Raw genomic sequence first — 62,220 nt, forward strand, 5'->3', positions numbered from 1 at the left:
CATCCTGCATAGCTCCTCCATCACTTCTACCCTTACAACTCACCCACCACCACCCCATGGTTAGGCTGACAGTGACTCAGTGAAGTTTACCAAATGAAAATCATTGCATTGCAAGGAGCTGTTTAGGAAAGCCCAATCCAGCCTGGAAATTGGGATCTAGAGCCTCCCCAACAAGGAAATGATCTGGAGTTTGTGCCAGCAACCTGTTAACTCTTCTGGAAGCGCTCCAGCATGGAGAGACCCTGCACCACCCAGGGGTGTCATCTATGAACCAGAGCCAAGTGGAAAAGACATAGACTGGAATCCTATTGGTGACATACACGCATGTAACTGTGGATGTTTGTTTGTTTGGATAGGGCAGAAGGAACTGTTCACTAGTCCTTTGCAGACCTTGCCAAAGCCTCTGTCCCAGGCCTTGAAGGGGGGGGGGGGTACCCATATGACCATTTATTGGCTGTGCAAGCAACTCGAATGATGAAGCGGCACTGTCTCAGCTGCTAGTAGAAGGAAAATGAGGCCATCTTCCAGATGGAGAATAGCTTGGGGTCCATACAGACAGGCCAAAATAAAGCTGCTTCGGATCACTTTTGTTTAAATGACGCATGTGTCCTAAAAGTCCAGAAGCTGTGCCAAAGCCACGCTCTGGTCCTTAGGACTGGAGCGTGGCTTTGGCGTGGCTTCCGGACTCTTAGGACACATGCATCATTTAAGCAGCATACCTCCAAACTGACCTGAAGCAGCTTTATTTTGACCTATCTGTATGGGGCCTTCATTTCCTTTTACAGCTGCTTTTGGTCCCAATTTAGTTCTCGCTTTTCCTTCCCTGTCTGGACAGTAAGTGGACATAGCAGCAGCCTCCAGGGCTTGACCCCTGATAAGAATTTGATTTTGAGTGCTAAAACTGAATAGATCTCTTAGCCGTTTCACGCAATAACCCACTCCTATTTACTCCAGGTTTTCTTCCTTGTAGCTGTACACGTTGCATCTCCCTTATCCGGAATTTCAAAATATCCCCAAAGCCAAACTTTTGCCATGGGTCACTGAGACAGTGACACCTTTGCTTTCTGACTGTTCTGTGTACACCAACTTCATTTCATGCACAAAATTATTTTCAATATTGTATAAAATTACTTTCTGGTTACACGTTGTTGTTGCACTTCCAACTCACAGCGACCAGAAGGCAAGCCTATCATGGGGTTTTCTGGGCAAGTTTCTTCAGAGGGAGTTTGTCATTGCCAACCTCTGCGGCCAAGAAAGTGTATCTTGCCTAAGGTTACCTAGTGGGTTTTTCCAGGCCAATTGAGGACTCAAACCCTGCTCTCCAAAGTAATAGTCCAATGCATCGGCACTAAACAGTGCATGTGAGTGCATTTCATACCCTGGAAATATTGTTTGAATCAGCCTCTTCTCTCAAAAGTTTTATTAAAATCTGTCTTTTCTCTCTCTCAACATAACCATTTAAGTATGCCTTTTGATACGTCCCAACTGCTGGGAACTGTAGTTCAATGTCTAGAGAGCTATGATGCCTGTTGGATAGTCAAGTCCTGATCCAAGAGATGCATATAGAAATTAATTTGTAAAAATCACATTTTGGACAGAATCCTGTTGGTCTCTTACACACAAATACACAAGTTCCCCTGAAGAAGTGGCTGGACATTTTTGTGGAACAGCTGCATTCAATACAAAGTTGTGGAAGCAGAGTTGTGGTGCCATTAGGCATGGAGTTATATTGTGCATGTGTACTCACTGTACACAGATGCACATCATGGATGGGTGGGCATGTACATTTGGTGGTGCATTCAGCTGCACATTTCATATTATGGTTCAGTTGTACTGTGTTCTCATTCACTATAAGAGTTGTGTAGCACCATTAATGCGTAACCACACATGTGGAGATTGCTGCTACACAACTCTGAAGTAGGATCTCAGCCTATATATAGTGACAGGTTGAATCTCCTTTAGCTAAAATGTTTAGGACCAGAAGTGTTTGGGATTTCTGAATCTGGGGGATTTTGATATATTTCCATATATATAATGAGATACCTTGCAGATGAGACCCAACTCTAAACACAAAATTTCTTTGGCTCCATGATTTTGTTTTCCTGGAATATGTGTAATACATGCACACAGCGCTTGAAGCTAATCTAATATAATATTTTTAATATTTTTGTGCATAGGCAAAAATTGCATACAACAAACCATCAGGTGTCACTATCTCAGCAACCTATGAAAAACGTTTTAATTTTTGAAATATTTCCACTTTTGGAATTCTGGATAAGGGAGAATCAATCTATATGTGTTTGTGTGTAGATAGGTATGTATGTTGTAGTTATTAATTCAACAGGGCAATCAAAAACAAGGATACACGGGTTCATTTTTTGCTTTTAGTTTACTTCATTGATCAGTTCAGATAGTAAACATTATATTAATAATTACAATAATTTTAATAAAATGGAGCTATTTTAAAAGGTTCGGTTCTCTTGGATCACAATGACAAAATGTTCCAAAATTTACAAAACAAAACAAAACAAAACCAGAAAGAAGTACAGAACAGAGCAAGGCAAGCTCGGGTGTCACAGAAGCGGTAGCGACAAGCCACAGTTTACAACATGGCTGCAACAAGTGTGGTGGGGAGGCCTGAGAAAAGGCAAGAAACCAGCGCATCATGGCATGGGGAGAAAACTTTCCCCTTCCCCTTTCCAGGTTAAAAATTAAAATTAAAAAAAAAACACATTAAAAGGCATGCGGAGCAACCTGTGAGAACAAGCACAAAGCTAGTACCGTCAAGTGGCCAACTGCCGACCCCGGGTGCAAGTCGGCCCATTGGCACAAAAAACAAATAATAGGCTCACTGTCACTGCCTCTCCGAGGGAGGCACACAAGGCCTTGCCCCACTCCCACCAACCCCCACATATCACTTATGGAAGCGCAGGGCTTGCTCCCCGACACACACACATACACACGCACACACAACCACCACCAGAGAGATTTCCAAACACAACACGACACAAGTAAGAGCACACCTGGAGTGCATCTGGAAGGAAGTGTGCAGGCCTAACCTGTTGGGAGAAAGCAAGAAATGCACCGGTAGCTTTCGTTCGATTCTCGTCGCATTTATGGCAGTGCTCAAATTATGGGGAGAGAGGGTCCGTATGGGGGAAAGGGGGGTCTTAATGAAATCCCCAAGCCCCACTGTTTTGTTCCCTTCATTTCCGCCATTTTATGTCCTACAAAAGCCTGCCATGAGATGCAAAACACTGGAGGTGAGCGAGCCCAAAACCAACAATAATGGGACCACCACCACCACCCTCTGCAACTTATCACTGATCTTATAGCTCGACACCAAAACAGTGTCTTAAGCCCTTCAAGGTGTAGAGAACAACAGATAGTTGCCACATGAAGTGATAGGATGCCAATGTCAACTAACCTACTGTGATTTCATTTCATCCACGGTGTCTTCCTCGGCCTGATAGTGTCAGCTAGGGCTCCTATGGCTATTTCTGGTCCAATTCAGTGGAATGAGCTGGAGGACACTTTCCCTTAAGGATTTCTTGAACACTTTTTAAAGACCTCAGATATTGCCCACCCACCTTTCTGGGTTCCAGTCATGGTATGCAAAGTCAACAGGGAATGTGCCTCCATTTTTGAACCACCAACTTATTTTGATCCAAATTTCTTTGAGGTTTCTAGCTGGCTTTTGAGACGCAATGCAATCCAAGGGCAAAGGATTAAATGGGTGCCTCAAAAAGCCTTCCCCCTCAGCAGAAAGGATCCTGATCCTTCTTTGAGAGTCTGTTTCCAGGATTGGTCTAGACATTTCCATACCCTTACCACGTTTTACAACTCAGCCAAGCCCAATCCAATGCCTGTTAGGTGTGTTGGACTGCAGGACGCAGCATCCCAATCGCTCTCAGTCATTATTATGCCTCTGTGCTGGGGTCAGAGACAGCATCCCTTGGAGGATGCTGGTATGTCAGACCGCAGCACTCAGTATCCCCAATGGCTCTCAAACATGATGGGTCTGTGCTGGGGTCAGGGATAGCAATCTCTTGGAGGAACATGAGTGGAAAGGCTACAGTCCTGTTCCTGTGCCTCTCTGGGGCATCCCATAGACACCTGCTTGGTGTCTATGAAAAAAGGATGCTGAACTAGATTTGCAACTATTTGTGTGCTCTTTATACCAATTATGGTTGGGGTGGGGGAAGCCTCAAGATCTTCTGCTTTCTTGGAAGCCCCTTTCCTGTCACATAATGTAGAAACATAGGACCCTGTAACTGTCTGGTCAACTCTTATCCTCTCTCATCACTGGTTGCACTGGTTAGATCACCTTGACGTTGCAGGCTGACAAGATCTGTGAGTGCTACGAGGTACCCACCACTGCAACCCCCCAGAGATGGCCTTTCACCAATGACAGACCCCTGCAGCTACCAACCTAAATCCAATTGTTTGTCCCAAGTAGAGCAGTCCCAACCATCGAGTGCAAGGAACATGTGTAATGTTGACTTACCCAATGATGATCGAGTCAGTGGGTCTACTCAAGTTGAGACGAATAATTGGAGCTAGGCCATCTCCCCCAAAACGTGAATCATTGCTGGTAAAGAACAGCCAGATCATGCAAAGCTGTTCTCATCTGCTCTCTGCTTTGAAAGGCAGCTGCCCAGATGAGCAGCCCTTTAGACCAGGGATGGCCATTTATGACTTTCTGGACGTTGCTGGTCAGACATTCCCAGCACTACTGTGCTGGCTAGGGCTGATGGGTGTTTCACCTGGAGGGCCATATATGCCATCTCCTTGCTCCAGACTGAGCCAGGCAGAAGATATTAGTGCCTTGGTTTTCTAAGCAATCAAAGGATACCTATCTGATCAGAAATGGCCCATTCCAATACAAGATCACCCAGTGCTAAGGACTGGGAACTAATACAATGGGATACAGCTTTAACTGAATTCTTTTTTAATTTAAGAAGAGATGCTTTAGCAAATTGTGCAGAAGACTTTCACAAGGAATTAATTAAACTGAAGACAGATGCTTAATGCATTGATCTTACATTGGTAGGTAGTTACTGTTATGAACACCGATTGCAAGGTCTTGTAAATGGAAATAAAGCTACTGTTTACTGGTGAATATAGTTTGCATGGAAGGGCTGTTTTACTGCCACTTCATTTTAAAAAGCATCTTCTCAGTGAAGAGCTCAACCAACCAGTGATCACATAGCTACTGTGATGGAGTTACATAGCTATCAGATACAGCTTATGACAAACTGGCTATAAAGCCCACTCTGAACAGACAAAGACCTCCATGTTTGCTTTTGTTACATAAGTGCATGCTTTTTTTCCCTTTTTTTTTTTTTTTTTTTTTTGCAAGAAGCAAAAGTGCCCGCTAAGCATCTCTTCTTTCTAATCATTCACATTTTTAACAAGGCAAAGAGCTTTTTGTATAAAGCATGATACCCAGTACAGGCAGTTTTAACAATGCAAGCAAAACTGCCCAAAAAGGAAAGGAGGTGATGTGTTCAAAACTGGCCAAACCATACGTGGAGCCAACTTCACCCAAATAGCTTCTTCTTTCATGTTCTGTCTTCTTCAGCTATCTTATACAAGGTCAGATCATTCGTCCATCTCCTCTAGTATTGTCTGTCCCAACCAAGGTTTCAGGCTAGTCCTATTCATCTCATTCTACCTGATTCCTTTTAACTGGAGATGCTGGGGATTAAATCTGGGACTTGTCCTGTGATAGCTGTTCCTGCTGGAAAACATACTACCATTATAAAAATAAGAACTAGGCCTTAGATTGGCCTCACATCATCTTGTTTCCTCACACCACACATTTAACACTATTTGGAAACATTTGTTTTTTGGACTAAGACTCCTAGAAATCCTGAACCATATGACTACATGGTGCAAAAAAAAATAGGCTTTCCAAGCTCCACTCTGCACTGGTCAAACATTAAGAAGTATCTACAGTTGCATGCAAATTGTTATGTACTGGAGGAGAGGCATGTTAAATGCACAGCAATATCCACCTCGCTGCATGGACAGGGAACAACTGATTCTCATGTGGGTTTTGTGCAGCACCCTGAAAGCCAGAGACAAAAAAAGCAACCATATGGACACTGTAGCATGGTCACATTGGTTGCCCTGGTCTCCTTTGGAGCATCGCCTTATCAGAGGAGACCATACTAGGAGCAACGCTACTCCCAGGATGTGAGATTAGCATGAAAGAAGCACAAAAGTGGAATGTAGGCATGGTTGCATAAAAAGAGCATGCTTATCTCTCTTCAGCAGTTCCATCTGCCTTCCCGCAAGTGGTCCCCTTGTACCCCATGGTCACAAAGAGAAAGAAAACAGCTCTAGGAACTGCAGAGAAGAGGCCTTTCTCATCAGTGAGGCAGAAACAGAGATAGACATATCCAAGGCCATAGGTGCATTCCCACTATGATTTAAAGCAAATCTCCGATCAGGTTATATGATCGTCATTCCCAGTTGAAACCAGTTCCAGTCCTATTTGATCGATTTCTGTCGTGATAAAGCGAGGCAAACACAAAAACCCCGTTTTTTCCAGACACTAGTTTCCTAGCGGTTCTTTTGAAAAGAATCAATTCTGAAGCGTGTTCAACAAGTGGGAATGACAGATCTGAATCGCATCATTCTGGAGGGGAGAGGCTAATGGCAGAAGGGTTTTACCATCCCTCCTCAGTTTTTGATAGATCCACCATTTCCCCCCCATGAATCGAATCTTCTATCAATATATATAATATACATATATATATATATAGTTCCCAAGCTGGGCTGCTTGGGTTGCCGCTACGTCACCGATGATGCACGGATGATTGACATGCATTTTGAAGTGGCGCAGACTAGTGGGGATGACAATCGTGCCCCCAAAAAATCAATTACAAGGGGATAATGAAAAGATCGGCTTTCATAGTGGGAACGACAGACTTTTTAGAATCGATTTACCAACACGGAGCAAAGGCAAATCCCAAACTGGTTTAAACGTAAGTGGGAATGAGGCCAATGTGTCCTGTCCCACAGAGGACAGTCCTCCCACTTAGTCTGGCCAACTCTGGCCATTCAGCATAGGCTGTGTAGAAAATTATGGGAGCTGCAGTCCAAACGTGCTTGGAAGTCCACAGCTGCTCACCTCAGTCTATCTGAACAGAAGTACTCAGTGTGACAGCATCCTCTGTTTGAGGGGTTGTTGTTTAAAGAAAAAGAACCATCAGAAGCAGCAAGACCTTGAAATTGATCATCCACAGAAGGTACCTGGTCAGAAGATGGAGGGTGTATCTACACTGCACCATTATAACAGCCATGCATCTATCCTAAAGAATCCTGGAATTTAAAACTAGTCAGGGAGTTAGCATTCTCTAGTGCACTCCCTTGAACAACAGCATTAGAGCACTCTGATAGATAATCAGCAAAACTACAAATCTCAGAATTCCATAGGCTGGAAGCAGAACAACTAAGGTGGCATGAAACTGGCATAAATGTGTAGTGTGGATACAACCCATCCATCTCGCCACCATGTACTGTCTTGTTTTAATTTTCTTTTTAAAAGAGATCAAAAAAAGAACCAAATGAGAGGGAACGGTGATGAATACTGAAGAGGATAACGTTTCTCTTTAGTAGAAACAGAGAAGATTTTGGAGCAGGTTTAGATTTTTTGGTTACACCTGCACAGGTTGCTCTCTTCCAAACCCCTGGTTCTGCACAACTGTTAGAAATATCAGAGTCCTGCGTCTCTTCTGATTGCCTTAAAGCAAGAAGGGAGGAAAAAATGAACATAACAGGTAGATCCACTGCAGTCTGGAAATTAAAAGTGGAGAGAAAAAGTGGATGGATGCTCTCATAAAATGCTCTTTCCTCCCTGGAGGCCCCTCCAGTCACTTTCCAATGCTGCATCTAGAATTTGAACTCTCTGGGTATAGAAATGTGGACTTTGGAACGCAAGTTATTAAAAATCCCCAAGCATAGGAGAAGGAGGATACGCCCAGCCAGGGTGCCACCTTGCAAAACATTTTCATCGGCCACAGCAGAAAAACCAGCCGGCTCCATACACTTTCAGTTGATTCCACCTATGTGCCATACTGCCGATTTTGACACTTTCCAACTTCCGCCACACAATTTCCTGGATGTGCATTTTGCTCTCAGCACCCCTGCACTGTGGACTTAAGTCACTGTAACACTGCCAGCTTCATCCACTAGCCTTAAGACCCCAGAACCCACGGTGTGGCATGACTGAGCAACACAAGTTAAGAAGCACACTGAAGCTTTACATGCCAAACATTCACGCAGCAGAGCCGACTGAAGCAACGTTGAGGTCAGCACCACACGTCCAACTCAAACGACACAATTTGAGCCAAATGGACACACAAACTTCACTCCAGCTCCCGTGTTTAGGTAGAATTCAGTAGAACTCTAAAGACACTATCTGTAAAGGGATTCCCCTGAGCTCCTTATGAATCAATCCAATTCATACCTTTCTCTCCGAATCCAATTTTGATCTTCGTTTAGCAAGAGTGGAAAGGATGGGCCAGTGCAAGAAGATGATACTAAATCTCAAAGGAACCCCTTTTTCTATGCATTTTGTCAGGAGAGTATGGCATCCACACATTCATTCGGTAGTAGCATATCTCCATCAAACAAGGGCAGTGGATGCTGTTTTTGTTCAAAAAAAAAAAAAAAGGCCTCCTGGAGCGCTTTCATCCACTAATGCAAAAGTGCCTTCGGGTTTTTTAGCAGGGTAGGGGGATTCATATGCCAGGAATGTTTTGAGAAAAAACAGTGAAGATGACCTGCCTGCCTCCAAACCCTACAAAATGCCAACCAGCGTTCTGCTTGTTCTCTCAAAGTGGCTGGGGAAAAAACACACACACACAGGGAATGCCCCAGGCACGAGGTTTAAGTGGTCAGGTCTCTTCACCCATTCCTCCATCTCAGAAACAGGTTTTTGCCCCAGAGGTAATGTCAGCCTTGCAGGAATATTTGCCACGACCTCAGAGAAGTTGGAGGATTATTATTATTTTTTTTACAAAAGAGGGTATTACGGAGGGGCTGGAGGAGGATCACAGCACCTTGGTTAAGAGTAAACATTTACGTGCATTTTCACAGAGTCCTCAAAATTTCATATGCCATAGAAACAGTGATATTTGTCTTTTAAATACCAGAATGCTCCCTAACAAGAGTTTAGTACATCTAGGAAAAAACCGGGGAAACGGTTGGGCTATTCGGAGGATGGGAGGGGCTTTTCAGTAGGTAAAATGGTAGGTAAACCCTTTCCCCTCCTGTCTCTTCGTCATCCTGCTAACAAAAATAAAATAAAATAAAATGGCTACCATTGAATTAGAGAGAGGGAGTAGGTTTCACCCTTGCTCACAAGTCTTTTTTTTTTTCCTGCAATGAGAAAGTCCTTCCTGAAGAGTCCACAATTCCGGCTGAACCGCAGACCGTGACAAGGACGAACTCCTGGGCCCTTCCATCCTGGTCTCCCCCGTCACTGGTCTTGCATCTGCTGCTGCATTTTCTGCAGCATTTCTTGCATTCTCCGCAACTGGAACAAGGTCAAACATAAAGAGTGAGGGGTCACAAAATCACAAGACTTGGAAGGGGCTGCAAGGGCCATCTAGTTCACCCCGCTGTCTTGAAGGAGCCTCCTGCTAAAACCTTCCTGACCGAAGCCCATCCAACCTCTGCTTATACAGGCATCCCTCCATGTCTGCGGCTTTGATATTTGCGGATATGATTATTCACGGATTTGATTAATATGTTCTCTCTAGGAATATCTAGGTCCCCCAGTGAAACTCTATGGTCAGCTTTAACTAAAAGTTGCACTGAAAGACCTAGAGATTCCTAGAGAGAACACTCTACTAGGCTTTTGTAGCTCCTCCGGCACAATTCTGTGGTCAATGTCTGTCAAATGTTGACCCCAGAGTTGCACTGGAGGACCTAGAGATTCCTAGAGAGGTGTCCTCGCAGGTAAAAACATGGTGTTTTTGTTATTTGCGGTCTTTCCATATTCACAGGGGTCTTGTGCCCCTAACCCTAGCAAATATGGAAGGACAAGTGTAGTCTTTTAAAGAAGCCGAGTCCATCACCCTCTGAGGCAATCTATTCCACTATCAAACAGCTCTTACAGTCAAGAAGTTCTTCCAAACATTTAGGTGGAATCCCTTTTTCTAGTAGTTTAAATCCATCAGTTCATGTTCTAGTCTCTGGAGCAGCAAAAAACAAGTTTGCTCCATCCCTTTCCAGATATTTAAACACGACTATCATACACTCAATCTGTATCTGTTATGTCAAGGGGTCTTATACAATGATTGCCACAGTCCTTTGCCATTTCTTTGCCTGAAGTGTCCTTGCAGCCAAAGTAAGGGTTTTGATACATTGGAAAGGAGTGGAACTCCTTCAGGGTTAAAAGCCAGGTTTTTCTGTTAGATGGATCTTCACAGGATCCAGCTAGTTTCCTTACTCTGATATCTCACAATTTTCTCCACTCAGGTCTCCTCACCTTTCTATCCTTGCAATAACCATGTGAAGTAGGTCAGGCTGAGACACAGTGATGTTGCTCAAAGTCACACAGTGAGTTCCCACAGCTCTGTGGGGACTTGAATCTGGATCTCCCGAATCCCGGTCCAACATCTAAACCCCTGCACCACACTGGCTCTCTAATGGCTTACATGCATTCCATCTTTATCCCCATCTTTGGTGGGAGTGACACCAAACTCTTTCTTCCCTAAAGCGATCCATAAAACAATGGCAATCCCTTGCGCAGCCAAAGGCCAAACCCGAGCCTTACCTCTTCGTCCTTCATCTTGATCAGCTTCTCTGTTTCAGCATCTGGGGTTGGAAGGGGCAGGATTGGAATTGGGCTTTCTATCCTGTTGTCCTGAGTCAGCTTGCTGAAGGGTAGAAGAAAAAGAAAGGTGTTTTGGTTTTGCTTTTTAAATCCAACTGGATTTCATCTCCTCTCCAATCCAGAAAGTTGTTCCATTCAATGTTGGTCCATGATATCCTACATAACCTCCCACTCTTGGGGCCATCAGTTTAAAAGACTCACTCCACCACTCAGATATTAACTCCTGCCTTCATAAATCCCTCAAAATGAGAGATTGGGATTATACAGCCCCAAGACCTTTTCCTTTTCAGACCATATTCCTTTAAAGATAAATGTGCTGGAGGCAACATGATATCAGTAGGAACCAAGCTTTCCAAAACAGCAGTGTTGTCTGATGGTGAGGGGCACCCATGGGCAATAGCCCCATTAATTCCACCATGGGGCAGAGGTCGAGGTCCCTGCATCTCAGAGAGTGCCTGAGCAAAGCTAGGGAGACCAGATGCAAAGCAAAAGACCACAGTGGCCAAGCAAAGAATCCGTTACATTTGCTGCAAAGGGACAAGGAGAATAACCCCCTTCGAAGTACTCCTTAGCCATTCAGAAAGATGGCTAGGAAGATATATCAGCCAGAACCCCCTAGCAAAAGAAAGGTACTTGACAACTCTCCTCAGATTATTACAGCACACCCCCCCCCCCAAGATCCATTAATCCCTTCCTTTCATCCTCTCCCCACTTGCAGAACAATTATTATGTAATTCAGGAAAGAGACAGCATCATGTTAACAATAGCACCATCTCACCGCTAGATGTCCCTAGAAAATGCTACATATATGTGTGTGTTAGGGTTGCCAGGAGAAATAAGGGACAGGTCTTCTGTTCTTGTATTTTGTTGGTGTTGTTGTGTGCCTTCAAGCCATCTCCAATGTATGGCAACCCTAAGGCCCTATCATAGGGTTTTCTTGGCAAGTTTTGTCAGAGGAGGCTTGCCATTGTCATTCTCTGAGGCTGAGAGAGTGGGACATGTCCAAGATCACCCAGTGGGTTTCCATGGCCATTGTATAGAAGTGGGCATTTCATATACCACATTACACATTACACATTGCACATTACCTATACACACAACTCTAACTTCCACAGTGTCCCTAACTAAATGTTATACTTTGTCATTTTGTCTTTTATATTTTACAAGATTCCTTCAACTCTAATACCATTATAAACCTTAAACCGTAATACTTGCTTGCTATTGCCATCTCTTTTTGCAAAAAAAGGGGGGCATTTCATCAGTTGCTGCTCCTCATGCAACCATTAAAGGTGCAGGGGCCCCATCTCTGATTTCACTTGGCAACTTGTGTGTGTGTTTGTTGCATGTTGTTGTCATGTGCCTTCAAGTCATTTCTGACTTAAGGCAACCCTACGGCAAACCTATTACTGGGCTTTCTGGGGCTGAGAGCGTGTCACTTGCTCCAGGTCATTTCCATGGCTGAATTATTCTTATTAAATATGACTTCTTTTTTGGGGTATAGAAATAGAGGAAAAAATAAAATATTGGAGAATGGTTTTATATTTAGAAACTGCTGCCAGATTATTACTGACAAAAAAAATTGGAAATTAGAGAATATACCTTTATATATGACTATAGATGAATGGTTACAAAAAGTTATGGAACTAAAAGAGATGGATAAATTAACAGTTTGGATAATAAAAAATCAGTAAAAAAGGAAATGGAACCCCATGGTAAAATATTTGAATAGGGTTTGGGACATAAAAGAAAGGCTGATATAGACTATTGTAAAATGAATGAAATATGAGATAGTTGGGTCAAGGTGGAATAACTACAAGCAAAGGGTAAAAGGAAAAAGATAATGAAAGATGATACGGGTATTTAAGGATTAAGAAAAATCCATTCTTATACTTCGGTTGGAAATTTGATTTATTTGATGTAAACAAGGAATATTATGAAGCAAACAGATTATGAATGGGTTCTCTTTGCTTTTTGTAAATTAATAAAGTGTGTGTGTGTGTGTGTGTGTGTGTGTGAAAAGAAACAAGGGACTCTTTGAGACACACAATACTTTCCTTAGTATATGATACTAAGCTTCCACATTAACTGCCATGACTGCATCCTGTGAATTTGCAGTTTAGGAAGCAATATTTAGAGTTCTCTGCCAGAGAGCTCTAGTGCCTCACCAAACTACAAACCCCAGGATTCCGTAGAATGGAGCCATAGCAGTTACAGTGGAATCGCAGTGCTATAATAACACAATGCAGTTGGACTCTAAGACATGCATCAGTACTGCGTTACACAGTACATAGCCAGGCTATCCAGACTTGGCCTATGGACAGTGGCAGTGTGTGCCATTGCATTGATGGTATTTGATTTTGGAACAAATAAAAACAAAATCAACACATTGGAAGCCATGCTGTGAAAGACCAATGCTGGAAAAGAATTGTTACCCATCTGTTATTCATACAGAGCTCATGTGGACTGAGCAATTTCAATACGCTGCACTGTCAGGACCTTAAGCCTGGTTGAACCTCAGTTGCAGAATTCACTCTGCAGCCGATCTTGCTCCACTGACTCTTTGCTCATTCTCCTTTTAAAGTCCAAATCAAAATACTGTATTGTTTTTTGTGGGGTTTTTGGGCTATGTGGCCATGTTCTAGAAGAGTTTATTCCTGATCTTTCACCAGCATCTGTGGCTGGCATCTCCAGAGAATGCATTCTCTGAAGATGCCAGGAACAGATGCTGGCGAAATGTCAGGAAGACACTCTTCTAGAACATGGCCACATAGCCCAAAAAAACCCACAAAAAACTATGGATGCTGGCCATGAAAGCCTTCGACTTCACAAAATACTGTATATTTAGAAGAGGAATCATAACACTTCCAGAACTGATCCTCCACAAGTTTTGGACAACAACATCCACAGTCCCTTGCAACAGGCCATGCTGACTGGATCTGATAGGACCTGAATTCTAAAATATTTGGAGAGCCAAAGTTTGCCTATCCACAGACTAAGAACTGATTCATATAGTCCTGTCGAATACTTAATAGACCAGGGCAAGCATAGGCAACCTGGCGCCTTCTAGATTTTTTGAAATGGAGCTCAGTTCCTATCATCCCCAGAGAGTATGGTCAGTGGGCAAAGACTCTGCAGACGTTTGTCCAAGATCTCTGGAAAGGTCAGGGCATCTGGATTAGGGCTTCAGGAGAACCCACCTGGTCATCTGCTGAATGCACTGTGCTCTGTAGTTCTCATAGTGAACATCACAAGTGACATCCTTCAGGTCATGCATGTGCGTCCGGATCAGCATGTTCCGCAGTTTCACAAAGTCGCAGTGTGCCTGGTTTTCCACTTGGAGAACAGCAAGAAACAGACAACGCATGGGTTAGGTATCCAGAAACAGCATCAAGAAAGAGTGAGCCAGCTTCAGCAATTCTTAGAGTAATGTTAGTGCCTCAAGCGAAGTGACGGCCCTCTATCTAATGGAGTCGAGGCAGAGATGTGAAGGTTCCCATAAAATCCGGGAAAAAAATCAGGGAGGAAAAATCAGTTTTTCCCATTTCCCTCTCTCAAAGCCCTTTTTTACCCTGGAAAAAATGGCTTGCAAAGTGACTTTCAGTCTGTAAAAGGTGCTTACGTTCCTTTGCCCCCTATTTTTCTAAAGGTTTCTCCGTGGGTGTTATTTTTTCCCCTGAAGAAAGCTGGAAAGAAACCTCTTTTGCAACCCTCCCACAATTATTATTGTTGTTGTTGTTGTTGTTGTTGTTGTGCTTTATTATACACAAGCCTCCATGGGTTGTACTTCCAGTTTTTGATGAAATTCCAGAGGTGCAATTCTCCATTTTAATTTTTAAAAGCGATGGGGATACCTAGGGGCCATGTAACATGGACGCACCATTCCCATTCTTCTTTCATGCGCTAAACTTTCATACATAATGATTCCCAAACTTTAGTCCTCCAGGTGTTTTGGATTTCAACTCTCAGACACCCCAGCCAGCTTGACCAACAGTTAGGAATTATTACTACTATTATTATTATTATTATTATTATTATTATTATTATTATTATTATGTTTATTTATATCCCACCTTCTTCCCAGTACAGGGACTCAAGGCAGCTTACAAATCTAAAACAGTCCAAATTAAAACACTATAAAATTCTGGGAGCTGAAGTCCTAAACATCTGGAGGACTAGAGTTTGGAACCACTGTGATTTCATGTGTAAAACTTTCTAGATTAATGATGGATTTGCTGTATTCAGTCCACAGGCTACTTGCCAAGGGAAAAGAAGCTATACAAAGACATCTAATACAGTGGGCCTTTGGGATCCACAGGGGTTTAGTTCCAGGATCCTGCATGAATACTAAAAAATGTGGATGATCACGCTCCATGTTATTAAATGGTGGCCACATGAACACACACACTTCAGCGTGTCTATGTTCACGCAGCCACCATTTAATACTATTTAATAATATATGTAATATTATAATAATAATATGACGATCTGTGGTTGGTTGAATTCATGGATCTGGAGCCCATGGATTGGGGCCCCCCATTGCCACAGAAAGGATTAAACCATATAAAATATCAACTTATAATGATAGTAAAAGTCACATGTACACAGCTGGCAATTTTCTAACATCCTTGTTCTAATTTCCAAAATCACATTTAAGAACATTACAATCTCAAACCCCTCAAGTTCTCAGCTTCTTGATAAATGTCCCCTTGCCTCTGTCCTTCCCCCAGTTTCCTCCCCAGCTTAATTCAGTTGCTGCAAACTGAGTTCAAGATGCAAAAGTACAGTAGTTTGCACTTAGGTAGCAGCAGGGAGAGGAGAGGAAGGGGTGGGCTCTTGTCCTTCTCTGTATGCTCAGGCAAAAGGAAACTGCTGCAGCCTCTCCTACCTTGAGTGCTCTTCCTCATTAATAACTTTTTCTACCTTGACTACAGTCTAATGTTGCTTGGTGACATACACCCCATCTATGAAATCTTGGAAGATATACCAAGACCACAGAGACAGAGCGTAGAGCAAGGAAAATTTCTTTCATACTTTGAGATGGTTAGGTTCTGTAAATAGGAAGCACTGTGCACAGATGTAATGATCAGAGCTTACCTTCTACGATGCCCCAGGGGTAGAGGCGCCCTCGTACCCTCTGGCCTTTGGCTTCCACCACTGTGTTACTGCCAATGACGGCAAAAGGAGCGCTCTCCTGGAACAAGAGGAGAAGAGGAATGCATCACTTGTGTTTTCATTTGGGTTATGATTCATTTTGTTCAGTTCTGGGTTGATTTCACCCTCTTTTCAAATAAATTAAACATCTAGGTACTCTCCTGCACACATGCTAGGGCATGGGTAGGCAATGTATGGCCCTCTATATGTTGTGGAATCGGAACTCATATCAGCCCTAACCAGCATTGCCAGCAATGAGGGTTGGTGAAAGTTGCAGTCCGGTAACCCTGGATGGTCAGTATAGTTGGTTGTGGCACGACAGCGTTCTGACAAAGAAGGGTATGCCTAACCAAACTACAAATCCCAGAACTCCACAGCATGGAGCCATGGTAGTTAAAGCGGTGTCAAACTGCATTAATTCTGCAGTGCAGATACAGCCTGAGACTGCCTTCTAAATTTTTACCTTCTAAGTAAGGTTCTGGTTTTTGGCTGTTTGACAGCAACTTCTCCAAATTCTATTTGAGACTTACCCTTCTCCTTCCAGGTATAAACAATATCATCCCAGTCTTATGGTATGTATGTATGTATGTATGTATGTATGTATGTATGTATTCTCCTTGCGCACCTTCAGCTCTCTGTCTTGTTGCTTGAAGTCCTCATCTTCATCAGAATCACACTCTGGAAACTGATAAACTTTAATTCCGAATTTGTCAATCTCCTCCCGAATCTGAGCCAAGTTGGGGGCAAGAAGAGAGAAATGGCATTAGACCTTCATCTCTGCTCAGTAAAGCAAAGGAACACTTTCAGAATTTCATTTGGACCCTCTAAAATGCTTTCATTTTAAATACATTTAATAAATTTTTAATACATGTGTATACTTTGGTATCTGTTGGGGTTTGATTCCAGGACCCCCATGGATACCAAAACTCATGGATGCTCAGGTCCCATTACAATGATGTGATAAAATGGTGACCCTTATATGAACTGGTGAAATCAAGGTTGGCTTTTCAAGCCATGGATGGTTGAATCCATGGATATGGAGGGATGACTGTATGGTCACCCCTCCGTTTTTACAGGGAATCCGTTCCGGGATCCCCCCTCAAAAAAAACGGAAATCAGCCAATATTCAAGCCCCATTGGCTTGAATGGCAGTGCACTGCCTTCGGCACCCGCCATGGCTGCACACCCCATTTTATGTCCCTTCATTTGCCCCTTGCATGTAATTGAGGGATGCAGATTCAGTCCGCACAAATGGAGGGATGACTGTATTTCTACAGTGTAGATGCACCCTTATGATGCTATTTTAACTGCTGTAGCTGCATCGTTTGGAATCCTGGGATTTGCTATTGAGGGAGAGGCACTAGAGCTCTCTAGCAGACAATTCTAAATACTCCACGCTAGTCTCCAAATCCCAGGATTCCACAGGATGAAGCCATGACAGTTACAATAGGATCAAAGTGTGGAAACTATGTAGGGGGCAAAAGACTCGAGTCAGTCCCCTGTCCTATGCACCAATGCTCCACACCATCACTCCACAGGCCTCTCAACAGGGGAAAAGCCCCATGCCAACTCACCCTCTCTTTTAGCTTCTTGATCTCTGAGGGCACGAGGCAATCGGCTTTGGCAATGAGGGGCACAATGTTCACTTTTTCATGTAGCGCCTTCATAAACTCTACATCAACCGGCCGCAACCTACAGCAAAGAGAGGCAGTGGTAGGAAGGAGAGCGAAAGACCAAAAGAATGAGGCGACTGTCATTTTCTTCCATTTTTGATTTGAAGAGAGTAAGAGTCTCGGGGCATATAACCAGAGAATAGGAGCAATGACCATGCAAGTTAGGTTCCCAAAACAAACTTAGGGCCTGAACAGACAAGCCAAAATATAGCTGCTTCGGGTCACTTTGGAGGTATGCTATTTAAATGATGCATGCGTCCTAAGAGGCCAGAAGCCATGCCAAAGCCACGCTCCAGTCCTGAGGACTGGAGTGCAGCTTTGGCACAGCTTCTGACCTCTTAAGATGTATGTGTCATTTAAACAGCATACCTCCAAAGTGACCCGAAGCAGCTTTATTTTGGCCTGTCTGTTCGGGCTCTTAGGGAAGCAACACATTTGCTCACCCTCCCTATATCTATCCTGGTCCGTGGCATCACTGGCAGAGTGCGAGGGGTGCGGCCCGCATTAGGTGGTACCCCAAAGGAACGGTGACACCCAGTTGGGCTCCCCTCCAATGCAAGAGGGGTGAACGCACACCCTTACTGGGTGACACCTTAGCTAGTGACACCACTGATTCTGGTTATGTGTTCGACTGCTCAAGCCAGAAGGGGAAACTACCTGGAAATGCCCCAAAGAAGCCATGCCTGAGTTGTGGGACTCCGCTGATATCCCCGCACCCACGATGCACCTTTAAGCACCTATAAAAACTCATCCCCATCTTACCCATGGCCGAAGGGTGAGATAAAATACAGGCAACAGTGCACTCGGTTGTCCTGAATATTCTTCCGATTGAGACCACTCTCATCTCTGAAGTACTGCTCAAACTGCTGGTCAATGTAATCCGTGATAGGCTTCCAGCTAGAGCAAAAGAGAAGGAGAAGATGGTGTAGCCGCTTGCTCAGATGGCTGTAAAAATATTCCTGCTGCTGCTGCGATTACATTTCTTCAATGCCTTTGTTTAACACAGACTCAAGGCATCTTAATATATAATAAAATGTATTTATATTCCACCCAAAGGAATCAAGGCAGATTACAGCACAAAGCGACAATAAAATACAATATAAAATAAGATTCACAATTTTAAATAATCCCATACCCCAACCCTCCTCCCAATCTTCCAATTGAAATACACCAAAATAAAACGCAAAAACAATAGACAAAACCTATAAAATATACACCAAAATCTCCCCACAATATCAACAGATTACAGGGATAGTCAATGGGCATAAGGACAATTGCCAAAGGTAGGTCAAGCGCATTCCATTCAATGTTTGGGACTGGAGAGATGTCTTAAGCTGGTGCTGGTAATGTTGGGGCTGGGCAGACCTTGCAAGGGAGAGCATCCCAGTCCCACATATTAATACAGAAGGAGAAGCCCATCATCCACAGTTTTGCTGAACTAGGCAGGCATAATGTTACATAATGTACACCCGCATCTGCAATGCACCTGAAAGTCATCTCCCCGTGCAAACCTTCCCAAATCTTAGCAATCATTGGGAGAGGACCTTCTTGGTGGCTGCTCCCAGGCTATGGAACTCCTTCCCAAGGGAGGTTCGACTGGCCCCCTCTCTGCTCTATTTACACCAACAGAGGCTTTCCAAAGACCTTCCTATCTAGATCAGTCTTCATCGTTTAACTTGTTGGGATAGAAAGATGTGCAATAGAAGGATCATTTAATTGGGAGAGAAGTATGTTTTATACACGCAATATCTATCGAATGTGTTGTCATTATTTTTAGATGGTTCAAATTGGATTGATTGTTGAATGCTTTCCCAACTTTTGTACCACATACAGTTTTTACTATTTTGCTTTAACTGACATTGGAAGTTGCTTTGGGTCCCATGGTGGGGGGAAAGTGGGATACAAGTCACATAAATAATAACTGCAATTCCCATCAGCTTTAGCCAGCATAGTCAATAGCAGGGAAGGACAAGAGGCTGCAGCCCAATAACATCTGGAAGACCACATGATTCTGACCCTTGATCTAGCCCAGCGTTTCCCAAGCTTTGGTCTTCCAGATGTTTTGGGCTTCAGCTCCCAGAATTCCTGACTGTTGGTCAAGCCAGCTAGGGTTTATAGAAGGTGAATTCCAAAAAACTTGGAGGACCAAAGTTTGGGAATTGGTGATCTGGCCTTTCATCGTCTGCTCTAACATCAGTTCTCATTTGGCAAAGTTATCTAGCCCACCCATTGCCTTTCTATGAAACGCTGGAGAGACCACATCCTTGCATCTTGTCTACACCAACTAGTAAAAGGTAAAAAGGTGGTCTTTGACCATAAAGGAGGGGGAGGGTGTCAAAATCCTTATCTTCAGAGAGGTGTTTTTTTCCGGCCAGCCAAAGGGGCACAAAAATACAGCCAATGTCTTGGTTCAGCCCTTCTCTACGCCCAAAACCTTAAAAGCAGTTTAACTGGTTAACTGTCAGGACCAGGCATCTCTGATCAGGCTCTGAAAACTACAAGACACAGAGAGTTTGTGGGGGAATCAGTTATTCCAGAGGGCAAAGGAGTCAGATAAAGGATTGGCTAAATAGAAGGAACCATGACCAGGCCCCATCATTTTTCTTTATTGCAGAATTGACCAATGTAGGAGGGGAGCTTACCACTCTGTGTTGTTAACAGCATCTCCAAAACCAGGGGTGTCGACTATGGTTAGCTTTAGCTTCACCCCCTTCTCCTCAATGTCCACGGTGTGTTTCACAATCTCGACTGTCTGACTGATTCTTTCTTAATATACAAAGATAAAAGAAGAAAAAAGAATGGAGGTTAGCCTCTACAAAGACCTTCCCCTTCTCCCATCCACAAACTCCCTAGGGGACCTTAGAAGCAAATCACTCAGCTTCATTATTCCTCTGGCCAAATCTGTAACATGGGGCTAGAATGATGGCTCTGTGTTATTTCTGTCAAATGTCAAATGGGTCATTTAAAATGTATTTAATTCCAATGCTCAAACCACTACACCATGCAGGCCCTCTAAATAGTTACAGTGGATCCTTGTTATCCCCTGGGGTTTGGTTCCAGGATATTCCATGGATAACAAAATCCATGGATGCTCAAGTTCCATTAGCTATTATATTGGCATACAGTGGATCCTTGTTATACGCTGGGGTTTGGTTCCAAGATCCCCCGTGTATAACAAAATCCGTGTATGCTCAAGTCCCATTAAGTATAATGACATAGCAAAATGGTGTCCCTAATAAAAAATGGAACATCAAGGTAAATTTATACTCTTTTGGAACATTTTCAAACCGTGTATGCTTAAATCCGTGTATAAAAAATCCGTGTATAAGAAGGGCCGACTGTATATAGTTGTGGTGCCATTAAATATAAAGGCATAGCAATTAAATAATAATAATAATAATAATAATAATAATAATAATAAATATATTATTATTATCATTATTATATAGTTGTGGTGCCATTAAATATAATGGCATATATAGTGGTGGTGGTGGTGCTTTGGATTATATTTATTTTCCCTTTTTCTTCTCTTTTTCCCCTCTCTTTTTTTTATTTTAATATGTGGATGTAATTTCACTAATGTTATTATCATTAGTTAATAGTGCATTTATTCCTCAATAAAAACATATTTAAAAATAAATAAATAAATATAATAGCAAAATTTTGTCCCTTATACAAAATGAAAAATCAAGTTTTTTTGTTTGGAATTTATACTTCTTTTTTTAAATATTTTCAAGCCGTGGATGCTTGAACCCATGGATAAAAAATCCGTGGATAAGGAGGTCCGACGGTATATCCAACCCTGGATCTACAGAGAGAGCCAGTGTGGCATAGTGGTTTGAGTGTTGGACTCGGACTCTGGCGACCAGGATTTGAATCCCTGCTCGGCCATGCCATTAGGCAAGTCACACTCTCTCAGCCTCAGGAGAAGCAATGGCAAACCTCCTCTGAACAAATCATGGCCAGAAAACCCCATGATAGGGTTGCCTTAGGGTCGCCATGAGTCGGAAATGACTTGAACGCACGCAACAACAACAACAACAATGCAGCCATGAACAGTTTCCCTTTGTCTTAAAGAAACATCGAAAACATAGATGATTATCACACTATCAGTTATAGTACAAACCAATTGGCATAGTTTTGATTTGGCAACAGTCTTGACCACATGACGTAGTGCGCAAACCACTGTTATGTTGCGTTAAAACGATGAATGACTGCCATTTTGTAATAATAATCACATCCAGAAACCAATGTGATCACTAGACGTGCCATCATTGTGCAATCTCGCAAGCTTGTCGGTGCAAGACTTCTAGTGATGTCGACGTCGCACAATTACGTAGGCACGGCTTCTTTTTTTTAAAGTCGCAATCTCAAAAATGCGGTCAGTTTCTGCCGCTATTATCACAAATGCATCCCGGTTTTCAGAGAAAAGTGCCATCTAATGCACAACTGTAGCGCTAAGGTAGCACTTTCATTTATTTTGGGTTGCCAACGGGTAAGTGCCATTGTGTGATAATCTCCATAGAATAGTGCCACCCTAAAGTGTTTCTTTTATCGTCGTGACAGTACCTTCAGCATTGAGAAGCTTCCGGTCTTTGTAGAGGTCTGTCAAGAACAGGCTGTTGACCAAAGTAGATTTACCCAGGCCAGACTCTCCTAAAAGACAAAACATAAGCATGGGATGAAAAGACCATCTTGGACAACATCTTCACAGTTGAATTGTAAGACAGTACATTTTGCTGCCCTTCAGAAATGGCATGCAAGAGTAACATTCTCTTCCTAAAGTAGGCGACGTCCTCCTTTAGAACGCCTCATCCTCAGATAAGAGTCAACATCTGAGCAGTTTCAGTCTCATTTTTATCTCGATCCTCATTCCCCCAGAAAACAGTTTCAGTTTGGCAAAGGAAAATTCCAATAAAGTGAATCCCTGGGAAGAAATACGTTTGAATACGGAAAAAATGAAGCTGACCCCACCTTCTCCCAAACCAAAAGTGGGCAGACACTCACCAAAAACATATCCCCAAAGCCAGAAACATGTATAGAGCAACCATATTATTATTATTATTATTATTATTATTATTATTATTATTATTATTATGCTTTATTTATATAGCACTAGATTTACACATATTTATATAGATTTAAACATATTAAACTGTCACATTCCTTCCCGGCTCAGAGCCTGGAAGTAATTAGTTGCAAATAATGAGTTACTGGTATTTTGTCCCTTTCCCTGATACCCAAGGTATCATTATACCTTTGTAAGTCAGGTGTTGCCTTAGAACCTGGGTTCTAAGGCTGCAGTCCACACTCCAGAAATAATCCAGTCTGACACCACCTTAACTGCCATGGCTCAATGCTATGGATTTTGGGAACGGTAGTTTGTTGTGGCACTAGAGCTCTCTGAATGTCTCGTAAAACTACAGTTGCCAGAATTCCATAGCACTGAGTCATGGCAGTTAAAATGGTGTCAAACTGGATTATTTCTCCAGTACGGATGCAGCCTAAGATGTTTAGAGGAGGCCCTTCTCTCATTTTGTGTCCGCACTAACGGGAAAACCCAGTTTATTTTTAGGGCTTCCAGATCTGCAAAGAGGATGAGCCGTCTGCACAACTGGCTCCGACAACGTGCCAATACAGGCAGTGTTGTCTGCACCCTCCACCTTTCTATCCTGGCCCCAGTTCCATTAAAACCCAGTATGCACAAAACAATTTAAGCTTGATACTTTAATGCACAGAGGAACCGGAAAAACATAGTATTTGTACTGAAGACAGTAAGATTTACAGTAAGTGATAAAAGTTTACATAAACTGGATGAACAGCGGAAGTCAAATTGTAAATATGCATATTTGAAAATGATGTTTTATGACTATTTTGAAATGATTTTGAAATGATATTATTTTGTGCATGATAAAAATAAATGTAAAAAATAAAAATAAAACCCAGTATGCGCCAGCGCCTGCCCACTGATGTTCTTCCCTCTACATACCCTGGGCATTCGCTGGAGTTTCCAGCCTAATTCGGAGCAAACGGGGGACTCTTTTTACTCCAGAGAATCCAGCTGGAGCACAGATTGGACCCTTCTTTGGCCCTGTGTATCATCTAAACAAGTCGTTGCAGGAAGAGGACAGGAACTTTCTTTTCCTCCATGCAGGCATGGCCTCAGCCCCACCATATTCCCAGGTACATTTGGTGGGAACACAGGAGAGGGATACTGTATATACTCATGTATAAGTCTAGACATTTGACTCCAAAAACCTAGATCGACCTATCCATGGGCCAATGTAAATAGTATACTTTAACGCTTATTAAAAACGGAACCAACCCCTGGTGAAAGGCAAGGGTGCAATCTGTCCTGAAAGTACTGACCTCGCTCTACTCTCTTTTCCATCCAGCCTTTAGTGTGACCCAAAACAGTAATGCCTCCCATAGTGTTTTAGGTTCTTTGGCATTCTATTCCTTTGCATCATCATTTAGATCCTTTGTGGCATGCCCCTAAGTTTACCCTCGATTTATCCAAGGGTCATATCAAAATCCATCATTTTGCCTCCAAAACTTGCCCTCGGCTTATACATGAGGTCAACTTATAGTTGAGTATATACGGTAATTAATTAATTCATTAATGGATATTCTCCAAAAAGTACACAAGAGGAGGCCTCGATGAAGCCTCCAAGAGGAACCCTCACCTGCCACCATGAGGGTGAAATCGAAACCCTTCTTCACAGATTTCCGGTGCACTTGGTTGGGTAGAGTGGCAAACCCCACATACTGCTTCTCGTGGTCCTGCAAAATGAAGACATGCGGCAATTGGTCACAAGGGTTCAAAGTGTTATGAACTCTCGGGAGCAAGCCCAAGCAACCAAGAAAGAAAGGCCAGCATTGCTTCAAACCATACCCCACTGCATTCCGGGACACGAGACCACCTCCCAAAACAACACTGAGATCAGGGACAGAGCTTGGAACCATTCGTTTTGGACTTTGTTGCTTGGTTGCTGTGTGCCTTCAAGTCATTTCTGACTTATGGTGACCCTACCCTGGGGTTTTCTTGGCAGGTTTCTTCAGAGAGGGTTTGCCATTGCCATCCTCTGAGGCTGAGGTGTGACTTGCACAAGGTCACCCAGTGGGTTTCCACGGCCGAGCCAGGATTCAGAGCTCAAACCACTATGCCACACTGGATCTACGTTCATTCTGGACTACTGTTCATTTTGGACTACTGCACTTGGATTCCCTCAAACTACCATGGCCAAGAGCTGGGGGATTCTGGGAACTGTAGTCCATTTCCAAGGTAAGATTAGAAGTAGAGTGGGGAATTTACAGTGGCTAAATCACTTGTGCTTGAAAACCACAAAGATCAAATTTAAGGAGAGCCTAAGATAGGCAACTGCAATGGATCCTGCCTGGGTTTAGGGACCCTGGCAGCTGCCAAGGCTGCCAGGTGCTAGTGCCAGCCCCGCCATGTGCCTTCTTACTGTGACATGGAACCTGCCAGGACATGGTTTTTAGCAAATATTTTAAAAGTCACTTGATCAAAATATACTACCCATCGTGGCCCTATGGGATTAAATTTTAAGCAGCAATTTAGAATGTGCAGGGGAAGATCACTGGGCTAATAATTTCTTGGTGTCTCCAAATGAAGAACATGTTGTGATTCTGAGGGATTCATGAGCAAGCCAAAGTGTGCTTTTGCAATAAAACCTCCACTGAAAAGTAGATTTATGAGCCCCACTTCTTGCCTTCTGTATCACTGCAAAGGCTCCTTGTGGCCAATCAGTGAGAAGTCAAAAGTGTTTCTCTAAATCAGAGATTTCAAGAGAGTCTCAAACAGAGAGATGTCTAAAGGCGAAACTGTGGCGTCAGAATAGCTCATATACGTGTCTCCTTTCCCACCTCTCTGGAAAAGGGTCTGATGTTTGCATCTCCATTCTCCTGACCTGAAAGACTAGAGACATAGTCAAGGCTTGTAGAGCAAATATTCCACGGTCCTTAAAGGTTAAGTCCCTGCTTCCACACACATTGTGGTGGATGCTTGCACTGTGAAGCTGTTAGTTAAAGGGTGCATCTGCACTGTAGAAATAATGCAGTTTGACACGACTTTAAGTGCTGGAGTGCCATCTTATGGGATCCTGGAATTTATAGTTTTATCAGGTCTTCAGCCTTTCTCCATCAAAGAGTGTTGCTGCCTCACAAAACCTACAAATGCCAGGATTCTGTAGTGGTGCCACATTGCATTATTTCCTACAGTGTAGATGCCCCTATGTCAACCCTCTGTGGCCAATGAACAGGGTCATTTCTCACTTGCCTATTTGGCACAGCATCCTCCCCAGGAGGATTTTTTTCATTCCTCAAGATTTATTTTTACACTTTATCACAGCCAAAAAGCCAAGAAGCCTGTTGATAAATATTGCAAAATCAGGAAAGTGTCTCCTAGCTTCCTGATCTCTTCCTCCTGTACCAGACGTTACCACTTCAAGACCAGCACTTGATCAGGGATATGAAAGACACTCAACCTTCTTTGCAAGTACTCCGAATTATTCTGACAATGCATGCCCACAACTACAGAGAAGGGAAATGAAGTACCATGAGCCCTTGGTATCCGCTGGGGTTTGGTCCCAGGACCTCTCAGGGATCCCAAAATCCATGGATGCTCAAGTCCCATTCAGTAAAGTGGCAGAGTAAAATGGCACCCCGTATATCAAATGGCAAAATCAACGTTTGCTTTTGGAAATTGAGATATTTTTTTAAATATTTTCAATCCGTGGATGGTTCAACCCGTGGATAAAGAATCCGTGGGCATGGAGGGCTAACTGTACAATGTCCAGTTCTTGGTTTTGACTGAAGAAAGCTCACAGCTCAACACTACCAGAGATTGTTTTCTTGAAGTCCCACAATCCTGACAGGCTGAGATGGGCTAAAATGTGAGCCTCAACGTCACCATTCCTATAATGTTTACCTTGGTTTTCGTATAGGCAGCCGGCTTCCTGTTGGCCTCCTCTAGGGACAGAAAGTCACAGTCCTGCTTATTCCAAAGGAATTCCAACTCTACTCAGTGGACAGCTTCTGAATACTCTATTCATAACTTGCGATAACTACGGAGGTCTCCTTGGCTGCTCTTGCTACACAGAGGCCTCTTTCTCCCACCTCTTTGAGGACCGTTATTCCAGTATCTTCTCAGCTTGCCTCCACTCAGTTATCTCCATCCACCATTTCAACCCTCCAAGGGCCTTGGCCAAGAGACAGGGCTGGTCCTCAGACGTGGTGAATTTGGCACCAAATGATCATCCTAAAAGAGCAACTCTGTTTCCCATTATGCCCAGAATATCCTCAGACTCCAGGTACAGCCTAATGAGAATTTTCAATATAGTATATATTTTTGACACTTTCAAATATCCACATCCACTAAGGATGTCCTGCCCCAGGGCCATCAAAGACCTGGGCCCAGCGTTGCAAGCAGACTCTTGAGAATGAAGCTATCTTCACTCTCTAAAACTCTGAACTGAGAAGAAGTGAGCGTTCATCAAACTCTGGGACTTGGATCAGTCCTTAGTATGACATAGGACTCTGCCTTATGCAGAGTCAGGGACCTTTCACTTTAGACCAGTGGTTCCCAAATTTTGGTTGGCCAGATGTTGTGGACTTCAGTTTTCAGAACTCTTGACAGTTGGCCAAGCCAAATAATAACAATAATAATAATAATAAAATGTATTTGTATCCCGCCCCTCTGAGAACAATCGGGGCGGCTAACAAGTTAAAAATACAAAACATATCAAATCCCTAGTACCCTCCCCCCCTTAAAAAGGTATTAAATCTAATAGAGAATTAAAACCATACAAGTTAAAACTGACCTAAAGGTCAAACAACATAACAATAATCAATATAACAATAATCAATGGGAGCGGCGGTATCTATTTATTCATAGGAGTTTCCTGAGGCCGGGTTCTCTATTCTGGAAAGGCCTGCTGGAAGAGATCCGTCTTAACAGCCTTTTTAAAGCTGTCTTAAGGATGTAAGCAGACGGATCTCATCCGGCAGGCCGTTTCACAGTCTGGGGGCGACGATGGAAAATGCCTTCTGGGAGGTAGCCAAAAGCCTAGATGTTTGTGGCTGAAGTAGGCCTCTCCCAGAGGACCGGAGTGCGTGGAGAGGATTATAGGGGAGAAGGCGGTCCCAAAGATAGTTTGGACCCAAGCCCTTTAGGGCTTTAAAGGTAATAACCAACACCTTGTACTGGGCCCGGAAATTAATAGGCAGCCAGTGGAGGGACTTTAGAACCAGTCCGGAGTAATATGGTCTCTCCTAGATGAAAGGGGGACATGAAAGGGGGCTGAAGTTTGGATGCCCAAAGTTTGGAAACCACTGCACTAGACAATTATAGTACTATATCCCACTTGAACTGCCATGGCAACATCCTAGGAAATCCAGTGTTTTTTTTTTAGTTTCAGGAGCTCTCTGGTACAGAATCTTAAAGCAAAGCTCTGGTGCCACAACCAACTCCTTCCTCAGCCAGGAGAAGAGATTCCACCTAAACCATAGGAAGAACTTCCTGATGGTAAGAGCTGTTTGATGGTAGAAGACACTGCCTTGGAGGGTGGTGGACTCACCTTCTTTGGAGGTTTTTAAACAGAGGCTGGATGGCCATCTGCTAGGAGTGCTTTTTCCACCCAAGCTCTCTATCTTCCCTATTTTCATCAAAATGCCTTTTTGTGGTTTGAAATTGGTCCTGGCCCTGCCTTCCAGAATGTGAGCTGGGGAACATGTGATCTCTCAGATGTAGTTGGACTGCCAACTCCTACCAGATCTAGCCATAGTGGCCAATAGTCACGGATGATGGTAGCTGTGGTCCAGCAGCATCTGAAGGACCACCAGCTTCCCTAAAGCAACAGAGATTAGATTTGCATCAACATCTGGAATCTATCAATTCACCGGAGTCACATTAACATAAATTAGTTTTGTTTTTTTAAAAACTTAAGAACGTTTCACAGATGCTTTTGAATGCTTGCTCAGAAAGATGTATGGGTTGCACAGCAGCCCCTGATGTCATCTCAACTCTCTTTTCAAAATAAATAAGCAAAGACTACCATCTTCTGCATTCTTACTCTGGAGTAAGTCACTCTGAACTCTGAATTTCCAAAAAGCAAGAGCCTGGGAAACGTTACTATCTGAATTATAACTCCTAGTGTTGCCTGTGAGAATGCTGGTGAAGAATTCTGGACGTTGTCGTCCAAAAATATAAATTTTCCAAGCTCTTCCAAACAGGCAGAAAAGAGGAACAGGAGGGATGTGAGGCTTTTTAAAACCAGAAACAGATACCACAAAATAGATATTGTCCCTGCTCGACAGACATATAATGCTCCGTTTGAAAATATTATCAGTCAACCTTCCTCCTTGATACATTTTGTCTTCTCGTGCCAAGGCTGGTACAGCCAGTAGCATTCAAGGGCAACGCTGTCGGTGCTTTTTTTTTTTGAGATTAGAAATGATGGAGATGCACTTAGAAAAGGCTCGCAATGATTCTTGGTTTTAAAAAGAGTCCTACCATTCAGCAGAGGGAGGAAATCAGGTCAGGTTGGAGATGCTGGAGGGCAGCCTCAACAGTCGGCCCCTGTGCCATCCTCTCTGCCCACTGTTGAGAGAGCCGCGCATTCTGGATGGCCTGTCCTGACCCCTGAAATTGCCCTCAGGTGTAGCGGAGAACGGTGTTCCCACTGTCAATACTGAAGTAAAATTCAACTGGCAGTTCTGTCAGCTTCTGTGTATGCCAGCTGTGCCGCAGGCATCAAAGTATCTTGGGCCAACCTTCAAGGCTTTCCTCCTTCATCCTGAACACCAGGGATTTAATTGCATTGGGTGCATCTGCACTGCAAAAATAATGCCGTTTGACACTGCTTTAACTGCCAAGGCTCCATGCTATGGAATTCTGGGAATTATAGTTTGGTAAGATATTTCCCCTTCTCTGTCAGAGAGCTCTGTGCCACAGCAAATGACAAATCCCAACATTCCATTGCATCGAGCCCTGGCAGTTAAAGCCATGTCAAACTGCTTTATTCCTGCAGTACAGATGCAGCCCTAGTTGTTGTTGTTGTGTGCCTTCAAGTCGTTTCCGACTTATGGCAACCCTAAGGCTATCATGGGGTTTTCTTGGCCAGAGTTGTTCAGAGGAGGTTTGCCATGGCCTTCCCCTGAGGCTAAGAGCGTGTGACTTACCCAAAGTTGCCCAGTGGGTTTTAAGGCCGAGCTAGGAATCAAACCCGTATCTCCAGAGTCATAGTCCAACACTCAAACCACTTTCATTTTATTTTTATTTATTTTTTATTTTATTTTCACCCTGCTGGCTATCAGCCCTAGAGAGCTGGAAAGAGGTGAGCGGATGTTTTGGAGCAAAAGTTGGAATGCCATCCCTTTGAGGATGCTCTGGCGCTAAATTTCCTGCAGCAAGTAGGCAACTGGCCTACAAGGCTTTGTCCAGTTCTGTGAGTACCCATTGTACACTACTGCTCAACCTTCGCCATCCTCAGTTCCCTTGAAATCTCTACCCATTCATTTTTCAGGGCTCAGTCGTATCCTAAGAGAGAGAAGCAATGGAGTCTGGAGTCAACACCAAAGGATGACTTCATGTACAGAATTATTCTCTGGTCTGCAGACTTGGAAGCTGTTTGTATGTAGTTTACACCTGAGTAGGCAAGCATGGTGTAATGGTTTGAGCATTGGACTATGACTTGGCCATGGAAACATACTGAGTGATCTTGGGCAAGCCACTCTCTCTCAGCCTCATAGGAAGGCAATAGCAAAAACCCCTCTGAACAAATCTTGCCAAGAAAATCCTGTGGTTTTTAGGACCGCTGTAAACTGGAAATGACTTGAATGCACACCTCAACAACAAGGCATATACAGAAGTTAGTTCTGTTCTCTGCCTGAAAGCTAGTGGCTAGGACCTTTCTCCTGAATAAATATGCATAATATTGAGCTCTGTCTACCAAGATCCTTCCCCCACTCTACTGGAAATGAGCTTCACAATATTCCTGCAGAGCTATTTGCAAAAACATTTTTCCCCCCGAACGTTTGAGATGACTCATCTGATGACCATCAGAAATGCAATCCCACGAATTTCAGTTCTTGCTGAGCCACAAATGTGGATACGTTCCCAGACTGTGAATCCAGGATTGTGACTGAGCAAAAGTGGAACCATAGGCAGGAGCTGTCATCTCATTGATCTCTATACCTATTTGTGAACCTCCTCTGTTTTCACAAACAGTTCTGGAAGAAGAGCACACACTTTATATTCTGATTGGGTATTTCTCCCTCCCCACCTGCATCTCAGTCCTCCCAACAAGCAGCTCCAGGCCTCAAAATGCACCCAGGGGCATCCTTCCCACATGGAATCCTACATCATGCTTTGCTTCTGCCATCTTCCCTCTTTTTCATTCAGGTCAGTTGCTGCGTTCTCCTCCACACATGCGCAGCATGCCCAAATTCATGCTCACATCACATACACAAACAGAGAGAAAGCTTGAGCGAGAAAAGAGAAAGGGAGAGTGCAGGTGATGGTACTTTGTGAGGAAAGAAGCATATTTTAGGGAGGGGAGAAGCAGCTGAAAAGCACACCACAACCAAAGCAAAACACAATATATATGTGTGTGTGTATATACATATATGTGTACACACACACAGATATGTGCTTAATATGCATTAAGTATGGTGCTCATGCAGGATAGAGCTTATTTTCAATTCAGCATTTGAGTCATGCTCACTTATAGCTATTTCTTTCAATTTGCTGGGGATTCTGGTCCAACAACATCTAGGGATCCACAGCTGGGAACACCTAGCTTACAATGATAGCCACCAAGACAAATGGCTTTAAAAGAGGATTAGGCAGATTCATGTGGAATCCTTGGACCCAAGCCATGCTGATGGGGCTGACTGGCGTTGCAGTCTGAAGCAACTAAAGACACCAGGCTGCTCTACCATTGATGTATGAAAGCTAAAAGGGAGGTAGGAAGCCCTGGGTTCAAATGTCACCACAGCCGCCTGAATTCAGATAGTGCTCTTAGGAAATCTTTTGGTTTGACTCTCAGATGATCTGCAATTTATTCAACAATATTGGCCTACTAAGCAAGGTTGTTGTCATCCAGCACTAGACAACCTGTCTCCCTCCAGATGTGTTGGACTGCAGCTTCCATCAGCCGTAACCAATGATAACATGAAAGATGACGCCCAACAATATCTGGAGGTCCACAAGATACCTAACCCTGTAATATACATTGCCAAGATCATCCATGCACCAAGGTACTTTGGCCACCTGATACTAGCTGTAAGCACACTCTGGAACCCTGACAGCTACGTTGCCCTGGCTCCTCTGAAGTTCTGGAGAGCCACAGCATGTCAGTGTGGCTGCCATTTGGGGCAATTGGAAGTGACAATATGTTCCATTTAGGATGGAGGACTTTCTTCAACTGAAAAAATGGGGGGACTGTTGATACCTAAATAAAATCAGTGCGCATCTCAGCAAAGGGACACCCCTAACCCAAGCTGCTGATCATGGCAACCGGAGGATTGCATGGATAGGCACTCTCTAGACATCCATACTGAATATGTGGACACCAGGGGACTGGGGACCTGTCCCTGCATTCCCTTTCTACTGTAGACATATGAAAGTACTGCCTTCATTTTCTGCACCCCAGCACCCTCCAGATGGGTTAGAGCTGGCTGTGGATGATGGGGATTGTAGCCCAGCCCATTTGTTAGGGAAAGTAGTGTGGAAGGCTAGCTTGCACATCTATAATGGGCAAAAAAGAGTGTCATTATGATTCAAAAATCCTCCCCCTTTGCATTCATTTGCACACCCTCAGAGTGTGGTGGAGTCTCCTTCTAAACAGAGGCCAGGTGGCCATCTGGCGTGTGTGCGTGCGTGTGTGTGTGTGTGTGTGTGTGTGTGTATTTTGATTGTGCCTTCCTGCATGGCACAAGGGATTGCCCTTGGAGTCTCTTCCAACACTATGATCCTGTGATTTTATGATTCTTCCCCACCATAAAATTTGCTTGGGGAAACCAAGGCACCACTCATCTTTCATACTATGTCGCTGTTTCCTGCTCCACCACTGTAGCATGGAAATAAGGATGCCTCTTTATACAGCAATCTAGACATTCAAGAGCTCTGTTGGATCTGACCCAAGGCCTAGCCAGTCCAACTTGCCATTCACAGCAACCAACAAGATGCCTACAGGAAGCTTGCCAGTGGCCTACCAGATGCCCATGTGAAACGGCACTCTTGTCTTCCCATCCCCAGCAATGGATACATAGATACATACTACCTCTGATGTGAAGCAGGCATCCTGATAAGCAGCCACGGATGGCTCCCACCTCTATGAATTTATCCAGTCCTTGTTGAAAGCCCTTCAGGTTGGCAGCCATCACTATGTTAGCCATATGGCATTGGACAGCAAACAACAGGGAAGGGTTGGGCTTTCATTGGGATGCTACCAATCTGTGCTTGAATTCAGCAGGGTTTGATGGCCCTTTATTGCCTTTGTCGTGCTTCCCCCTTCTCTTTTCTACAAAAGCTTTATGCTCCAGGTAATGCACAAGACAAGAAGCCTTCTCGAGACACATAATACAAATCCTAGGCACTTTTTGCTTTCTCTTCTTTTTTTGACAGGGGATTTGTCATCGCCAGTCCTGAATCATGCCTCGCCTCCATTTTTCACATGCAAAAGAAAAGCCAGACTACAACAAAATACAGTCCATGACAGGTAGACCCTCTTTTGTCCAATTCCCCATTGCAAAGCAAGCAGAACAAAAGATGTGAATCTCCCATCCTGGTGTCAGCCTGTCAAGGAACACAAAACAGCCTGGATTTCCCACCGGGAACAACACAAACAGAGATCTGTACAGAGACACAGATCTCTGAGTGCGAAAGCCACAATCACAACCCCAGCTCCCTATGCATGCATATCGGCACAAAAAACACACTTACCATTCTCACACCTGTGCCAATGATCCAAAACAGGCCACCAGGGAGGCTCAGATACCCCACGGTGGCAGGAGACAACCTGAGGCAAGCCAGGAACACCCCACACACCCCCAGACACTCAATGGCCAGGGAAGGGGTATGTTTCCAAACATGGAACCTCAAAAGCAAGCCGGGCTCTCCATCCTAGCACATGGCTCTCCATCCTGGGTGCCCAGGCTCTGATGTGACTTCTTCCACCTTAGCCCACTCTGAGCATGCAAGGGAAAGCATTGGTTGGCGGGAGGACGCAGAAATAGGCTGGCATTTCATGGCTTGCCTTTTATAACCCATCACCATCTCATTGGTGCCTGGGCTACGGCTGCTGCTGCTGCTGCACAGACGCACATATATGCACACACACCCAGCCCATTCCTTCCACAAATCCCCGGCCCTCAGCTCTTTTTGTTTTTGGTCCCTCCTTACCGGCTTGGTCCTGCCGTCTTGCCCTTTGAGAGCCTCTTCTTGGGCTAAATGCTTCTCCTCGGGCACCATTCTGGATTTTTCCTCCCCCCTGCCCAGCCTCCTGCTCTCTGGCTCAGCTAGGACTATAAATATACCCTTGTACCTTCAGCTTGGCTGAATGACTTCGCTGGTTCTGAGTCCTTGGCGAAAGCAGCCTCTCTACTAATCGCTCCTGAATAATGATTGAATCCATAATAACCAACGGCAGGCAAGACCGGGTGTCACCATGGGCCAAAATAAAGAGAAAGCCCAACCCATGCGGTCCCTCCCAGCTTTGACTAAATCCATAAGGCAGCTACTCCCGCCCACACATGCACACACTGCACACAGAGAGAGAGAGAGAGCCTGGGCCTTTTCTGCAAGGCAAAGCACTCCGACAACAGCCAGCTGGCTAGAATTTCCTGTCCTCCTCTTGCACACCAGGCGGGTGGAGCAGGAAAAAACACAGACAAGCAAGACAACTGCAGGAGAGTGACCCTTGGAGGGTGGCACGCTTTCCCCCCGCCCAGCTCACAATGGCAGCACAATACTAGACTGAGTCTCTGGGATGTACCCGCAAGAGAGTGTGAGAGGCCTGGGGTACCAACACTGGCACCAGGATTGCAGAGGGCCATTCAGCACCATGAGCAGAGGCGGCTACAATGAGACCATTTTGACTTGCAAAATGTGAAGTGAAGCAACACCCATGGTGACACAGGCGGTTTCCTGGAAGGCCGTGAAATCCAGGGTCTAAAATTACCCAACCACTGGGTTCAAGTCTCTGTCCAAACTTTCTGTTCCCCTCCCTCCTCAGCCCTTTCTTACAACATCTTTTTAGATCAGGGTAGAGAAAGTGTGGCCAATGGACCAGGTGCCAGCCTGTTTTGCTGATCCCAAAGCCCCCCCCCCCCAGTTTTATGTTTTCAGCTGAAAAAAATGGTCCGAAGCTACAAAAGTCTACCCAATGCACCCAGCACAACAATGGCAGTTGGGATCCCTTTGTCTCCTCACTCCGGCCAAACCCTTCCTAAAATGAATAAATGCGCCCACAAAACTTAGCCAAGTGACTTACAGTTATCCCAAGCTAAACTGCCTGATAGAATTGTCACGAAGAGTGCCTTGCAAGATGCACACACAGAGAGACGCATGCAAACTGTCACGGAAGCATATAGCATTGGAAGAGACCACCAAGGGCCTTGCAGTCCAACCCCCTGCCATGCAGGAACACACAATCCTGTGTGTTGTGCGTATTTCTATTTACAAAAAAGGAGATACATTAGACCTAACGCTGCCCAGCGCAAGAATCACATTAGGTTATAAACCTACAAGGCTCTGGTCCAAAACACACTGCAGAAATCATCCAATTTGAGACCGTTTTAACGGCCCTGGCTCAATGCTAGGGGATTCTGGGAGCTGTGGTATTGTGCGACATTGAACCTTCTCTGTCAGAGAGATCTGGTGCCACAATAAACTACAATTCCCAGGATTCCCTAGCAATGAACCAGGGCAGTGAAAGTGGATTCTTTCTGCAGTGTGGACTGGATCCCAGACAGTTTTTAAAATACATTTGCACTGTATTTTCAATAACCAAGTCAAGTCCTGTTTAGACTAGGGTCCCATCCCCAAGATATCTCATTATGTATACACAAACATTCCCAAATCTGGACAAATCCAAAATCCAAAACAGCTCTGGTGTTGTAGAAGTGTATTATATTAGGTAAAGAATACAGTTAATGTTCCTCAAGCACCAAAGAGTTTTGCAACGTGTAAAAAATGTTAACATCTTTCCCATGGCTTTAAACACCCTCTTCTCCCATGGCTTCAACGTTTCTGGGAATTCTACATCTGTAGTTAGAAGTGGGATGCAAGCCCACCGAATCAAGTCTCAAATACTGAGTAAATCCTACGAATTCAATGGATCTACTCTAGTCAGGCCCAAATAGGATTTAGGCGATTGCTTGATAAGCATCTGTCATTGGAGACAAACATCTGCTCAGCCAGCCCTTTATCCCTCTGATTTATCTTCAGAGTTGTAAAGCCATTAGCCCTGTTTCCAAGTGTCTGCCTACGTTGTTCTGTTGTGCTGAAACTACAAAGAGGGCTGTTGCACCTTGAAGAATTATTAACAGAGAACAAGATCCTCTTTTTTTTTTTAACTTGGTGGAGCATAAAATTCTACCAGCATCTCTCTGCTTTGGATTCTGTAGGTCAATGGTGAAGGGAGGCCGGAAAAGGTTTCCTGTCCCAGGAAGTTGGTGTTCATAAAATCCTAGAGTTGGAAGAGACCCTAAAGGTCATCCAATCCAACCTCATTCTGCCACGAAGGAAAACACAATCAAAGCCCTCCGACAGATGGCCATCCGGCCTCTGTTTAAAAACCTCCAAAGAAGGAGACTCCACCACTCTCCAAGACTGCATCTTCCATTGTTGAACAGCTCTTACCCGTGAGAATTTCTTTCTAATGTTTAGGTGGAATCACTTTTCCTGTAACTCGAATCCATTGTTCCATGTCCTGGTCTCTGGAGCAGCAGAAAACAAGCTTGCTCCCTCTTCCATATTTTCAGATATTTAAAGCATAATGACTGAGTCGGTTCTATTTGCCTTGGGCTTTGATCGGGTCAGGCTTTTGCTTTTTGTACTTCTGCAAACGTAGGGCCTGAACAGACAGGCCAAAATAAAGCTGCTTTGGGTCACTTTGGAGATATGCTATTTAAATGATTCATGTGTCCAAAGAGGCCCGAAGCAGCACCAAAGCCACACTCCAGTCCTAAGGACTGGAGCACAGCTTTGGTGAAGTTTCTGGTGTCTTAAGATGCATGTGTCATTTAAACAGCATCCCTCCAAAGTGACTCAAAGCAATTTTATTTTGGCTTGTCTGTTTGAGCCCTTTGACATTTCTCTAAGCATGCCACTACCTACTTCTCTCTCACACACACACACACACACATATACACACATATATAATATTCTTTGCCTTTCATCATTCCACGTCCCATCAGCTTATACCACCTGGGTTTGCGATTAGAAGGATTATTCCCAGCATATGGGAAAACACAGCCTGCAAACCGGATTTCATAAGACCCGCGTGAAAAAAGTGTTGATGGGATCGGAAAGAACAGAAAGCCCCAACGCCAGCAAAACTGTCTTTCCTGACAACACATCATCAGAACAGTTAAAAATAGACCTTTTTTATAGAACTCAAGCTGCTGTTTAGGAGTAGGAAGGAGTGGGGAGCTGGGAAATGCTCCAAGCGCCAGAAATTTCCTTTTCCATGACAGCTGTTGCATCACATAATTACCCTCGCCTGATTCACACTACACCAGTTTGCTTGGAGTACAACCATTTTCGTTTCTGCTCCCTATGCGCGTCTGAAAAACTAAAAAGCTGGATTTGGCTGCACTGTACCATGAAGGAGTCTGCCTTTATGGATGCTCTAAGCCAGTGGTTCTCAGCCTTTGCTTCACCAGGAGTTTTCATAGAATCATAGAGTTGGAAGAGACCCCAAGGGCCATCCAGTCCAACCCGCTGCCAAGCAGGAACTCTCAATCAAAGCATCCCCGACAGATGGTCATCCAGCCTCTGCTTAAAGTTTTGGCCTTCAGTGCTTCGAAACTTCACACAGCATGCCCAATTGGCAGCTTTAAAATCCAAAACATCTGGTGGGCCAAAGACTGGGAATCGCTGCTCGAACTTCAGCATCTTTAGTGTCAGCTCACCTCTGAACAAAGCCAGCGTTTTCCAGCCTTCAGCCTCCCAAATATTTGGAACCAACTCCCCAAAATATCAGAGAGAATAACCAGCAGTCAGACATTCTGGGATTTGAAGTTCAAAGCATCTGGAGGACCAAACGTTGAGAACCACTGAACTAGGTTATACAGTGGGCCTTCCCCTTACGCGGAGGATCCATTTCAGATCCCCCTGCACAAGGAAAAATCTGCCTATGCTTGAACCCCATAGGAAATAATGGGGCGCGTACATGTGGCGGCGTGGCTCGCCATGGGTGCGCACACCATTGTTTTTCTCCCGTGCGGCTTACGCATAAGCTGGAAGCCACATAAAATGTGCCTGCGCCATATATCTATGCAGACAGATGTGGGATGCGGAAGATCAGAAGGTTGGCAGCTGGAGGCCCAGTGCTGCACAATGGGGTGAGCTCCTGTCACTAGTCCCAGCTTCTGCCAACCTAGGAGTTCGAAAGATGCAAATGCAAGTAGATAGATAGGTACAACTTAAATGGGAAGGTAACAGCGTTCAGTACAGTCATGCTGGCCACATGACCACCAGAGGAGTCCTTGGACAACACTGGCTTTTCAGCTTAGAAATGGAGGTCAGCACCACTCCCTACAGTCGGTTACAGCTAGACATTCATGGCAAGGGACTACCTTAACCTTTACCTTTATGCAGACAGACAGACAGACACAGTGCATCTGCTGCTGCAACTTCAGAGATTGCAGGGAGTTCCTGATTTCAACCTCCATTTGGCAAGCTTCCCCTCTTACACACTGGGACTTTTCCATGAGCAGGAACCATCACCTCACTTGCTGTTGCCACGCCACTCACCCACCTGCATCCCAAGCTAGCATCTTCCCTTTGAGTTTAGCTGCAGTCCTCACAGGAGCTGGGAGAAAGCATTTCCCCAACAATATTGTTGTGAGCTGTCTTGTAATGCTGGATTCACACAACCAGTTTGTTTGAAGTACAGCAAATTTCATTTTTGCTCCCTGAGTAGCTAGGTTATAATAGCAATAGAAATAGCAAGTACATTTCTATACCACTTATCAGTGAACTCAGCATTCTCTAACTGGTTTACAATCTGTATGCCAATTGCCCCCAACAAGCTGGGTATGCATTTTACTGACCTACGAAAGGAAAGCTGAGTGGACCTTGGAGACCTGCCTGGGATCGAACTCACAACCTTGTGGCTACCCTACTGGCATTTAACCACTGCACCTGCAGTATATGTATACTGCACATATAAGACATACATATACAGTTGTGGAAGTGGCATAGAATGCAACAGGATCCGAAAAATGCAATTTGCAATCCTTACCTAGAAGGCTATGGGAGGTGATATAGATCTTTCAAATCTTTGAAGCGGTCAGTTAATATTGATGGGTAAAATCAATAAGCCTACCTACCAAAACAAAAATCAGTCAAACTCTTTGAGACGATTCCTTGTGTTGTATGTGCAGTTGCGGGGTTGTTGTGTGCCTTCAAGTCATTTCCAACTTATGGTGACCCTAAGGGGTTTTTCTTGGCAAGTTTCCTCAGAAGGGGGTTGCCCTTGCCATTCTCTAAGGCTGAGAGAGTGGGATTTGCCTAAGGTCACCCAGTGTGTGTCATGGCTGAGTTGGGACATAGTATTAATATATGTAGGTACTGCTTGTCAAACAACCAGGTACCAGGCAACATCTGCTGACATTCCTTCTCCTACACAACCATTAAAGGGACAGGAGTCATCTCCAGTTCTCACTCAAGACAAGCCTTATTTATCATTCTTCATATTATACTGTATTACCCATGTGTGCTATATTGCAACATTATCTCTTGAGAAGGAAATTGAGGACGACAGAGGAAATGAGACAACAACAACCGCGGTACACCTCGACTGCCAGTGACCAACTTGGCCAAATGTTCAGCTTTTCAAATTTCCAAAATGCAGTTGCTGGGCGCTTCGAGGGCTTCACATCCCAGGACATGACAAGAAGAAAGGAACAACCAGGCCCCAACCAAAAGGCAAAAGGGATTTTTAAAAAACGGCCCATTATTTTTGCACAATTCTGTCACTCCACTAGAGGGATGCCCTAGACTGCGAGAGAGATTGCATCCTTCTCCCTTCGGTTGCCTATGATGCTGGCAGCCTTAGCTAGGCCAGCATTTCCCTTCTTGCACATCCTCTGCAACCTTCTGTAATTCTTAAATAAATAACTATTCCTCGTTTCCTTTTCTGCTTCAGTGTGCACCACCAAGAAGCGGTCTGAGTTTTATGCTATGCAATACAGAAAGGGGAAGGAGGGTTGAAAATCACAGGGCTCAACAATTATTTTTTTGCCGCTTGCTTCCAATTAAATCAACTTCTCGGTAGAGCAGGATGAATGAGACCAGATTGCATTGCCTGTTTCTCTGGCTACAGCTGCAATCTCGCAGGGCTAGCTCTACCATCAGATAAAATACAGAAACAGCCATTCCTCATGATTTCTCCAGTCTCATCCCTCTGCCGAAGGCCAGAGGATGCTAAGGAGTGGCTCTCAGCCTTTGGCTCGCCACATGTTTTGGACTTTGAGTCCCCAGAATCCTTGACCATTAGCCATACTGGCTGGGGATTCTGGGCGCTGAAGTCCAAGTGGTCTGAAAGACCAAAGGTTGACAATCACTGTCCCAGGATTCAAGGATTCAGGAATAATGTGTCCAGTTCTGAGCACCACAATTCAAAAAGGATGTTGACCAGCTGGAGCGTGTCCAAAGAGTTTCTTCTTTGGAAGTCTTTAAGCAGAGGCTACATGGCCATCTGTCAGGGATGCTTTGATTGTGAGTTCCTGCATGGCAGAATGGGGTTGGACTGGATGGCCCTTGGCATCTCTTCCACCTCTATGATTCTATGATTCTAAGTGCCAATCCAGCCAGCTCTGAAGCAACATGTTCAAATGACTCTTGGAGGATCCGGTTTCTCATCCTCCCAAGCCATGAAGCTCACTGTGCAACTGTGAATCTTGCAAAGACAAAATGGAGAAGGGACATACATACACCCTCTTGAGCCAAAGTGAGGTATAAATGCAAACAATAAATCAGAATCAACATCCCTTTCGTTTTTTTACTTGAGTGCCAAGCTCAGCAGCCATCTTCCCAAAGACACAGCGGGTGCCCTATGGCAAGCCCTCCATCCTGGTTTCCCTCTGGAGATGCAGAACGAGGCTGCTTTTCTTCATTCAGCATTTGTCAAGGACACCACAAGGCTTGGCCTCCAGTCAACCGAGGCTGTCCTTAACCTCTACAGGAACAAATTTCGGCTTGAAGCGACAAACATTATGTTCGGGGCCAGCAATATCAAAGTAGGCCAGTGAGACAAAGGACACAAACCCCAGGAACCGGGCCCATCTCAAAAATGAGGATCCTCCTTTCATGCCCACGGTGGCACCAGAACAAAAACGCTGTCCTTTGGTCTCCAATCCTTGACGGAGTGAAATCAAAGGCGCCTGGAGGTGCTTTGTCTCCAGTTTGACAAGTTGGAGTGCAGACCCATTGAGGGAGTTTTCTGTTTTATGAATGGGTAAATTATGGGACCCAAACAAGCAGCCAGCCATCTGAACTATTCACGTGAGGTCCTCCACACTGAAGGAAGTCAGTTGTATTTGAAGTTCTTTAAGGCCTCAGTGTACAGAGAATAATAAGAATTATTATTACTATTATTATTATTATTATTATTATTCAGTGGCAAATCATATGCTTGGCACTCAAAGGGTTGTTGTTGCTGCTGTTGTGCTCCTTCACGTCATTTCCGACTTATGCATCCCTAAGGTCCATTTATCATGGAGTCTTCTGAGGCTGAGAGTGTGTGACTCACTAAAGGTCACCCAATGGGTTTTCTCAGCCAAGCAGGGAATCAAATCCGGGTCTCCAGAGTCATAGTCCAACATTCAAACCCCTACACCACACTGGCTCTCTCCCACAAAGGTTTCTAGGTTCGATCCCTGCTGTGGTTTCGCCACCCTGGAGCCCTCCAGATGTTTTCAACTATAATTAGCATCAGCCCCAGTCAGCATGAAAAAATGTGTCAGTCTTTCTTGAGATCCCACTTTGTCCTCAAGAGAGAGACTCAAGGTGACTTACAGAACAAAAACACAGTAAAACCATTGCCGAGCTGGGATTCGAACCTTGGTCTCCAGAGTCTTGGTTCCACGCTCAGACCTCTACACCACGCTGGCTCTCCAATGCACTGTACTGATGGTATAACTGTGCCAATGTGGGCTTGTGCACCCAATTTGCACAGCTGCCAAAGGAATGGCACCGGAAGAGCTGCAAAAACTTGCAAGCGAAAATGCTATGGCAGAAATTCTGGATGGGAAATGCTCAAAAGCTTACCCACATGCTGACACTCCTCCTCTCATCCCTAGTGCAGTCCACACACCCAGGGTTTCGTTGGAGTTTCTGGCCCATTTCAGAGCAAAAGGAGACTCTTTTTACTCCAGTGAATTGCCCTGGAGCATGGAATGGGCCCATGTGCCACCCGTTTGGGCCCCGTGCATTGCCTACACAGGTAATGTGGAAACAGGGCAGGAACATTTCTTCCCTTGCATGTGAACACGGTCAAAAATGATGTTTTGGCTGCTGGGGGTTACAGCCACACAGTATCTCTTCCTCACTCTTTCCACCAGTGACCCCAGAAGCCCTACAGGGAGCCAGACTGAAAGGGTCCTTTGAAGGCTTATGGGAGGAGGGTGCCAGCCACCTTTGTAGCATTGCCTCCATGCCAACCTAGTACTGCCTGTTTCCGTGGGGGCGGCGTGAGCTTGGCAGCCACACCAGTTCTGCTTGATTGCTAGCATTGACCAGACCGAAGACACTACAAGGACCAAAACAGACAAGACGTAGAAGAGTCACAAGATCAGAGATCCTCACAGGTGGATGATGATGATGATGATGATGATGATGATGATGATGATCATCATCATCATCATCATCATCATCATTTTGAAGCTGTGGCGAGCTCCAAATGTCATCAAAGAGTCATCATGGAGAGAAAGAGACAGGGATAAAGTTTACCAAGCTTGGAAAAGTTATTTTTGGATTACAACTCCCAGCACCCCCCAGCCAGGATTCTGGGAGTTGTAATCCAAAATCCACTTTTTCCAAGCCCTGACCTTTTTCTTTTAAACCAGACCAAGTTTCTCCCTCTATCAGCTCCAGTAAGGTAGAGTCAGGTCATGCTATTCTTTCTTTCTTTCTTTCTTGGCTTTCACAATCCTGCTAAGACGTCTCTTCCTCAAGTCAGTTTGGTTCACTCTTGTGCAAGTTCTCTCCTCTCAAGAATTGGTTCCTCTTCCAGCGAAGCAGCATCTAGATTTCAAATTTTCAATTACAAAATGACCCACGTGCTTAGAATCGCTGGCCTGAACAAGGATATAAGGATACCATCCTGTTTAGTTCCAGGTATCAAAAAAGTAAGCAGCTGCTACGATCACAAAAATAGTTTAACATAACGCTTTCCTGTCATGTTGCTCAAAACGTAACTAAAATAAGTTACTTTTAAAAAAATACCTGCATGTTTCAAACCACTGGTACAAAATATGAGGCACAGTACAAACCAGAACTTCAACGGAGGGATATTCCTCCTCGATCACTTAACCCAGCCACACCGCCGTAACTATGCAAGTAACTAAAAAGTAACTACATCATTGTAATATACCTTTACTATGGCAAAAGGGAATTGAGGATGATCTCACCATAGCCTCATTTGCCTTTGAGTCACCAAGTGAATCACTGACTTCTCAAGGTTGCATACACCTCCCTTGGGCATAAAAATTACTCGCTTGCAAGTGCAAAACAATAAATAAATCTGCCAGTCCAGCCAGTTCTCTGTTCAGGTTTCGAACCAGCCATGCCCTTTTCCAGGACACTCCATTCCATTCACTTTGTTTTTTCTGCCTCACCCCTACAAACAGTCAGTGAGGAAAACAGATCCCACAAGGCTGCTATTGTGGTTTCTCCAAGCACCAATACCCCTCATCTTTCTATATCACAATCTACATTGTAGAACATTATGCATACAGGTTGAGTCTCCCTTATCCGGAATTCCGAAATATTCCATAAGCCAGAATTATCCATGTGGATGGCCGAGATAGTGACACCTCTGATCGTTCAATGTACACAAACTTTGTTTCACGTATAGCATTATTACAGATATTGTGTATAAAATTACCTTCCAAGATATCTCATTATGTACAGCGGGGCCCTTGGGTTTGGTTCCAGGATTTCCTGTAGATATCCAAATCCGCAGATGGTCAAGTCCCATTATATACAATGGGGTAGTAAAATAGTGTCCTTTATATACATGGAAAAAAATCAAGGGTTGCTTTTTGGAATTTATATATTTTTGGATATTTTCAAGGCGTAGATGATGGAATCCATAGACACCTGGATCAAGAATTATGGGAATTGTAATCTAAACCTCTGTAAGGCAGCAGATGGGGGAAAGTTGGTATATAGGTCTTTCCATCTTTGTGTGATACGTACAGAATGCTCGCGCCTCGGCTTCATGCGGCATTTTATAAACTAAGAGCATGATCCTTCTCCTCCTCCTACGACATGTCATTTTCTCTAAGTTCTGATTCTGCCGCTTCAACCCATATCTTCTTCCATTTCTCCTACATGCCCGTGCACATCTTCCAATTCCACCACCCCAAAAAATAAAATATGAGCTGGCCCTCATATATTTGCTTGCACCCTCCAGCAGCCAAATTTCCGTTAGCAGGTCTACCAGGGCATGGCAAATGAAATGATCTGTCAGCAGATCAATGGGAAAGGTACAAAACACACAAACACACACACCTTTGCTCCTGGCACATTCAAAGGCCTCAGGGCAGAGTGCTCCTCGTAACCATTTTTGCAGGCCAAGGGAGAAAGAGATCATTCAGAACCTCGCTAGGTTTGCCTCCTATAACCATTTCCTTATGGTCTAGCAATGCCAAGAAAATTCAGAACCTCCTGGTGCAGAAGATGAATGTCTTCTGCTTAAAGTATCTCCTCCTGTTATGAACCCAAGACTTTTTTCCTACAGTGACTGCTCTCCAGCCCAGAGGAAGAAGAAAAATCCTGAGCATAGCAATCATCATTCCGAGGATGAGATGCCTTAAGTCAGCTGCTTTGTAAGAGGATGTGAAAAATTCTTTAATAATGCAAATCCTTCCAAGGCAGCTTACAAATAACTCAAGTCACAAGCAACAAATTCTTAAATATTTTTTAAAAAATCCTAGAGGACAAGCTGTAACTCTATGGTAGCATGCATACATTGCATACAGAAGGTCTAAGGTTCTGTCCCTGGTATCTCAAGCTGAAAGGATCTGGGAATGAGAAAATCCCTTCTCAGCCCCAGCACTGAGCAGACAAAACAGGGCTGGGATAAATGCTTTGGTCTGGTCTAAGGAAACCTCCTATGCTGCTTCCTCAGAGCTTGGAAAGTAACTTGATAAAGTAATTTAGGCCCGTTACAGACGGGCGTAAAGTATGCCCTGGGGACGTACTAGGATTAGGGAAAGTGCGTGCCATACGCACGCACCTAACCCTAATACGTCCCCAGGACGTACAAAATGGCAACACCCATTCCACATGGGGGCCGCCATTACGACATCACAAATGCGCCGCCTCCAAACGGGGCGGCACAGACGTGATGTCTTTGCACCGCGTGAGGGCGCATAGAGCACCCTTTTTGCGGCGCTAGAAGGAGTTCCTTTCGCGATTTGCGTCGCTGGCGTAGCCTTTAGACAGCTGCACCAGCGACACAAGGAAGAAAAGGGCCGAGCAGCCCCTTTCTACTCCTCCCCGCCGCCGTCAGGTGTCCTTGGGGCATGAAGCCCCAAGGACACCCCTTTACAGGCCGCGGGGAAGCGGCCTTTTGCCGCTTCCCCGCGGCCTGGAAAGCGGCGGATCAGGGCCCCAGAGGCTGCCGTTCTGGCAGCTGAGGCCCCAATCCGGCGGGGAAAGGAGCGCCTACAGGCTGCCCCAAAGGGGCGGTCTGTAATGCGCCTAAGTTAGTTTTTTGTGGGTTTTTCAGGCTCTGTGGCCATGTTCTAGAAGAGTTTGTTTCGGACGTTTCACCAGCATCTGTGGCTGGCATTTTCAGAGAAACCTCAGAAATAAACCCTTCTAGAATATGGCCACACAGCCTGAAAAACACACAAAAAATATGAATGGCAGCCATGAAAGCCTTCGACTTAATTTGGTTGTCATTATACGCTCGGCCCTCCACATTTGCAGCGTTGACTTTTGAGGATTTGATTACTGTATATATACCCATCTATAAGTCTAGAAATTTTAGTAAAAAAAAAAATTGACCCCAAAAACGTGAGTCGACTCATGGGTCAACGTAAGTACTGTACTTTAACTCTTATTTTAAAAAACGAACCATGCCCTGGTGTCTGCTGGAATTTTGTAAGTTGCTTGGCATTGTTTGCTTTGCTTCTTCCAATAGATCCTTTGTCACGTGCCCCTAAATTTTATCCTCGACTTATCCACGGGTCATATCTAAATCCATAATTTGGGCCCTAAAACCTACCTCGACACACACACACACACACACACACATATATATAATTTTATTTATATTTATATTTCCTGCTTCTCCCTTCAAACTTACACATGAGGCCGACTTATAGTCAAGTATATACAGTATTCACAGATTTGATTAATATAATAATAATAATAAATAAAACTTTTATTTTTATCCTGCTTTTCTGTGACAAGGCAATCAAAGTGGCTCACAAGACATTAAAATATCCACATTCAATATTATGTTCTCTCTGGGATTCTCTAGGTCCTCCAGCACAACTCTACCAAATGTTGGTCATAGAATCACACTGGAGGACCTAAGATTCCTAGAGAAAACACTTCTCTATTTGTAGTTCCTCTACTGTGTTTGTAGTTCTGCTGCAGTTCTGCGGTATCAATATCTGCTGGGTGTTGGCCATAGTGTCACACTGGAGGACCTAGAGTTTCCTAGCGAAAACACTTCTCTAGCCATTTGTAGGTCCTCCACTGCAATTCTGTGGTCAATATCCACTGGATGTTGGCCATAAGTTGCACTGGAAGACTGAGAAATTCCTAGAGAAGTGTATTCTCAGATTTAAAAAAGTGTTTTTTTAATTTTATTTTTCACTTTCATGGGGATCCCTCACCCCTAAACCCAGTGAATATGGAGGGCCCACTGTAGTGTCAATGATCCCCAACGTAATTAGCTTCTGTTACAATAATTTTAAATGACATCTTTACTTTCCCAGTTCTCAAACGCAACTAAAATGCATACTTTTAGTTCTTTTAATACCCTGAATGTTATAAGATGCTGCTCTCTGGTGTGAGCTACAGCAGGGACGTAGCCAAGGGGAGGTTCTAGGGGTCTGGACCCCCCCTTCCATTAGAAAAATGAATGGTGTGTGCTGCTGCGCCACCGCACCCAAGCCCCATTATAATGGTGGCACTTAGTCTGGACCCCCCCTTCCTAAAATCCTGGCTACGTCCCTGGCTATAGTCTCCTCTGTCCACCTTGTCCTCACCCACAACAAGGCATAGAACAAGCCTTCCCTTGAACCATGTGACATTGTTCCCTCCATATAGTGAGGCAATGCCCCATTGACAATAAAAGTAACCAAGAGTTAACAGTTGCACTGCACAAGGAGTGAAGCTGTCATGTTCACTCAGAATCACAACGTCACTTGGTTATACAAGATGAGTCTCCCTTTCCAAAATGCTTGGGATCAGAAGTGTTTTGGAATTTGGATTTCTTTTTGGATTTCAAAATACCTGTATATGTATATACCTAAATAGCGAGATTATCTTGGAGATGAGGCACAAATCAAAACACCAAAATGCATTTATGTTTCATATACACCTTACGCCAATAGTGGGGTGGTACTTTTATGCAACATTTTTGTGCATGAAACAAAGTTTGTGTATCTGAAAGCAAAGGTGTCACTGCCTCAACCACCCATGAAAAAAGTTTTTGAGTTTTGGAATATTAAAGATTTTGGAATCCTGGATAAGGGAGACTAAACCGACATTTTCATTATAAGGCAAAGAATTATAAGTAACTAGTTATTTCCAATGTTCGATCGTTGATAGGAAAAGAGTGTAAATCACATGGTTGCCAGATACTGTTGAATTCCAACTCCCAGTATTTTGCTTCATTGGCTGTCCAGGCTAGGACTGCTGGGATTTGCAGTTGTAACAAGATCTGGGCAGCGACACAATTCTCGCCTGTGGATAAATGGCCAAATAAATGGACCTGGTGTAAGGCAGCTTACGAAAAATGTGGGGAAATCCCTTAATAGCTGGTGCGACAATGTAACACAGACCTTGGTGTGAGCTTTCTGGGACAAGAGGATGCGGCCGAGTTGACAGAAATGTCATCTTTGAAATGATTGAACTGGATTTTCAAAAAGCCCAGGAAATCAGCAGAATCCCGAGCCTATTAGACAAGACAGCCAAAGCGCATTACTCGAAAACATGCGACAGTTCAAGAAGACAAAAGCAAGTCACATCCAGCACGAGACGGAATGAAATGGAGTGGAAGAAAACGGGTACGTATTCGAGTGTCTTTCGCTAAAAGGCCGTCCCGGAGGGCGACATGGGAGATGACTTGGAATCCATCACATTGCTAGGGGGTCAACACCACAGGTGTGCTCCAAGTGTGGGTTCATTAAAAGATCTCCATGTAACCACAGTGCACGCGCACACAATGCAATTTAAAGTGACAGAATCGGGCTAGCAAGGAGTAATGGAAAGGCATCGGTGGTCGTGTGTCAGCCTTGAGCATCCATCTAAAGAGTTCGGAAACTTTCTTGAGGTTTTTGACAGAGGTGGGGTATGCTACAGTAAATGACAATCAAAGCAAATCCAGACACTGGAGCAACTTTGCTTGCATCCGCACTGCAGAATGAATGCAATTCGACGCCACGTTAACTGTGATGCCTCCATGCTATGGGGTCTGTACTTTGCTTTGGCACCAGAGCTCTCTGACAAAGGTGGCAAAATATCTCACAAAGCTACCATTCCCAAAATTCCATACCACAGAGCCATGGCAATTAAAAGTGGTGTCAAACTGCATTATTTCTGCAGTGCAGATGCAGTCTGTTCTGATTTAAATCAGCCCTTCTCTCAGAACCGTGAGGACTGGAACCATACCACAGGACGGAGCTACAGCCCTTAAAGTGGTGTTAAACTACATTATTTCTACAGTGTAGATGCACGCCAAGATGCATGGATGTCTGTCTTACCACACAGCTGGCTGTGCTCTCTCGTCTTAAACCATCCCGTACAGATGTGGATGCAAAATAAACCAAGCCATAGTCAACCTCACCTCTAACAAGTAAAAAAAAAACACAAACATTCCCAAATTTGCCCTGGCTGTGTAACAGAGGAAGCTGTGTCATGACAGCTGGGCCTTGAACACAAGCCATTTCGGCAAGCCTTAAAACACACATCCCTTTGCTATACTCTTGGAGCCTAGCCTGGCTGTTTCCACCCCGAGTTGTAAAATGATTGATTTCAATGCAATCCCACACCTCAGCTTATGGAATGTCTAAAGGATGACGTTAATTTGGGGTCTTAAAAAGCACAGTGCAGATCATTGTTTGGCGCTAGGGCATACTGGTGGGAACTGGTGAAAGTTGTCATCCAAAACATCTCGAAAGCATCAGGTTGGGAAAGGCTGCTCCTCTCCATTTTCTTTTCCTCTCCTTGCTCACAGACTCAGTGGTGTAGTGGAACCAAGGCTTATAGGGTCAAAGTACCAGGACGTTTTGACTGGCAGGAGTATGCCATTTGCTGCCACTACCACCCTCTTATGACCTGCCTACATGGGTGATTTACCCAAAATTTTCCCCAAGCATGCTGTGTCCTGCTTATGTAATGCAGTGCTGAAACTCTGAATCGGGTGCAGACTGTCTTCACAAGTTCGAGGCTTCCTCCTTCTAACCCACGTTTAAATAACTCATCTTTTGCTATGTATTTTCAGCCCTCTTTGCAATGGTGACGGCGACTGTCTTCACTTGTGGTCCCAGCACCACTGCTGTGGGCATGAATTGCTCTGAGGTCAGAATGAGGTGCCCAGATAGCATGGCTGGGTGCCTCATTCTGACCTCAGCAGTGGCACTGGGCAATGAAGGGGGTGGCAATGGGATTTGTAGTTTGTTGTGGCACCAGAGCTCTCTGATAGTGAAGGTAAGATAGCTTCCAGAACTTTGTTGTTGTGTGCCTTCTGGTCGTTTCTGACTTTTGGCAACCCTAAGGGGTTTTCTTGGCATGTTTCTTCAGAGGGGAGTTGCTAATGCTATCCTAAAGGTAAAGGTAGTCCCTTGATATGAATGTCTCGTAGTAACTGACTGCAGGGAGCAGTGCTCATCTCCATTACTAAGCCGAAGAGCCAGCATTGTCCAAAGACGAATCCGGTGGTCATGTGGCCAGCATGACTGCACCGAATGCTGTTACCTTCCCACCAAAGAAGTACCTATCTATCTACTTGCATTTGCATGCTTTCAAACTGCTGGGCTGGCAGAAGCTGGGACTAGTGACAACTCATCCCATCATGCGGCACTCAGGCCTCGAACTGCCAACCTTCCGATAGTCAGATCTGGCATCTTAACCACTAAGACAATGCCATTATACAGAGTTCTACAGCATTGACCATGGCAGTGAAAGCAGCATCAAACTGCATCCATTTTGCAATCTAGATACAGCCCAAAACCTGCATCTGCAGCCCCTTGTTTACCAACCTACTGGTTGACAAGCATCTATCCTCAAAGGAGTAGCCATGGGAGATGTTTGGAGCCCAATTAGCAATTCAAATAGAGCCCCCTATAATTGAAGTCCTGGTACTGGCTGTAGCCTGCAAGCAGCTGTCCAAAAAGGCCAGGGCTTGCAGCTTCTGAAAAACAGGACGGGCTTTCACATGCCGCCAACGAGGAATGGCTTGAAATAATAGAGGGATGGCTGGAAATAATGCCGGCACACAGCATCGAGATGGCGCACAGCCCTTCCAGAGTCTCACACCACCACCCTCCTCCCCAGCTGAGGGAGAGAAGGAGAAACAGCTCAAAGAGAAAGCCAGAAAAAAGGAACTCGGAGATCCTTTCCTACTGGGCTTTGTTGATTTTAAAAGTGTTTATACGTGGAATCAAAGGTTGGGAGTTTTCCCAGAGACTGGCACACACCAAGGAGGAGTGGAGAGGGATGACAACATCACCACTCTAATATTCCACAAGCCAAAAAGAAAAAGCAGGGGGAAAACAAATCAGGGATGCTTCTGTAACACCCTAATCCTTATAGCAAAGATAGTTCGGACCCACACCCGGCCCAGGCTGCCATACACTGCAGGCCTGGCCTCCGCTGTCTTATGAAGCATCCGCTTCCTCTGAAACTGCCTCTATGCGCATGTTGTGTGCCTTCAAGTCATTTCTGACGTATGGCGACCCCAAGACAAACCTATCATGGCAAGATTTCTTCAGAGGGGGTTTGCTATGGCCTCCCCCTGCATTATTGTTTAATGCATTGCCATGTTACATTTGTTTTTTAATTCATGTTTATTGCTATTGCCTTGTATTATCCCCTCTGTTGTAAGCCACCCAGATTCCCAGTGATTGGGCAGCATATAAATAAATCCTATTATTATTATTATTATTATTATTATTATTATTATTATTATTATTATTATGAGAGAGTGTGACTTGCCCTAACTCACCCAGTGGGTTTCATAGCTGAGCTGGAAATCGAACCCTGATCTCCAGAGTCTAGTCCAACGCTCAAACCACTACGCCACACTGGATCTCTCTGAAAGTGCCTCTCTTCTTTCAGTTTCCAAGCCAGGTTTTGCAGTGTAAGACAACCAAAGGTTGCACCATGGAGTACCAAGTTCGAATCAGCCAGCCATGCCCTTTCACCAGCTACTCCATTACAGACTCCCAATTCTGACTCACTTCGTATTATTTTTTCCTGCATGTCTCTTTTTGCATTTCTAGGCTTTCACCTTAAAATCCTCCTTGACACGAGAATGGCGTTCTTCCAGTGAGACAAGACCTAGAAACTCAGAGCAATTCTTATCTCTCTGCCCAAGTTCCACCCTTCTCCTCCTCCCTCCTACAATTTCAGTTCACATCCACACCCAAACATCAGTGTTGTGGTGGCAAATTTGGACAAGCACTTGTTTGTCGTGACGGTCCCCATAGGAAGGCCTCCAAGGAGAACCCAAAAACACAGGTGGCAGTGTCAAACCAGAATAGAAAACACGTTCTAGCAGTTTTTAACTCTGCATGGGTCTTTTATAAAATCAATGACTCCTAGTTGCTGATCTGAGATGAGCCCAGCTCCAAATGGTTTACATGAAAGCAGGTGCGTGTGTCTTCAAGTCGCCTGTCAACTGATGGTGACCCCATGAATTTTGTAGGGTTTTCTTAGGCAAGGAGTACTCAAGAGGTGGTTCTGCCAGTTCTTTCCTCTGAAATATCACCTACAACTCCTGGTTGGTGGTGAAAAACACTGCTGATACTGGCTGATATTGATAAGGATCAGGCTCAAACCATCTTTCCCTTTGGATGCATACACAGAATCATAGAGTTGGAAGAAACTCACGAGGGTCATCCAGTCCAACCCCATGCCATGTAGGAAGACACATTCAATCAGAAAATTTCCTTTTTGGGGAGACTATAATTCCCCTCATCTTGGCTGGGGATTCTGGGAGTTGCAATCCACAAATAATTGGATGCTCTGAATGTTACAGCATCTCGGCTGGGACCTAATCTTTTTGGGAGCACTTGAGCTCTGAGACTTGTACGTCATCTTCCTCCTGTTTGTGGCTTCTGTCTTAACTATTCATTCATTCATTCATTTCACTTAAAATATTTATGGGATTGTTGTGTGCCTTCAAGTCACTGCTGACATATGGCAACCCTAAGCTCTGCTCTGGGGCTACACCAAACAACAAAACTACAGCCCATCAGGTGGAGCACCTTTCTGACAAGCACCTGGTTGACTTTCCACCAAGAGACGAGCTTGTTATTTATAGCTGGGAAGAGAATCCTGTTTGTCCAGGAAGGAAGAACAGACCTAGCCTTCATGTTTTTCTTCAATCGAGTTATGAATCATAATTAAATAGGACCTCCATATTTAGATGCCACGTCCCTAAGTAGTCCAGATCAGACGAGAACAACCTGGCTTATGGAATCTCCTACCAGCTCTGCTTCTGAATTTCTCAAAAGTGTCCCATTCTTTTAACACTGAATAACATTGGATCAGGTGGACCACTGGTTTGATTTAGCAATGCCAGAGGTTTCAATACTGTGGCTCCCCTTGCCTTCCCTTCTTTCTTGGAGAGATGTCTGTGGGAAGACAGAGGAGAGGGCCTTCTCTTCTGTGGCATCCACCCACTCCCTGGCCAAAACTAGTGCCATCCCGATGCCAAGTCAAGTCAAACCTACATCCACATAGCAGAAATGATCTGCTTTGACACCACTTTAACGGCCCTGGCTCAGCGCTGTGGAATTCTTGGACTTGTCACTGGCCCCAGAGCAGAGCTTAGGGTTGCCATAAGTCAGCAACGACTTGAAGGCACACAACATTGGCATAAATATTTTAAATGCAATGCATAGATAAATACTGTAAATAGTTAAGACAGAAGCCACAAACAAGAATAGGATGAAGTACAAGTCTCAGAGCAAAACTGCTCCCAAAAAGATTTGGTCCCAACCGAGATCCTATAACATTCAGAGCATCCGATTTATGGGTTGCAACTCCCAGAATCACCAGCCAGGATGATGGGAGTTATAGTCCCCTCAAAAAGAAATTTTCTTGAGTTCTGTGTCTATGATTATAGCAAGACTACGAGAAAGAAAGAGGGTGGGATACTATTTATTAAGGCAACCCAGAAGGCAGCAGTTAACTATTTCTAGCCATCTTCAGCCAGAGCACAAATAACTTTGGCATTTATTCAGGCCAAGCGAACATACAATTCTCTTCAGTTCCTTTAAACCATGCTGCTGCCATTGGACCACACAGCCTTTGTAATCTTGGTACACAAAATCTAGAGAAATCTTCAGGGCTCTGGCCTGTCACATTCCGCACTCGCTCCCTGAAACTGGGAGCGTGCGAATTGCATGCAGACAGCTTAGCAGCCAAGAGACATATCCAACTTGTGCTTCCAAAGAAAAACAGACACCGACAGGCAGGTCGCATTCTTCCTTCTGTGCTTCAAGGCTAAACATTAAAACAGGGTGACATTAAAATAAAAATTTTAAAACAAAACATCAATGACCCCATGGGAATCACTCTGTGTAGAGAGGAACTCCCTGTCAACACACACAGAGAGATATTCCCCCCCCCATACATTTCCCATCTCCAAGTAAACCAGATTCTGACCTTTTGTGCCTTTTCTGCACAAAGAAAATCTCAACCCTGCAACCAGAATATTCAGGAGGGACCACTCGTCATGTCGGCTTGTCCTTACCAGAACCAGGCGCTGCCTAGTTACAAATAATAAGTTACAGTAATTCTCATCAATTCCTTGTTCCATGAATTTTTATTTTATTTTATTGTGGGAACAAGTAAAGTGGGCAATGTGACCGTCTTACCCGTAGCTTTGCACAATTGCCCAACTCTGGTCTACAGTGTGGACACATATCGTATTTTGACCTCAAGGTGTTGTTGGAGAGTAGTTCCCATCAGCCCTGGCTTCCACAGCCAATAGTAGTGAGGGATAATAGGAGCTGCAGTCCAACGACTGCTGGAAGCTCATGAGTTGCGCACCCTGGCCTATCAAGGTGACAAGAAATGCATACAAAATTGGCATGCAAATTGTGTAGCAGATACCAGGGCCACAGTACCCCAGTCGTTGACAACAGCTGTGCCCCATATTATTCCCCACAAAGCTTTGCAGCAATGCTGCACTGAGGTATTCTGGGAAAATAAAGTTGTAGCATGTAGCACCACTGCCAACCAACCAGCAGCCGCAAAGCCCACTGGGGAACATTTGCCAAGGGCCCACTTTGCCACTGTGCTATATTGGGATACGCCGTGTGATCCAGTGCTTATAGTTGCCTTGGGACTTGGATGATGCAAGTTCACATTTCCCCTGAGCCATGAAAATCATTGGGTGACCGTGGGTCACTTTCTTTCTTTCTTTCTTTCTTCTCTCCCTCTGCCTGACCTAACTCACAGGGTTGCTGTGAAGATAAAATTGCAGAGGAAGCGCACCATGTCTGTCACATTAACCACACTGTAAGAAAAGCAAGCTATAAATGTAACTAAGGCTGCATCTGCACTGCAAAAATAATGCTGTTTGACATTGCGTTAACTGCCACGGCAGAATCCTGGAATTTGCCATTTGCTGTGGCACCAGAGGTCTCCGAGAGAGGTGAAATGTACGGAGTCTAGGCAGTTAAAGTGGGGTCGATCTGTGTTATCCCTGCAGTGCAGATGCAGCCAAAGAAAGAAAGGCGGCACCGAGACCAAACAGTTTTCTCTGCATCCTCTAAGCTGGACCCAACTGGCATACCCTGACAATGGGAAAAGCCACCAAGCACAAAGACAGCAGGGGGGGGGGACTCCAAGGCACTTACATTTCCCAATTTGCAAAGGGCTGGCTTCCAGGTAAACCCCACGGCACATGCTCCAAAGTCCTTTTTCCCTCCCCAAAGGCCATTTGATCCATTTGTCCCATGCATAATTGAAGAGACGGGAGACCTGCTGGCGGCTCCATGGTGCCATTCAGAAGGCTTTGAGAAGCAGACTTCCAGACGCTGGGATGGGTCTCAGCTGACCTCAAAAGCAAGCACAAGTCAGATATTGCTGAGATCCCCTCTTTTTGTTTTGGCACATTAGAGATGGTAAGGGGGGAACTTTCCCCCACACAGACAGACACACTACTTTCAAGGGGCCATCTGGTTGCCAACGACAAGAGTGCCGGCTGCCACACTGCTGTTGGGACAGATGCAGAGGAGAGAAGCCAGTCCGCTGACCCAGGCCTGACCCAATCGGAGTAAGAGCCCAACTGCTGTCTGCTTCAGAAGGCTGCAGACATCGAGCATCTACAGTAAGCGTTTAGACAGCTCCTTGGAAACCCATGGATAGCTAAATCCAACCTAGACAGTGAAGAAACAGAAATAGGAAAAGAGTTCTCATACCTGGGATCAAACCTTGATAGGAATGGGGACTGCAGTCAAGAAATCAGAATGGGGAAGGCGGTTATGAAAGAACTAGAAAAGATCCTAAAATGCAAGGATATACAACTGAGCACATAAGTTAGAATCATGCAAGCTGTCGTATCCCCTATTACCATGGATAGATGTGAGAGCTGGGTAGTTAAGAAAGATGATAGGAAGAAAATCAATTCATTGGAGATGGGGGGGGGGTGGAGAAGAGTGCTGAGGATGCTGTGGGTAGCCAAAAAGACAAACAAATGGATCCCAGATCAGATCAAGCCAGAAATCTCCCTGGAAGCCAAGATGACTAAATTGAGGCTGTCGTATGTCATGAGAAGGAAAGACTCACTGGAAAGAACAATAATGCTAGGAAAGATGGAGGGAACAGAAAGAAAGGAAGGGTGCATGCTTAAGGAGGGCATGAGTATGTGTTTGCAGGACCTGAGCAGAGCAGTGGAAGACAGAGAGTCAGGGAGATGTCACATCTACAGGGTCGCCATGGGTTGAGATCAACTCAAGGGTGGTTAACAAGAATGACGACAACAGCAATGGAAACCCAACTGGCCAATTTCCCCAGAGCCAAGGAAGGACAAAGTGCAGTTACAAAGCAACCAATCTGGAGAAAGGGGTATTTTTGGATAACGACTCCTCCCAAAATAACTCACCTACACGCATCCAGCCATCAGGCCCCAAAGCAAGACCAAGAAACACCACCAAAAAATGCAGGGATGCTGCAAGTGGAGAGTTTTTCAGCAGCTGGCTTTGAGATTCCCCATTGCACTGCTATATTTTACAGCTTGTTATCAGCTAGTTCTTGAGCAGTGGTGTCCAGTCTGGTTTTTGCTTAAGCAAACCTTAAACTATATATATATAGTTTCACGCCATGGATGGTTGAATCTGTGGATACGGTGGGATGACTGTATTTCTACAGTGTAGATGCACCCTTATAATTCCATTTTAACTGCTGTAGCTGCATCATTTGGAATCCTGGGATTTGCTGTTGGGGGAGAGGCACTAGAGCTCTCTAGCAGACAATTCTAAATACCCCACACTAGTCTCCAAATCCCAGGATTCCACAGGATGGAGCCATGACAGTTACAATAGGATCAAAATTGTGTGAAATTTGTGTACAGTGCAAAAGACCTGAGTCAGTCCCCAGTCCTAGCTGCCTTTTCACGCTGCGGGTGGACAGAAAGTAGATCGGGATCTATTGATAGATAACTGGGTAATTTGATCAGCAAGGATTCCCGATTCTCATCATAAACGTTTTTGGGGCATCTGCAAACAAACATAGTCTGGCTTGTGCCACAAGTTACATTTACCGTGGGAAGCTAAACAGAACAGCGACAGAACTAAACAACATATCCTTTGCCTTTTCAGCAAGTGGAACGAAACCACTGATGGGGGTGGGAATGAAATCCACTGGAGGGGAGTGAAGATGAAGCTGCACATCGCTCTGTTGTTCTTGCCAGCCTTTGCACACACTCCCCAAGCAAACAATCACATTTATTCATTTATTCCCCTTGCACCCCAGTGGGATTGGGAGCCAATGTGGAGCTCCATCACGCCTTTGTTTCCCCAATGGCAACTGCTGTTCCTTTTATTGCCAATGGCCAAGGGTGAGCGTCATTGCTTCTGTAGCCAAAACAGAACCACCCACTGGAGGGAAGTCTCGGTAGGCTTTGGGAAACGCCAGTGCTTGCAACTACACACACACACACACACACGCGCGAGAATATGCTCACTGGCTGCAAAACGATGACTAGCTGTTGTGGTGATGGAGGAAAAGCCACGCAGGAAGAAAAAAAGGAATGGAATGCCCTGGAAGAAGGCAGGGCTGGCTGGCTCCAACAGTGAACCGAAAGAGCCCTCCACATTGCAACGTTCACTGTCGGTCTGCACCTGCAGTCAAGAGGGACTGATGCAAGGATGTTGTCAGAATGCTACCTTCCTTGGATATCAGATCTAGCAGGTTTAGGGAAATTTATTTCATCAGCATCACGTATACACACACAGCAAACGGTTTGTCACACCATATCACACTCTGAACTAGTCAGAAAATGCCTCCGGGCTCATGCAGACCCATAGGCGTGCCTCTATGGCACAACTTGGAAGAGTGCCTGCTTTGAACAACGATGCCAAGGTCTCTGTCCCCATGAAGGCTGGGGGATTCTGGGAGCTGTAATCCAAAGTGTAAATCCTCCAAGATCTGGTCTATCAATGCTCTTGGCTATGGCCACAGAGAAAGCCACCTCTTGCTCAGCAAAGCTCCAGGGAAAAGATACTAACAGAGGCAGCGGCCTCATTCCCTTTTTCCTCCAAGGCGGAGAGTCCCACTGGGGACTCAAACTAGCAGCTGCGGCAGAATCAGAAAAAGCCCCATATTGGTTGTCTCGAGCCAGGAAGCCACAAAGGCTTCTTGCTTCAGAATCCTTTCCAAAGGACGCCACACCTAGCCGAACCCAGGAGTTGCTTTAAAAACTAGTCTCCCAGTGAGATAGATGCAGAGCTTAGACAAGCCCCCCACCCCCGTTTTTTCTGGCTACAACTTCCACAATTTTGGCGCCAACAGGGCCTGGCCAAAATAAAATGCTCAAGAGGAGCAGAAATAGCACCTCAACCCCTCACCATCCACCCATGGGAGGATGCATAGTGGTAACTTTAGGCCTGCAGACAAGGGAGAGCATTCCCGATCCACCAGGCCTGGTAGCAAAAAGACAGAATTCAGAGCCATAGCTGTGCTGGTCCAGAATATCAGTATGCAAAGAGATCTTGCAGCACCTTTGAGTCTAAGTGCAGAAAAGCAGTTGTAACATATGTTTTCGTAGATTTGGTCTATCTACTCACATGCAACTCACACTCTCTCAGCCTCAGAGGAAGGAATAAAAGGACAGCACATCCCTTGTAAGGGCCTACTGATACAATGAGTTAAGAGCGAAAATGCTACCTAAAGAAAAAGGGCTTTATCCACCTGCAGAAACAGAACCACTTTCCTTAGCCTAACCTACCTCATAAGGTTGTTGTGAAGGAGACTTTTGTCTGATGCACAATATCTCCATTCAGTTCAAAGTTATGGAAGTGACACGGCACATGCTGGGCCACCGTGCATACAGATGTGACAGGAAGCATTGGGTAGGCATCTGGTTGCACATTGGGGTGCATGTTCAGCTGCACAACTGCCATTCCACACAAGGGATGCACAACATAACCAACACACAACTCAGCCACACTCTTTCAAGTTAACAGCCGTGAGAGCATTGCAGAGAGCATTGCATCAGTTTTAGTGTGCAGCAATATGATCCAGTTAAGTCAAGGAACCCCCCCCCCCCGCCCAAATCACACTTATATTTACATTCATGAGAGTACAATCTCAAGGGCTGATTCTCCCCTTCTTTCAGCCGATTTAATGCCACTCTTGGGATAAGCCATCTCACAGACAGCTTCACAGATGGTCCGTACAAAGGGCAATCCTGCCATTCTCTCTGATTCACCATTACAATGAGTGGGTAGATCAGGAAGGAGGAGGAAGACACTCCAAATATAGGCCTATTCATAGGGAACATGAAAATGGGACACAAACACAGGAGTAGGGAGGAGGTGTGCAGAAACTTATTAGCAGAACTGGATCGACTACAATCCACCAGGCAACAAACAACAACAACAGCTTGTGCGGCCGAGTTTGGAAAGGCAGGTGATGCCTGCCTTCCATCCTTTGTCCTGAAACTCCAGCATCTCTTTCTATTTCTCAAATAAATGGCATTGTTTTCCAAAGAGTTATTTTTGCTCGCATCGGGCACAAATACTTGATAGACGAGCCTCGGTGCAGCTGGAGGCAAACGGTCCATTGACATCACCCTGATGTGCCTCCTCGCAGTGCAAAGCACATGCCAAAGAAATACCCACTTAAGCAGGTGTTGAGTGGCACACCATCCACAGAAACCAAGGAGGAGGGCAAGCCTAACTTGTATTATTGCTCCACCATGTCCTGGATGCATTCCTTCATAAGTAGATAAAGATCACCACCAAGAACGATGCTCAACCACCAAGAACAATGCGGCTGTGCACGCTGACTTGGGGAGAAGTCACACCAAACACAAGACAACTCTATTTTTACATTTATATGCCAACCTTTTTCTCCAATGAGCTCCAAAGTAACAAAGGCTGCTATCTACACTGCAGAACTGATGCACTTTGAGACTGCTTTAACTGCCATGGCTCAGTGCGATGGGATTCTAGGATCTGTAGTTTGTGAGATATTTCTTTTTGGACAGCAGCTCGCAGGCTACAGCCAGAACCAAGACTTCAGTTACCAGACTCAATGCAAATTGCTGATTAGCTCCAAACATCTCCCATGGCTACTCCAGATGTCTCTATACATTAGATTTGCTGACTTGGTAAAGAAGTGGCTGCAGATGCAGATTTTAGGTTGCATCTGTATTGTAAAATTGATGCAGTTTGACACGGCTTTCACTGCTATGGTGCAATGCTGTGGAATTCTAAGATTTGTAATTTTTCTCGGCTATTTTGACTCCTCTTAGAGCACTCTGGCACCACAAGAAATTACAAATCCCAGAATTCCACAGAATGGAGCCATGACAGTTAAAGCAGTGTCAAACTGCATTAATTCTGCAGTGTGGCTGCAGCCATACACAATTCTTGCTTCCCACTTTATCCTCAACAACAACCCTGGAAGGCAGGTCAAGATGGTCCAAGGGAGTAACTGCTCCAAGGTCACCCAGTAAGTTTCAGAGCTCAATGGGGGAATGAAGGATCTCTCAAGTCCCAATACAACCCTATCTAACCACTACCCCTCACTACCTCTCTGAGCAAGCATGCTTAGGAACAGCCTGTAGACTTGGGAGCAGGGATGGAAGCCCTCCAGGAAAAGTAGCACTCTTAAAAGAAGAGTTATTAAGATAACTCTAAATAATGTTATCTTGATTCAGCATGTTATAATGTTACATTCGAGTGTTCCACTCCAAACTTTGTGGAAATTATCTGAATATTTGTAATTAATATAAAGAGAACAGAGACAGCATGGCATAGTGGTTTGAGCGCTGGACTATGACTCTGGAGACCAGAGTTCCATTCCCGCTCAAGCATGAAACCCACTGGGTGACTGTTGGCAAGTCACACTCTCTCAACTTCAGAGGAAGGCAATGGCAAGCCCCCGCTGAACAATTTTTGCCAAGAAAACCCCATGATAGGGTCCCTTTCGGGTTGCCATAAGTTGAAAACCTCAAGGCGCACAACACACACACACACAAAGAGAACAGCATTGTGATGGTTGTGTGCCTTCAAGTTATGGCAACCCCATCATGGGGTTTTCTTGGCAAAATTTGTTCAGAGCAGGTTTGCCATTGCCTTCTCCTGAGGCTGAAAACATGTGACTTGCCCAAGGTAACCAAGTGAGTTCTTAGGGCAGATCAGTGATTCGAACCCTGGTCTCCAGAGTCATAGCCCAACGCTCAAACCACTACGCCACACTTGGCTCTCCTACAAAGGCATGGGGAGGCAGTCATAGGGAGGAGAGATGGATCCAAATCTGTCCTTGAGAGTCAGGGATTATTGGGATTGCAATCCAACAACTTCCAACAACCTCCCAAGCAGCAAGCATCCCATTAAAGACATGTTCAGCACATGCTACAAGGGTACCCTGATACAATCCCAGGCTCTGTTTGCCACCAAAATTTGCACACACTAATTAATTATAATGACGATTGTAGAGAGCTCACAACTGTTCCTTTGAAGAGCATGCTGAAGAGTACAGATGCCCGGCGTTGCTTAGCTACAAGATGGGATACAGATGCATAAAAGAACGCCTTCCATCCCCGGAGATGCTGGTTCAGCCTATTCTTAGACCAGTGGCTTCAGGTTTCTTTGTCAAGGTGCAAGTGCAAGCCCAGTGTGTGTGTGTGTGTGTGAAAGTGAGCTACTGCAGCCCAGTTCTCATGTTACCTCTTTGTAAGCAGAATGGGACAGTGCCCCCTTTCCCCAAAAGCCACACAGGACAACAGCCTCCATGACCAGTGAGGATCAAATGCAGGAACGTAGGAGCCAAATCAGCCCATTCTACCAGGAATATATTCTTGGGGCAATAGTGGCATTCTGCGTAGCCAGGACCAGATCTGCTGTTAGGCAGGGCAAGGTGGGCATCGCAGGAGTCAGATTTTGAATATCAACAATGGGCCTCAAATGATAACC

At 44.7% G+C, this 62,220-nt stretch overlaps 1 protein-coding gene across 4 annotated transcripts; it reads right to left on the reverse strand.

Annotated features, from left to right (window-relative positions):
* Window positions 1-2,388: 2,388 nt before the first annotated feature.
* Window positions 2,389-59,389, reverse strand: SEPTIN5 (septin 5). 4 transcript variants are annotated; one of them, XM_089489951.1, is made up of 11 exons: window positions 59,369-59,389; window positions 24,366-24,462; window positions 22,249-22,335; window positions 20,322-20,445; window positions 18,442-18,576; window positions 17,581-17,698; window positions 16,632-16,733; window positions 15,950-16,046; window positions 14,053-14,188; window positions 10,796-10,898; window positions 2,389-9,550 (listed from the first exon to the last, which is right to left on the reverse strand). In XM_089489951.1, the coding sequence occupies exons 1-11, from the start codon at window positions 59,372-59,374 to the stop codon at window positions 9,494-9,496; spliced, it is 1,062 nt and encodes a 353-aa protein (XP_089346077.1). In that variant the 5' UTR covers window positions 59,375-59,389; the 3' UTR covers window positions 2,389-9,493. The 4 variants fall into 4 exon arrangements, with proteins under 4 accessions (XP_089346077.1, XP_089346079.1, XP_089346076.1 ...); XM_089489953.1 differs by lacking the exon at window positions 59,369-59,389 and adding an exon at window positions 34,248-34,421; XM_089489950.1 differs by lacking the exon at window positions 59,369-59,389 and adding an exon at window positions 34,106-34,272.
* Between the last annotated feature and the right edge of the window lie 2,831 nt (window positions 59,390-62,220).

Source organism: Sceloporus occidentalis, unplaced genomic scaffold (assembly GCF_023333645.1).
Source record: "Sceloporus occidentalis isolate IW3139 unplaced genomic scaffold, rSceOcc1.0.p SCAF_41, whole genome shotgun sequence".
NCBI classification, from domain to species: domain Eukaryota; kingdom Metazoa; phylum Chordata; class Lepidosauria; order Squamata; family Phrynosomatidae; genus Sceloporus; species Sceloporus occidentalis.

What these genes read in the sequence shown, in the direction of transcription:
- SEPTIN5 (XM_089489953.1), bottom strand. Translation starts at nt 34,337, where the DNA reads ATGGATTCAATCATTATTCAGGAGCGATTAGTAGAGAGGCTGCTTTCG. An exon ending in TCAAGAAGCTAAAAGAGAGG is followed by an intron (nt 16,734 to 17,580) that starts GTGAGTTGGCAT and finishes AACTTGGCTCAG; the next exon opens with ATTCGGGAGGAGATTGACAA. An exon ending in TGCATTCAGCAGATGACCAG is followed by an intron (nt 10,899 to 14,052) that starts GTGGGTTCTCCT and finishes TCTACCCTTCAG; the next exon opens with CAAGCTGACTCAGGACAACA.